This window comes from Solanum lycopersicum, chromosome 7, assembly GCF_036512215.1.
Source record: "Solanum lycopersicum chromosome 7, SLM_r2.1".
Lineage (NCBI taxonomy): Eukaryota > Viridiplantae > Streptophyta > Magnoliopsida > Solanales > Solanaceae > Solanum > Solanum lycopersicum.
This window is the reverse complement of record NC_090806.1, coordinates 62963781-63035869: the sequence shown is the minus strand read 5'-3', so window position 1 is coordinate 63035869 and position 72089 is coordinate 62963781. Positions and strand designations below refer to the sequence as shown.

The 72089-nt window shown below is 33.2% G+C and overlaps 7 protein-coding genes across 7 annotated transcripts; 3 read left to right on the top strand and 4 right to left on the bottom strand.

Moving 5' to 3' along the window:
* Window positions 1-2352: 2352 nt before the first annotated feature.
* LOC101254315 (putative DEXH helicase-like repair protein) lies at window positions 2353-7375 on the bottom strand. Its single transcript, XM_026032225.2, has 14 exons — window positions 6510-7375; window positions 5890-6012; window positions 5733-5806; window positions 5505-5577; window positions 5281-5427; window positions 5114-5199; window positions 4713-4782; window positions 4405-4524; window positions 3933-4163; window positions 3471-3572; window positions 3235-3390; window positions 2963-3051; window positions 2814-2894; window positions 2353-2664 (listed from the first exon to the last, which is right to left on the bottom strand). Exons 1-14 carry the CDS (start codon window positions 7140-7142, stop codon window positions 2586-2588), a joined length of 2064 nt encoding a protein of 687 aa, XP_025888010.1. The 5' UTR covers window positions 7143-7375; the 3' UTR covers window positions 2353-2585.
* An 8790-nt stretch (window positions 7376-16165) lies between these two features.
* LOC101257786 (S-type anion channel SLAH1) lies at window positions 16166-19665 on the top strand. The gene is made up of 2 exons (XM_004243433.5): window positions 16166-17835; window positions 19218-19665. The coding sequence occupies exons 1-2, from the start codon at window positions 17035-17037 to the stop codon at window positions 19500-19502; spliced, it is 1086 nt and encodes a 361-aa protein (XP_004243481.1). The 5' UTR covers window positions 16166-17034; the 3' UTR covers window positions 19503-19665.
* Window positions 19666-25286: 5621 nt separating this feature from the next.
* LOC101257190 (sesquiterpene synthase 15) lies at window positions 25287-32612 on the top strand. Its single transcript, XM_069287029.1, has 7 exons — window positions 25287-25403; window positions 30448-30721; window positions 30822-31197; window positions 31278-31496; window positions 31582-31720; window positions 31802-32053; window positions 32133-32612. The coding sequence occupies exons 1-7, from the start codon at window positions 25302-25304 to the stop codon at window positions 32424-32426; spliced, it is 1656 nt and encodes a 551-aa protein (XP_069143130.1). The 5' UTR covers window positions 25287-25301; the 3' UTR covers window positions 32427-32612.
* Window positions 32613-33810: 1198 nt separating this feature from the next.
* On the top strand, window positions 33811-34359 carry LOC138337552 (uncharacterized). The gene is made up of 2 exons (XM_069287470.1): window positions 33811-33816; window positions 33916-34359. The coding sequence occupies exons 1-2, from the start codon at window positions 33811-33813 to the stop codon at window positions 34357-34359; spliced, it is 450 nt and encodes a 149-aa protein (XP_069143571.1).
* Window positions 34360-50007: 15648 nt separating this feature from the next.
* On the bottom strand, window positions 50008-51622 carry LOC101254612 (mitogen-activated protein kinase kinase kinase 18-like). The gene has a single exon (XM_010325537.4). It carries the CDS (start codon window positions 51119-51121, stop codon window positions 50009-50011), a length of 1113 nt encoding a protein of 370 aa, XP_010323839.1. The 5' UTR covers window positions 51122-51622; the 3' UTR covers window position 50008.
* A 3788-nt stretch (window positions 51623-55410) lies between these two features.
* On the bottom strand, window positions 55411-56858 carry LOC101254919 (mitogen-activated protein kinase kinase kinase 17-like). Its single transcript, XM_004243803.4, has one exon. The coding sequence runs from the start codon at window positions 56729-56731 to the stop codon at window positions 55763-55765; it is 969 nt and encodes a 322-aa protein (XP_004243851.1). The 5' UTR covers window positions 56732-56858; the 3' UTR covers window positions 55411-55762.
* Window positions 56859-66898: 10040 nt separating this feature from the next.
* LOC138337551 (uncharacterized) lies at window positions 66899-68413 on the bottom strand. The gene has a single exon (XM_069287468.1). The coding sequence runs from the start codon at window positions 68411-68413 to the stop codon at window positions 66899-66901; it is 1515 nt and encodes a 504-aa protein (XP_069143569.1).
* Between the last annotated feature and the right edge of the window lie 3676 nt (window positions 68414-72089).

Genomic DNA, 72089 nt, shown 5'->3' with positions numbered 1-72089 from the left:
GGGAGGGAGTGTGCAAACTCACTACTGCATCATGACATAATTGATCAACAACTCCAGCCAATTCTTTTCTAGAGCACATCACATGGTAAGGATGATCAGCTGCCTGCCAATTAAAGAAATACATTGCTCAGACATGTGGAATTTGACAGGAATAAATTAAAGATAACAGCTCAATACTAAGGCACAACGTGATGAACCTATTCACATGTTATTCCAATTTACATGTCATTCATTATTTTCCATTTTGGGTCATTTAAAATCATTCAATTTCAACCAAACTTTCAAGAAACTCAAGAGCTTCAAAGAAAACAAACAAGAAGACGAACCTTGAATTGGAGTATTCATTTTTCGTGAAATCAGACCACTACTTCATTGTCAATCAATGTGGACCTCTAACTACCCCTTCACGCCCAAAAGGCCCAACTGGAGCATGGGTCGAGAGTCCAAAAGAGAACACCTCCTTCGACCTTCATTCCCAGGCCCAAGTGGAGAGTGGTCCGAGACCCCGAAAGGCCAAACTTAAGCGTAGACCAGCAGCCTAAAAAGGGACGGTTTAACGTTCAGTCTGAGCTTAACTTGTATGTATGCTTCAGTTTTAAGTGTGGGGTTGTTGCGACTCCGACTTTTAATTAATTTTATTCAACATACAGAATAAACAGAGCAAATTAAACTAGAAACGTCCTTTGTGCAGGCATAGGCATAATTGGAAGCCTTTCTTCTGAGGTTTGAGGAGTTGACTCTTGTGCACGAAGAGAGGTTAGACTTTGAACTGTAATACTTTGAGTTCCTTCTTTATGACATTTTGTTTAATAATTGACCTTTTCTCATTTGTTCTTGCAAGAATGGAATACTGGGGGGAAAAAGGTAAGTTTAGACTTGAATAGTAATCTAATATTTTTGTTGATAGATTTCTTGAAATGGCCTTTTCTCGAACTCATAACCTTAGGAGTGTTTACCTTCCAAACAACTAGCTCTGGTATTAGTTTGAAAGTGTGGTTGTTGCGGACAAAAAACAATAGTTTGAAGTGTGGTACTAAAATTAGTTCTTTTTTCTTAATACTAGTTCTCGAATACGTGCGTTGCACGTATATTTCACTTTAAGTAATTTTTTTAAGAAAATAATGAGTTGTATAGATTTGAAAGGGCAGATTACTTTTTGTCTGATTTAAACTTTTGAGTCATTTCTTTTTTGAATTCAACATACATAATTAGTAAAATATATGTATATTGAATGTAACATGACAAACTATTAAAATCAATGTTTTTCATGCATTGCACCACCATATTAAACTAATAACTTCAAAATTTTGATTAAACCTCTAAAGTATATAATCTCATATATAACTTTTTTTTTCTATAGTAATACATGCACTTACATATATTAAAGTGTAAGATAAATTAAAGAATAACAAAATAAAGACACAACAATTTTAACTAATTAATCAACATCACCTGATAGGTAAACTTCCACGAAATGGTTATTTGACATTGTTGCCTCAAATATGCAATCGGCTATAAGAATCTCAAGTTTTCAATCATATGATATAATTTGAATAGTAATACACTTATCTAAATTACTGTGCAAATCAATTGGTACTGCATCCTATGCTTTTTTTTAAAAAATGTTATGTGTATTTATATAAAACTTAATAGAGTACATGAAAAGTTTTCTAACGGATGAAAATTAAAAAAAATAACTAATTTAAAATTAATGGGATAAATGCATATATAATTATACAGTAAAAGATAAATTATACTAAGGGCTTGATAGATTCATGAACTTCACATTAATGTTTCATAATTTTCGGAAGTTGAAATGAAATTAAAATATTGAATAGAGGACAATTTTAGGAAGATGGAAAAGCTAGCAATTCCAAAACATTGAATATAGATTCCAAAACATTGAATATAGGCTGTTGTAATTTGAGTGATAAATTAAAATATTACTCCTATTTAATTAGATTGTGTAACAATTTAAATAATACTACTAATTAGATTAGTTATTTTTGTTTATTAAATATTTTTATTAAGTAAAAGCAAAAAAGTAATTCAACTTTGATAATCAAAATTCATTGAATCCCAAAATAAATATTAAACGAAAAAAATAATATTTTAAATAATTTCAAGAAAATAAATTAAGTTAGATATTTTAATTAAAAATTATTCTAAAGAAGTGGAAAAGTCATTAACATTTTGATTAAAATAATATAATTTAATAGTTAAATTAAATAGTTAAATATCTTTATAACATTTAAATTTATAATAACGGTAAAATCGTAATTCAACTTTTTAACTTTTTTGGTTCCCTCTTATAATAATATATGATTCTTTACTAATGCAGCTGAATTCAGAACTGTGATGGCATATACAGATGCACATTTCCATGATGTTGCCTTGAGGATATGAATTCTGATGCACTTTTGTCATGCAAAGGAAGTTAAAATGAAGGAAGCAATAGAACAATTTAACAATTGATGAAGCTACAGAAACACTCTTTCGACATATCAAACACCGCACAGCCTAAGAGCAAACATCAGAACACAGTACAGAAGTTGACAGGAACTAAACAGAAGGAATAGAACATATCAAAAGTGACGCTCAAGCAGGTTTGACAAGTCCTCGATTGTTAGTTTTCCTAAGGCCTCTGAAGAACCACCGACTGTCCTGCAATCAGAGGAAGAACAAACAGTTAGAGGGAAGAGAAAGAGCGGAGGATGGGAAGGTAGGAGCAAAGAAGTTATCTAATAACAATTTGCAAGGGAAATCATCAAAATGCTTTAACTATGTGATGACCGTAAGGAAAAGACACTTGCCCTTCAAAAAGAAATTTCTTCTTTTCTTGCAACTCTATGACGTTCTCTTCAATTGTATTCTCTATCACAAATCTCACAATCCTACAAAATAGAAGAAAATAATAAGCTCCATTCAATGGCCTCGAAAGTACAAGAAAGGCAAAACACACCAGACAGGTTTATATTGCCCTATTCGATGGATTCTATCTTGGGCTTGCTGCTCCACCGCAGGATTCCACCAAGGATCCATTAAGAAAACCTAGAAAGTTTCAAGAGATGAGCCATCTAACATTGAAATATGTTGTGTGCTTATTCAACAGATAAATACGAGTCATAATAGTATCTTGAGCTGGTTCTTTGAGTGTGCAGAGAAGTGGAGTTAGGTATATCAAATGAACCAAATAAGAGGAAATATATTAGGAGGGCAACACTAGATCCTTACATTTGATGCAACTGTAAGATTGAGAGCAACAGCTCCAGCTTTTAAACTCATAAGTAGTATCCTGCAATCTGAATCCTCAGTGAATTTGTTTACTGCAGCATCTCTTGCGGCAATAGACATCGATCCAACTAATTGAACACAATTGATGCCCGACAGCTGAATACACATAATACAAGCTTTTTATTTATTAGTCTGAGAAGAGGAATGGAAAGTAGGAAGGAGAAAGTATATCTTACATTAAGAGAATACTGTATCAGATCTAAAAACGAAGTGAACTGGCTAAAAACTATTCCTTTTGCAGAACCGTCCCTTTCAACCATGAACCTAATTTCTTCCCTCTACATTCAATAAAATTAAAAGTGAGCATCAAGAATGTATTTAGCAATATTATTCACAAGTAGAAGAATCAAAGAGTTAAGGGCAACGCCAATAAAATTAACAAGACTGAGATTCTTCAATACTTGTTCCACTGACTGGGACACATCACACAACTAGTTTTAAAAGCAGTTTGACGTTCTTCCACATAATGAAGAGCCAAGATCATGAGCTCACACCCCTTGGGTTAGAAATTATCTTAGTATATGATGATATGACATGACATCGCTTTCTCTCTTTGTAAAAGGGAAAGAAATCCGTAAGGCAAAGAAGAAAAGCAAACAGAGCAGAATATGGTGATAGTGTAGAATGCAATTGCATACCAAAGCATCTATTTTAGTGCTCGTTTGAAATTTATCAAGCTGAATTCTGTTCAATATACTTGAGGACCTAAACTCTTTGACAGTAGGTTTAGAATTAGAATCCCCCTTATCATTATTTGCAGTGAAGTCAAATTTGAGGGGTTTGGTACATGAAGGGCATGCTATTTTCTCCACACTGTCAGCTACGTCTATCAAACATGCCTTGCAAAACACGTGCCTGCAGGAAGTAACCTGCAACAATCAAAAAGAGATGCACAGTTCAAAGAAGACTGTCTAATTTAGAAGTACTTGAAGGTGCTTGAATGGCTAACATAAAAATAATTTAATAAATGCAAAAAAGAGAGAGCTATAAAATTGACAATGAGCAATTGAAAGGTGCATGAAGTTTCTGAATTTGTTTCTTTCCTTTTCTTCTCTCTTTTCTTATTTCTTGGTTTGGGAGGAGGGAGTGGGTAGAGGTGCGCAAACTCACTACTAGATCTTCCACTGCATCATGACATAGGTCACATAATTTTTCAACATCTTCAGCCTCTTTGTTTCCACTAGCCAATTCTTTTCTAGAGTACATTACAAGGTAACGATGATCAGCTGCCTGCCGATTAAAGAAAGACATTATATTAGTCAGGCATTTTCTGCAATCAAATTTGGCTGATGACCCATAGTTCAAATGAAGCAAAAGAAAGGCCAGTATTTGTATTTGCGCTCATATAATAGGAGGACAAGAAAACTAGAGGCAGACACTTCAAAATAAAGTTGTAAGAGGAGTAGGAATGTAGGTACCTGCCGTAGGCGCGTGATCATAGCAAAAATGTGACCATAGTTATTCATCAGAGTTCCATCCTCTACATATCTGCACCAAAATACAAAATGTGATACGGTTATAAATAAAAATGTCCTTGATCCCTTACTTTTTGGCAGGTATGGCACAAATGATTAAGAATTTTATGGGAAGAAAAAGATGTATAAGATTTAAGTTAAAAACCAAGATACTAACCCAATATGTTCAATAACTACTTAAGAACAAGCAATTATAGGAAACAGATTTAATGCATTTAATCCATGGATAAGCAAGAGAACGGGATACACAGCAAAAAAATAATAATTATAGAGCCAGCAAATTGGTGCAGCTGGAGCCAAGAAAGTGGACTTGCAAGGAATAAGAGCTCAAGTTTGAAAAATACCTCTTGAGCAGTTCTCGACTTCTATTGTGCAATGACTTGTAGTAGTTAAATTCATCCACATCCAAAGAATCTTTTCTTATTATAACCTGAACCCAAAAATAATAACCAATAATAGAAGATTCTTATCGAAATTGAAGCACACGACACTACTGCAAGACAGAACTTACAGTCTTTGTGGGAAGTGAAAGATCAACAACTCTTTCCTTTTTGGTACGTCTTAGCATTATGCTTTTCAGAATTTTGTGCTTCAAAAAAACCATAGCATCTCCACCGTCATTCTTGTGTCCCATAATCCTTAAAGGTTTTTCAATATACTAGAAAAAAGAAAAAAGAAGATGTTTCAACTTTACTATGTCAGCAAAAAGATGAACCTCATAAATTGTTAACTTACTTTATTCCACCAGAGGAAGTGGCGTGCACGTCGGCAAGTCTGGGGATGGCACTGTGGGCATTTATCAGAGGAGCTGTAGAATTTATCAAAGAGCACAAGATATTTCATAAATAACATTGCTTGAGAAGCAAAAGTATAACAATATAAAGTAAAATAGATTTTGAGCCATTGTGTCTTTCATACTAAGGGATAGGAACAAGGATTTAAAAAAAGAATATTTGTGTCTACCTTAAATCAAGTCCGCTGCAATTACAATTTTGGCAAAAGTAATAAGCATAAGGAGTAACTTGTAAGAATCGGACCTGTATAGAAGTAAATAATGTAATTAACCTCAGAACTATTAAAAGTAAAGAAAATGTAGTGAAACCAGCAAAAATTAACTTACAAGTACGTACAATTCTCCAATGTGGTTTTGCAGGGGTGTACCAGTTAAGGCCCACTTATAAAAAGATTCTAAAGCAAGAACCACTTTTGTGGTGGTGGTGCTTATAGATTTGACATGATGAGCCTATGCCACAGAAGCTCAATCAGTTAAGAAAATTGCAGATGAAATTTAGTAGTTCACATGACACTACATGCAGCATTGTTCACCATGAAGATAGAAAATAGATGAAATGCAAAGCAAAGAACTATAGTTCACCATGTAGATAGAAAATAGATGAAATGCAAAGCAAAGAACTATAGGACATTTTGCTGAGTTTTAATAGCTGAAACATCATGGACATATTTACACCTACACTATTCAGCAGTTAACTGTATAGGTTTCTTCGAAATCACCACAAGATTCTTCACATTCTAATAAACATCATAGCTGCTATGACACTATCCAGCAGTTAACGGCATAGGTTTTTTCATACCAATCTCCACATTTACGACTCTAACAACATGACTTGAAAAACTGGCATTTATAAGAAAAAGGTTGTATAAACAGCAAATGAACCAAGAACGCTTTCAAACCTCCGATACTACAAAATAGAGAAAACAACAACATAATGCATGACTTGCCTCATCCAAAATGATACGATCCCACTTCACTGAATGCAGAATTGACTTCCTTCTGGACACATCTTCACCAACACTGACCGAATTATCAATAGAACCATCGTCACACAATTTTGAGTTGTTGCTCTTCTGCTTTGACTTTTTTGGCCTATAGTCAGCCAGGATAGTGGAGTAGGTAGTAATGACAAAATCATACTCCTCCAGGTTGGATGTAAATTTTCCCCTGTTTGTGCCATGATAAAGAAGAGTTTTGTTGCTTTCTTTAGTTGTGCAACGTTCAATCTCTCGAAGCCATTGAGATGCTCCAATCACAGGACATACAACAAGAGTTCCTTTTACTGTTGGGAGTTCCTGGGAAGTACCAGGTGAAGACAACAATATACTGGAACCATTAGTTGCTTTCTTTAAATCGCGTTGAGCAAGCACAAGTGCTATGGCTTGAAGCGTCTTCCCCATTCCCATTTCATCAGCAAGAATACCCCCCTTGCATGCAGATTCTTCTTGCTTTATTGACCAAGCCAACCATTCCTTTTGGTACCTCAAAAGCGGCAAGATCAAATCCGATGGTGGCTCAGCAGTTTCAGCAAGCGAGATGTTATCAGAATTATCTGAATAAATCCTTAAGAATGACTTCATCCATTTCTTCTTCCACTGTCTCCCATTTCAAAACTGATCCTCTTACAGTTTGTCTCGAGTCACGGTGAATTTTCCTCAAACGGGCACGGAGTCTTCGGCCCGAATCCGTACCTTCACCCCTTTCGTCTTCAGTAAAACAAGAACGATTATCAATTTAACTAGAAAATTACACACGCTATTCATAGCATTTAACATTTCAATATAAGAAATTTGATAGCAATAGGAGAAAATCAAAGATAACAGTCACCATTAGGGCATTCTAATTTACACATTTCAAAATCATCCAATTTTACATCAGAAAATCAACATCTTCAGAAGAATAAAACAAAGACGAAGACGAAGTTGAAGAACCTGGAATTCGAAGATCCATTTTTCGAGAAAGCAGAGAGAAATTAAGAAGCTGAGTTGAAAAATTGAGCGGGAAGGACTATTTATAGAGAGCACAATTGAAATTAATCTAACTGATTAACAAATTAAAACCGCCATAAACTAATTTGATGACGTGTCAAAAGTTGCTGATATGTCAAATGAGCTGGATAATGAATGGTTTGATTAGTTTTTTTTTTTTTTTTAAGACTTTGATATCGTTGTTAAAAAAATTCTTCTTGAATTTTGACAAATTGATAACGGGGCTTTTGGAATAGGTATATCTTTTATTTTATTTTTAATCCTTATTGATAGAAGTTAATTTGCTTAACGATTTAACTAAAAAGTATGGCCACGTGGGTGCAATATATTGTGTTGGACACTATAATTTTTCTAAAATTCATTTTTAATTTATAAACACTTTTATATATTTTTGTACAAGGTTAATACATTACTTAATTACCGCAAGTGAATAATATTTGTATAAACACGGCTGTAAAAGAAATCTTTTTGGCTATGCAGGTATCAACTGAAAATATTGCTACGTGTTGTGTTGACAGTATATATAATTTTTTAAAATATTATAATAATACAAATGATTTATTTCATCAAATAATTATACAATTGAAAATGGTTAAGACAATTTTTTCAATTACATATTTATCATCTAAATTGTAGCGAGAGATTTTTTTATTAATTATTAAATCGTAATTTTTAAATTTAACCTACGTCGTGTATTTCCTATTCAATCAACAACTTATAAGACAAAATAGAGAAAAATGAAATCAACTTATAAGACAAAATAGAGAAAAATGAAATGAAGACGAGCCGAATCTTAGAAAAAAGAGATATCACCAATGGTGCATTGAATCCGGCAACAAAGAAAAAGTAAAGTTGCAAATGAACGAATTAAGTAGTTCAAAAGTTGATTAAGACATCGACAAAAGGATTTTTAGTTCTAATTGGACTAGTTATGAGATAATTTAGTAACCTCAATTACCACACAACTACACAAAATAATAATGATCTATTGATAAATCTTGGTAATAAACTGTCATTTTCATAGCAACAAAGAAAAAATCACAAAACCTTTTCCAAATTTAATATTTTACACAGAGATTAATGGTTAGATTTGAATCTTTGAAGGCAACCCATCCTATATATTGATGGGAGGACACCACAACATGAACAATAGCCAATTATTTTTCACAGCTTTTTATTTTTTTGACATTTTTCTTTTATTTTATCTAATAAAGCCAATTAATATTTAAGTTTGACTTATTTTATTTATTGCAATCAACAAAAATAAATAAACGTGACTATCAGATAGTATTCTATATCACATATTACTTTTTTATTTGTTTATAGTCTAGACTAGACTATAATAATTTTTTTCTTGAATTAGTTAGATTGAAAATTTCTCCATATATATTCAAAATATTAATCTATCACAAAAGTATTTGTGTTCATCAAGATAAATTTAAATTACATAGTTCACAATTCATCTATACATATAGTTGAAAATATGTAATATTTTTATTTATCTAATATAAATTTTACTATAAACCTGTGTTATGCCTTTTATTTAAACTTGTGCTCCATCTCTTTTTATAATTTCTATACTTATCACGTTAGTTTTATTTGCATTAATATTGTGTAAACGTTTATTTCTTTAGCAGAAAAAGTTATGTTAAATTAAACGTATGAACTAATTTAACCATTTTTTTCATTAAATTTGTAATCTTTATATTTGTAATAACTCATATAATTTGAAATGAACGAAGTAATATATATAGCATGTGATGAGATAAATTCACCATGTGTTTTTTTTTATAAGAACGGAAGAATTTTATTTATCAATAATAACTTTATCCATACAAAAAAGAAACTAATCTGTATGGTGTAGTTTCCACATCAACTCTTTCAACTGCGTGCGGATGAAACAAACAAAGGACATGCATAAAATAATATAGGGCTAGTAGATATACTACTGGACAAAATTTATCTATATCGGCTGTTTATATCAAGTCAATACATGCATTTTATGTGTTTAAATTTATAGTTTCATTTTATTTTATTATACCAAATAGTAATGCATTTTGTATTGGCTCCGTATAAACACTCAGTGCAGATAAGTTTTTTCCTCTTTATTAACCTCCCTTGATATGTGCTCCATTGATGATCCCTCCATTTGTTTTAGCTATGATCTTCAGTCCGTGTACGTATAGTTAATTTACAAACGCATTAATTTTATCCTAATAAATAATAATCTCCAAGAACTTATATCAATTATAGTTTACTGAAGTGAATTTTGTATCATTTACCAAAATCCTTTCTACATTTCATGTATTAAAAGCTCAAAATCGTGTCACTAGAAAAAATATTTTCTTTTTTCAAAATAAAAATAAAATAATAATATTGCACGCTTATTGAAAATTTTAACACAATTTGTATTTATTCTATCCTATAGTATTCGGCAATATATATGTTACGTAGAAGACTAAAATTCAATTGACAAAATGTCAGAGCAATGTACGCCATAACGCAGATTAAATTAATGTTGAAAATTACGTTAGTGATCTTAGAAAATAAATGAAAGTGCTTCAACAAGTTGGACTGAACAATATGTCAAAATATTGGAATTCTAATGAAGATGTGTGAAAAGTACCAACAAGTTGCAATTTTCACGTCAAATCATGCATGATGAATTTTAAGATATTAAAACATTTAGTCAAGATTCAATAAAATGAGACAAAGACACAAACATTTCACATTAAAACGTGACTGAGCTAGGCAATAGTATTATGTATACGACTATTTTCCAGTTGAACATAAATCCAATATATGACCATAGGAAAACAAAATATCATCATTTTACGGTGAAAAATTCTCTAGTTATTAAAAGAAATGTGAATATATATATTTCTAAGTTCGGAGCCAAAGGGATAAAAACAAATTGTCAAAAAATTTTAAAAGTGCACATCATATTTTTATTTAAACAAAGGACAAAATTGCTGTTACCAAAGTGATTTTTCCTCTGAACAGCGATTTTCTCTCAAATTGCTTTTTCTTTTTTCACTAATATCGCTGCAGTAGCAGTGTTTTCACAAAATTTTTTTAAAATTTTGTTTTCGCTAGGACAGCGTTTTACATAAATTTTCTTTTTCAAAAAGCCTGTTTTTTACTTTTAACTGCCTTGGTAGCGTCTTTTCCTGGATTTATTTTTCTTTTCCTTAATTTTTTTCAAAATCGCGTTTTATTAAAAAATAAAATCCCGCTTCCGAATAAATATAAATTTCAGGCTGCCAAGGCAGCAGTTCTTTTTTGAAAAAATAATAAATTAAGTACAGGAATGAAAAAAAGAAAGAAAGAAAATTAAGTAAAATGCTGCAGATTTCCTTTTTTTTAAAAAATTATTTATAAAAAACTGCTAAAGCAGCGTTTTCATGAGAAGAAAGTGTTAAATTTTTTTTTTTTTTATGAAAATGCTATTATAGCAACGATATTAGGGAAAAAAATATTTTTTTTGAGAAAATTGTTGCTCGGATAGTGATTTCGATTTTTAATTTAAACGGAGTAAATGGCATTCATAACTGTCAGAGAGAAAGCGCTTTGGTAGTAGCGGTTTTTTTAGTCTAAAAAATATTACAGAAAAGAGCCTAAAATACTTTTGAATATCCACCTTTGAGTTCAAAATTGACCATTTATTTAACGATTTTAAATTTAAACTATTTAAATATTTGCTCAACTATTGGTTATAATTTAATTTATTTGTATCATTTATAAACTAACCCACTACCCACCCATTACTAACTAAACCCCACTCAATTAATAATCCAACTATAATATCAAAATCGTCATAAACACTACTAAAACACGATGAAATTATAGATTCCTGAAAATGACATTCAAAATTATCCGAGTCTGATTCGAAGCCCAAATTAAATTTATGTTGAGCCGCTTATTTAGGAGGACACTTTCAATGGGATTCTCTTTCAAGATTAAATTAGAAACTTACAGTTGAAGGTAAAGAAGTAATACATCCCGAATTAATTCATGCACTTTTTAAATATAGTTTTATAAATATTTATGATTTGTTTTAAAACTTTTAATATATTATTTTGAAAAAAAGTTATCTATGAAGTAACATCACATAATTGAGACGTAAGAATAATTAAGATGCACATAGTCAGACTTTTAAGTTTATCGGTAATTTTTATTTAGACACTTGAATGTATGATAATTTACTTCTATAGATATTTTCATCTCAAATTTTTTAAAACATTCAATTAACAATATATTTTCTGTTGTTGCATTAATAATGTAATGGGTTTATTAATTTGGAGGGTTTAATTAGTAATGGGTGGGTAGTGGATTGATTTATAAATTATACTAATAAGTTAAATTATAACAAATAGTTGAGTGCCACGTATTTAAAAAAATATTTAAATTGTTTAAATATAAAACCGTTAAATAAGTGGTCAATTTTGAACCAAAAGGTGGATGACAAGGGTATTTTTGACCCAATAGGTGGGTGAGAAGGGTATTTTGGAGCCAACAGGTGGATGGAGGGTAATTTTGTACCATTTTCAATACTTTGAGGATATTTTAGGCCCTTTTTCGAAAAAAATATGATATGTCCTTTAGAAATTTTTAACATTTCTTTTTGCTCTTTTGGCTTCGAATCATATATTTCTTGTGTTTAACAGTATATATACCAAGTCCTACGAACAACTGGTCAAAGTAATTACAGAGACGGATTTAGAATTAGGAGATTGGGGTTCACAATTTAATATATATAATTTTTTTAATTTCCTAATAGAAAATAAAGTCTACAAAAAAGCTAGTGAATTCGTTCGATCTTATGAAACTCCACCTCCGAAGCAAAAGCCAATTGCATGCTTAGTTTGTCCAAAATGACATTGAATTTATTTACATACTTTCAAAATAGATATCATCATTCGTTTCTAGATAGCAAATTTAATTGATTTTCAAAGTTAATTTGATATTTTTAAAATTAAGATTTAAATATTTAAAAAGTGACAAAATTATACGAAATATACTATAAATTAAAAAAGTTTCTCATATTGATATTATGAAAAAATAAATCTTAAAATTCGCATGTATATTGTTTGACTTTTCTAAAAGGGAAAATACATAAAATCTCCCTCAAACTTGTCAGTAAAACTCACTTTAGCACTGTAATTTTACGAATGTTGAAGTACCCCCTTAAAGAACTTTCAGGTGAATTAAATACAACTTTATATATACAATGCCTATTTCATGGTTGGGAGGTGATATACACGCGACCACTCAGCACCACCTCAGTGACAAGTTGACAACATGTCAATGGTGAAAAAATTTAGTTTTATTTTCTTTTTTCTTTATCCATTTCATATTTTCTTTTTCATTTTTTTCTTCCATACAATTTCTTGTTCTCATTTTCAGTGTTGCTCGTCTCCTTCGTCGTCCCATTTCTCCATTACAATGCTAAAATTAAAAGTTCCCTAGATAGAAAGCTAACACAAACAACATGATTTTCTAATAATTTAACGAATATTGTGTGTCAAACAGAGAAATATATTTGAAACTAGAGTTGCTAGAGCTTCGATGGCAATTGTCGGAGTCATTGTTGTTATAATAAATTTAAGATTAACCGATCTGAAGGTTTTCGAACCTTTTATCGTGGAGCTTCAATGGCAATTATCGAAGTTATTATTGTTGTAATAGACTTAAGATTGACAGATCTAAAGGTTTTCACACCTTTTACCATGGTTGCGGAAAAAATGAATACACATAAAAGTATTTTGCCTTTCTAAAACAAAAATTATGGCAAATATTTTAGAACGAAGAGAATTATAGATTGAGCATAAAATAAAAATTATGGCAAATATTTTAAAACTAAGAGAAATATAAATTGAGCTTGCTACTGTTTCTAATCATGGCCATAATTTCAGAGGCACAATGTGAACATTGACTCAAATAAACAAGATTGTCCATATAGTTTGATATTATTTGAGAGGAGATAAATGGCAAGACATGAGGCACACGTACGTGGGCTTTTGAAGGGAGTATAACCAAACTATTGTAGTCATTCTCCACAGGTATGTCGCATGTGTATATGATATTTAGTACTTAAATTAGATAACATTAATTTGATATTTTAAATAAAAAAAAATTATATATTCAAAAATTATATGAAAAGTATGATAAATTTCAATTTTTTGCATATAGATCAATATGATAAAAAAAAATACTTCGAACAATTTTAGTCAAAATTCTTATCGTTTGATTCTAAAAAAGAAAATCATCACAATTAAAAGTAAACGGATGAAATAGTGGAATTTCTCCAAAATTTTTACAAAATCATACATATATCATTTTTTAGGAGACACAATATTTATAATACCTTCAGGGCCTTTTTCTAATAGTTTTTTTTTCTAATATTTTGCTATAGTAATGCTTTGACTTTACTATTTTATATTATATGATATGACATCAACTACTTTCGTTGCCAAATAGTATAATGGAAGTACCCACGAATTACAGGGACGTACCAAGCATCCAACTTGTTGCTATTAATTTAGAGTGTTTCCACCACTCATATAATAGTGCGTATTGATGTCATTTACAAAATTATAATATCCATTAATAATTTACAAAAACCTACTTAATAATACCATTAGTAAAAAACTTATTTGACTAATAATTAATGACTTCCAATAAATTTGTTGATAATTTCGTAGATACGGATAATAAAAAGAATATCAAAACATGATACCTTTTTATATTAGTTAAAAATTATTTAGTTAAACCTAGTTTAAAAGGCTAGAAAATCGTTTACTCCCTCCTGTCAAAATTGAATCGAAATTAATATTCAGATTAAAAAATTTATTGGTTAGCAGTTTTGATAACGATTTTGAATTGTATATTTTATCGAGCTATCGATTCTTAACAGTTTGAAGTGTTTTCCTTAATGGGTTAATCAATAACCCGATAATAAATTAAATATTATATTTATATCATTTTGTATATAAAGTCCTTGACTTAGAGTTTGATTTTCTACTTTTATTTTTGGTTATCTCAAACTTTTGGTTATTCTACAATGTAAAAGTCTCTGTGTTTGAGCAAGATGTAACTTTTGAACTCATGTGCATGGTTCATTTGATTTGTCACCTTGTTTCTAAGTGTTTTCAATGTTTTTTTTGGGAAAATCCACAAGTACCTCCTCAACCTCTGTCTGAAATTTCAGAAACACACTTATCTTATTCTAAGGTCATTACCCTTTGAACTTATTTTATTCTACCACTTTTCGGCCTACGTGACAATAGCTTGGATAAAAAAGTCAACCAGCGTTGGGCCCACAAGATAGTGTCAGGTAGGATTATCAATAAAATAAGTTCAGAGGAACAATAGGACCTTAGTATAATATAAGTGTGTATCTGAGATTTCAGTAATAGGTTGAGGGAATACTTGTGCATTATCCTTTTTTTTCCAAATCTTAACGGTTAAAACTGATAGTCGAATAGATAACAATCAATAACCAATAAACTAATAACCGATAAGCCAATAATAATTCTATAATGGTTTAGCATCTCTACAAATTAAACCAATAACCAATAAGGCAAACCGATAAACTTCAAAATTGAACCGACCGGTATGCAGCCCTAACTCCCTCCATCCTAATTTATATGACATTTTTTGAATTTCTAGATTCAAACAAGTCTATCTTTGATCGTAAATTTTTTATATATCTTTTATATATTTTACATTATCATATTGTGACTTATTATACTTTTTTTATTAGTTTTAAAATATATGAATTTCATTTAATTTTTTTTGAAGATTACATATACAAATTCTAGATAAACTTGAATTATTTGACTCTCAAAAGAAAAACTCAAAGTGAATTTATTTCGAAAGAATTTTATTGATTTATTTTTACTTTTTTTTCGGCTTTCGTATTTTTACTTAAAATTATAAATTAGATACTTTACGGATGATATTTGTGGATTACTATTCATTAAATTGGCAAGTACAATCAATTCAAAGTTTCTGGAAGTTTATTAAAATCTTTGTAAAATTGATCATTACGAATATTGATTTGATTGACTTGTTTAATCATTTCATAGCCTATAATTTTTAAGTCTTTCTTAGGTCTAGTTTTATCATTATGGTAGAATTATTTTTCATAACCACACATTTACTATATGGGAATGATGATTAATTGAATATTTGATTAACCATATTGACCTCCTCATTTATTTAATTCACACCACAGGTCAGATTTCAATTATTATAGATACTATTTTGCCATTCTTCTAACAAAATGATTACTAGGACAACGTTCCTTTCTATCCTAATTACCCTAATTGAATAAAGTATCATCAGCCTCCACTACACACCTAAATGGAAAAAAAAACAACAAGAGAGGGGATTTCTATCTAACTCTCATTGTTTATTTTTTAATTCTATTATAATAAAAATAACTTTTAGCGATAAATAAATATATTATTAACGAAAGTGTTACGTAAATTTATTATTATTATTGAATTGTCATTAAATTCAGTATCGTTATTGGCTTCAAAGATATTTACAAAGAATACTAATTGTTCTTAACATACTCTCTCTATCCCTAATTACTTATCCTCTTTTTTTTTTAGTTGCCCCTAATCATTTGTCCACTTTTTCTTTTTAAGTTGTCCCAAATTATTTTCTTTTTAAGTCGTCCTTAATTAATTGTCCATTTTGACAAAATAAGAAAGGACATTTTTTTTAATCTATTATATCCTCAATTTATTAATTTGAAAAAGATAGAACTTCTTACCAATCTTAAGTTTTTAATTGCATCTACCTGAGATAACTAATATGGGTAAAACTTACTAAATCAATAATTATTTTTTTAACAGGTATATTAATTCAAAAATAGATAAATAATTAGGGACTGGGAAAGTACATATTTTAGTATCAATTAAATTATTGTCGTTTATTAGTTACCGATAGAAATTATTTTTGATGTACCAATTAGAAGTTAGAACAACACCTAAACATGAGAAATTGAAAATTTTTATTACGATTGAGGTACAACTAGTACTAGTTGTATGAGACATTATTTTTATTATTTTTTATTTGAACTGGTGGGACGTATACTTTGTTTTTCTTCTTTGTCTCCTATTTCTCTTTCTTATTTTAATGGAAAATATAGAAAATATTTTCTTGAAAAACAAGTAGATTTTGAATTTATTTTCTCATGTTTGATTGGTGAGTAAAAAATATTTTTTCCTTTCGTACTGAACACACTCTTAATTAGAGAAATTTTCACTAGATAAAATGGGGTCCCCCATTAGCTGTAAAGAACTCAAAAACAACTCATGAACCACACATAAGTCCACAATGGTTGCATTACCTAGCCGACTTTTCTCCTACCTATGCTTCAACGAAACTACTTACGTAAAATATCGTACTAAAGTTTTCCCATTATTTATACCCCATTTCAATTATAAAACTTACTCATTATTAATTTCTAATGAAAATAATAATGGATACCAAAGAATCTCAAAAAAATCATTTTTCATCAATATTAAGTAGATTTCATGCTGGTTATTTTAGAATAAGCCTTTCTTTATGTAGCCAAGCGTTACTATGGAAAACATTAAGTGATCCATCGGACGATATTCATAAAATTCGAAATATTTTTCGTATGCTTCCTTCTGCAGCTTTCATTCTTCTATGGTCTTTAGCTTTATTCTCATTAATTTCACTCTCTTCACTATATCTTCTTCGCATTTTTTTTCATTTTGACATGGTTAAACGCGAATTCTTGCACCACGTTGGTGTAAATTACCTTTACGCCCCTTGGATATCGTGGCTTATGTTGCTACAAGCAACTCCATTCTTCAAACATGAAGGGGTTTGTTTTTTTATACTTTGGTGGATATTCATCGTACCAATATTAGCATTAGATATTAAGATATATGGACAATGGATTACAAAGGGCAAGCGTTTTCTATCAGGAGTCGCAAACCCTACTAGTCAATTATCGGTTATTGGTAATTTGGTTGGAGCAAGGGCAGCTGCTGAAATGGGATGGAATGAGAGTGCATTATTGTTGTTTGCAATTGGAATGTCACATTATTTAGTGTTATTTGTAACACTTTATCAGAGGTTACCAGGAAGTAGTTCAATTCCAGCTATGTTAAGGCCAGTATTCTTCTTGTTTTTAGCTGCTCCTAGCATGGCTAGCTTGGCATGGAATTCTATTTATGGAAAATTTGATTCTTCATCCAAGATGCTATTCTTCCTCTCCATTTTCCTCTTCCTCTCACTGGTGAGCATTTTTTTTAAAAGTACACTCATTAGAACATGTCATGATATTTATTTAGTTATACACACTCACAAGACAATATGAATAACTTTGTATACTGTCGGTATTACTTTTTTCTATTATAATAGCTAATTTATCTTATTTTTAAGGTTACGAATTTCACATCCTAAAAAACCTATTTCTAAGTATTCTTTATATGACCTGATAGTGTAAAATAACAGTGTAATCAATAGGGATAAATTGCGCGAAAAAATTGAGTTTTTTTTTTATTAATTTTATGATATTAAATGAGTCTTGATGTTAGAGTTATAGAATGATAATCTTTTTTTGTTGTTGTTGTTGATGTTTGAACAAACTAGAATGGAAATAATATTTGCTTATTCCTTCTTCTATATATAGTAGGAATATTTTTTTGTTTTGTATTTTTCTTTGAAAGTAGAAAAGAAAAAGTGAAGAAAAAAGAGCATGATGTGGACCGTCTAAATTGACCTTATAAGTATTCGAGTACTAGTTGGCTTTTGCATTTTGCAAGATTTTGTATTTGTCATTTTCTCCATTGTACGGGCATTGATGTTGTTGCCTACCAACCATTCACTTCATAACCGTCACCCTCAATTTAAATACACTACGTGTCCCTTTTTGTCAACCTAATGCACCACTAAGATTTGAGACTTGTCTACTTGTCTAACGGCGGATTAACCGTGGTGGAGTCAAAATTTTCAATCTGAGTTTAAAATCTAAAAAACTAGACATACAAAGTAGTTAAAGGAGGTTCGAAATCTGCTATATACATATAAAAAATTATTTTAATCATATATAAATAATGATAATTTTTTACCTTAAACCCCCTACTTGTAAGGTGGCTCCACTACTGCGAATTAGGATATGGTGTGCGGGAATTCAGTAAATTTTATATAGATATTATATTTATATTGAAAAATTTATTAAATACTAAAAAAATTATTTATATGAAAATCTAATCGCAACAAAATAAGTGTTTGGTTCAGTCGAGAAACGAAACTTGCTTTTAAGTGTTGTACGTCCTCATCCTTAGTGAGGGTTCGATTTTCCTTAGGTTAGAAACGGAGCCAGAATTTTGAATTTTAGAATGACGATTTCAAATATTAGTTACTAGTTTCTGAACTTAATAGATTTTTTTATACGGATATGCTACTAATTGAGCAAAAGCTTTTGAGTTTGATTGATCTTGTATAGGCATTTAGCTCAACTCCTACTTTGGGCCTTTTATAATAGAATTGAGATATATAGCTGGAACTGATAAACTTCAAATCTTGAATCTGTTTCTATACCAAATATTCTATTAATGAGTATATGATGACTAAAAGTATTGTTTCCTAATTTGTTGTTGAAAATGTACTATGCAGGTATCAAGACCAGCCTTATTTAAGAGATCAATGAGGAAATTTAATGTATCATGGTGGGCATATTCTTTTCCTTTAACAGTTATGGCTATGGCATCAACAAAATATGCTCAAGAAATGAAGAATACTGCTTCACACATATTAATGTTGCTTTTATCTGCACTATCAGTCATTGTATCACTTGTCTTAATGATTTTTACTGCCTTACATTCCACTTCACTTTTACCTTGTGATGCTGATGATTCAATGCACTGCATTAGTATTAATCAACGTACATCAATTGTATAATTGTAGTAACTATTTCATTTATTTTATTTATTTTTCCAATAATTAGAACAACATACGTATGTAAAATTAGTAAAGGAATTGTACAAGTTAGGCTGTCGTTGATGATTTTTGTATGTATTTGTGATGATCAAAGATGAAAATAATACCTTAACAATTTCTATTATACGCCTACTTAATTTATTTGGTTTTGGTTTATGTGATGTTTTTTCATTAAATATATTTAACATTTTTATTAACTTTTAATTTTATCATGCATGTGTTTACTTGTTTTTATATTCATAATTTCAAATTCAGTACATGACGATGCATATATATTTTCACACTTGTATTGAGTTATTATGTCTTTATGTATTTTTTTGAATTAAATTTTAAAGTAATATAAAATACATTGCATCATAAATAAAATAAATGAATAAAATATTCATAAATATTACGGGTACATATCTGGCTATTTCTTAATTTTTCTCTCTTACTAATATTCGTCTGTGAGTCGAGTGACACATTTCTCAAAATGAAATAATTTAAACTTGATCTCCATGAAAGGACTTGTGAATTTTCTTAAGTTATTTGACTATCAAGCAGCGTTGGACATGTCTTGATCTCCTTATGAATATGTCAAGATTTTACGGGTCTTAATTTGAGATGCCTCTTTAAATAAACATACAAACCTCTATATTAGCATGAACTAGGATTTAGATTTAAGTAGTCTCCAAAAATTCTAACTGAAATTATACATCTCTTTGTAGATAGTCCACATTACTAATTATTAAAAATATCTTATAGAATCCTACAAAATTTCGATCTTTAAAGTATTACCAACGATTTTTAGAGACTTACCTAGGCGGTAAACACTACAATAAAAATGATCATTAGCAGCAATTGATTCTTAATTGCCGCTAAATATGTATTTCTAGCGACAATTGTCACTCTTCATATATGTTCCTAAAGCATTTAGCGACATTGGTTCCAAGGACAGTTTTAACTAATGCCGGTAAAGATTTTAGCACTCTTTATTAATGTCAATATTTAATGCCGCTAAAAGTTATTTTTGTTGTAGTGTAAGTTGACATAGGGATGTCAATGCTAGCTCCTATTGAGCATGTATGCGGATGTTGCGGGAGGTGATCTTAATCGTATTAAATTAAATTATAACACATGAAATAAAATCGAAAGAAAACACATATAATACCAAGGCAGAATCTGGAGTTAAGATATAGCTTGAACACAGTTGGACTCAACTGAACATTCCTCAAAGTAGCTTGTCTTTTACTGTTCTATTTTTTGTTCTACTATTACTACTTTTTCTCATTTGGTTGTTATAAGTAGGAAAAAGATGAAAAAAGTAGCCATGCGCACAGTGAAAGCAACAACATTGTGGGGTATAAAAGATTAGGTCTTTGTGTACTTGCCCCTTAGCTTTGATATTTTTTCTTATTTTCAACCATTCCCATTGATAGGTTTACGTAGTGGGAATACGACCACTTGGACCTTTTTACCAATTTTTGACTCGACTCAAGTTATAAAAATATTTCTAAAGTTATTTGGTAGGATGCATTAGATATAGTTTACAAAAATTATAGTACCAAATGAGTTTAAAGATGAGATTTGAAGAAAAAAGTGGATAGAAGATAAGAGAAATTATTTCTGATAAATCATCGATTAAAAATATATCAAACTCATACATGGAAACAAAAGAATGATAGGCAAACGCAAAGAGTAAAAAACAAACAAGAGGTAATTGAAGCAAAACAAATAATAATGGGTATTAGTGTATTTAAATAGTTAACTAGTACGAAATTTTAGTAGCATATATATTTGATTGCAAATTAAATAAAAATAGTACTAGATTTTCGCAAGTATCATATGTGATTCTTATCATCTATATTCATTTTTCGTAAGAATGATTAATTGTATCGAAAAGTGACAAATAAATAGTTGAGTTGGATATGAGTTAATAAACAATGAGCCCAGGTAAAAGAACAGATTTATTCCTTAAAAATATACTCCAGATAAAAAACGAGAGAAAAAACAAATCTAAAAAAGGGAGAAGGAAATTAGGAGAAAAAAGGACAAAAAGCTAGACAAGGTTTAACGCCGCAATTCAAGGGATTTGTTTATGTGAGTCTATTAGTGGACGATCAAAATTTTTCTAAGTTATCACAGATATCAGATGATAATCAATATCTTATTTATAAAATTTGAGCAAACACGAGACCATTGAAGTAAGGATGTCTATTCGATTTTTCCGTTCAGTTTTATATTATTCGGTTTAAATTTTTAGTTTTAAGATTTAAAGAAGTGTAATCCAATCTGAATTAAAATAAATTTGGTTTTTCTCTTTTTGGTTTGGATATTTTCGATTTAGTTAATCGGTTATGTCAATAATAGAAAACGTAACAAAGTTATATCTACAATTTAAAAAAAAATTATATATACATAATATTAAATTTCTTAAATATGCTTTTTAAAATAAATCACAAGTAAACTGTAAAATACAATACTTGAAAGTATATCAATTATAGATGTCCAAACATAAGAAAATAAATTAAACTATAATGAAAATAATTAAAAAAAGAACAAAAGTGGTTAACTCCAACTTAATACTAAACACACACACATACACATATATTTTTTGATTTTTTGGTTTTTCGATTTTTATTTTTCAAATCCGAAATCAAACCAAAAACTCAAACAAACTAAATTATAATTCTAAAAACAAACCAAAAATTAAAAAACTAATCCAAATTAAAATTCAATTTGATTTTTTAATTTAATCCAAATAATGCATACACCTAGGTAAAAGTGATTTTTCAAAGGTTGTATAACTTCTTCTTTTTTTAATATAAAGGACAAAATCTAAATGGTGTCTCAAAAATAAAATATTTCTTTAGATCATAGATACTATTGAATAACAAATACTATATATAATTTTCCTTTTAGTATTTATGAGTTCAATAAAAAGTATTGTTGCTCTTATAAATGGATATGCAGAGAGGAAATACTAGAAAAGGGAGATGTAACTGGTGTTTATAAAGATGAAAAATATATATGTTATACTTTAACCAAATTAACTTGTAAGACATACTTATTTTGTGTTTGTTGATTCAAATAAAGCATGAAAACAAAGGAGAAAATAAAATAATGGAATAGAGGAATTGTAATCCTCTAGAATTCTATCCATATTTTAAAACTAAATCTCGAGTTAGATACCAACCCAAGGTTAGAATGAGATTATTATATATTATTACACATTATCTCAACTTCAAAATTCAATCAACCGATCAAAATTTTCTCTAAGATTAATTGGGAAAATTGTATATAATGATAAATTATTAATTTAAGTTGAATGTATAATCAGAGTTTGATGTAACTAATTGTGTCCCATAGCAAATTGTTATCAGTCGCATTTCTCCCTGAAATTCTCGCTCGCCACTTTCCCTCTCTTGCTCATTTGTCTCTCCCTCGCCTCTCTCACTTTATACAAACAGAAATGTATAAATTGTGTTTCTGCTATATAAAGCGAGAGAAAATAATATATACACATGCAAATACATATATCTTCGTCCTACACACTTATAAATATACAAAATAAATGTTCCTTCTCAATTCTCTTTTGTCTTTTTCTTTCGCGCTTTATACAAACACAGATTATACAAAATACAATGTATAATTTATGTTTGTATAAAGCGAGAGAGAGAGAGAGAGAGAGAGAGAGAGAGCTAAAGAGCGATAATTGATATACAAATGTTTTATTTCGATTCAATTGTATACAAATTCAAATTTTTACATATATACAAACACGTAAAATTGAGTTGATAGGCTGTCACACGATTTATACAAACGAGAGGCTGACGACAATTTATATAAATGATCTACTAGCGAAATTATACAAATTCGAAGAGGAGCCAACGAATTATACAATTGTTTTTTTTTAAAATACGTATAGCGAAATACCCTAGCTTCTTTTATCATATATATAGCGAAATAGTGATAGCATATCTACTACGGAACGTAATTATGTAAATTATAGCTATAACATATACATATATTATTTTTGTGTTTGTTATATGTGAAAGTTTCTCTTTCTTTTTTATTTCTATCGATTGAAAAATGACGAAACAATGAAAGAAATTTTTGGAAACCTTCTTCTCTTCCTTTTTTGGTATGACAATATTTTTTGCTATTATAATGGTGAAATGAGTTGTGATTATGGTGATTCCGGTAGATGGTCTAGTGACGGTGAAATGATTTTATTTCGTCTGTGTCTAATGTATGTCACGTGTATTAAAATTATATGCATGATATGCATATATATGAGTTATGAAATATATACATACTTGATACAATATAAAATTAATTATGTATGATGTATGTCAAGTGTATATGTTCCAGTGGTGGTTATGGTTGTCTAGTGGCGGTAGAGTGATTATTTTTATGTATGTCATCTAATGTATACTATGTATATCGATATTATATACACATGAGATACATATAGCCTACATAGATACAATGATATACAATATATTTCAAGTTATTTTTAACTTGCTCTTGAAGAGTTCGTCAATGTTCACAGAACTATAGTTTCTAGATGGATCAGAGTGAAGTAGAGAGGAAAAGGAAAAGGAAAAGGAAAAGGAAACAGCCCAAATCAATGTTTGAGACCAATTTGTTAAGCTAATGGGAGTTGTCAAATTTTAAGGCAAACCTAAATAGTTACTACTAATATTTTGAAAAAATTGTAACCATCTAGAGTATATTATGTAATATAGCTATAATTTTGATTATTTTAATTCATAATTATGGTTTCGCGAAATTTTACTATTTGATTATATCCCTGTACTATTGAGAATAATTTAAAGGGAAAAGACTCAAATATGCCACTAAACTTTTAAAAAAGGTTCATTTATGTCATCAGTTATAAGTTTGACTCAGTTATACCATTACTATTAAAAAAAAGGCACATTCATGCCATTATATTTTAACGGTGGTTCTGCAAAACCATTTTTGACATGTGACCAATTATAATTCGGTCACGTCATCAAATTTTTTAATAAAAAAAATCATATTTCTTAAAAAAATTGGATTAATTTTTTATATTAAATAAATTGATGACGTGACATGTTTAATACCATAAGATCAAATCAAAGACATTTTGATATCACTACAAAAAAGGGGCAAATCGCAGTAGTTAAAATTATAAAAAGTAAAACCCCCACAATTTGTTGTTATAGGGGTTTCAGCAATTCCCACAGTTATAGTTGTCACAATTAAGTAGCAGGAGTTTTTAAGTAACCCCTTTAATCAACAATTAGCGGGGATTTGAATCTCCGTCATTTCTTTTTCAATAAATAATTTTATTCCATTTTGTGGGGTTTTTAACCCTCCTCTAATAAATTTTAGTACCTCACTTTTTTGGGCTATAACCTCGATAATTGTTTTGATGAAATTTTTGTATTCAATTTCGTAGAGGTTATAATTTATATAAAATTAAGACTTAATATAAAAATATATATACTTTATATAACTTTAGCTCAGAACTATATTTAAAAAAAAAATCTTATTTTTTCTAAATTTCGTTGCAAATCAAATTAGTTCATTCTTCTAAAAATGAGGGCGTACCCCATAGTACATAAGAGCTCGAGTCCAAATCAATTAATTAAAGAAAATACTTGTTCAGTGGTTTTCCCACCATTTGAGCTTCAAGTTGAGAAAGGCCAGCTGTAATAAAACCTTAAGCATATTATTATGTCTTTAGTTTCTCTATTAATCCAAACTCATTAATAAGAAAATAAAAGAAAAATGGACAGATTTGGTGGTGAGGTCAAGATTATACGTTGGAGTGACAATCATCATCCAACTGTGTTGTTGAGAGACCATTTTCTTGCCTATGCTAATCTCTTGGTCAATTTGAATGCCAAATCATGTTATCATAGTTTAAATTTTATGTTTCGATAGAGAAAGTTATGTTTTCAGATTTTGAGAAGATATTTTACGACTCAACAATAACTACAGTATTTTTTTCCCCCAAAAACACAATAGAGACCACTAACATTTTTGCCCTTGACGATAAAAGTTGGGACTTGTTAGATATAATGGCCACCCTAAATAGTGTCAGCGTTTGTAACAAATTTTAAAGTTACAGAAAATAAATTTCAATCACAAATAAAATATGAAGAAACATAATTTTATTAGTAAATAGTGTGGGTACAATTTTGTTCCTTTCTTGATTCTTCTCTCCTAAGAAATTTGTGTATTTATCAAACTAGGATGATCTAAATTTGATATTTTTTTGAATGTTCAAGATGCCTTTTAGGGGATGTAATGCTCTATATATAGGCGTGAATATAGATTTAAGGTTAAGTAGGCTCAAAAATCGTAATGGAAATTGACACACCTTATAGAATCTCAACTCAAATTAAACATGCCACAAAATTTCAATATCTACCATCACTACCTAACATGTTTGCTCTTGATGATGATAGTGGTCAAATTTCATGTGCGCCTTAACTTATGAATTACCACGGCACCACCAATTCAAATCTTTGTAAATAGGCTTATGTCTATGTGAAGTAGTAACTTAAACAAAAATTCGTGTATGTACGTAATTCACTTCTCTTACTTTCTACTACTGTAATCAAATCTCGATTAAATATATTTTACGTCTTCAGTTTCTCTACTCCAAACTCTACAAAAACTAAGTAGGAAAAATGGATGAATTTGGTGGTGAGAGGGACCACCAATTCAAATCTTTGTAAATAGGTTTATGTCTATGTGAAGTAGTAACTTCAACAAAAACTTGTATATGTACGTAATTTACTTCTAAAGTAGTAACTTAAACAAAAACTTGTGTATGTACAAAATTCACTTCTCTTACTTTCTACTATTGTTATCAAACCTTGATTAAACATATTTTACGTCTTCAGTTTCTCTATTCCAAACTCTACAAAAACTATGTAGAAAAAATGGACGAATTTGGTGGTGAGATGGACCACCAATTCAAATCTTTGTAAATAGGCTTATGTCTATGTGAAGAAGTAACTTAAACAAAAACTTGTGTATGTACGTAATTTACTTCTGAAGTAGTAAATTAAACAAAAACTTGTATATGTACATAATTCACTTCTCTTACTTTCTACTACTGTTATCAAGCCTTGATTAAATTAAACATATTTTACGTCTTCAGTTTCTCTACTCCAAACTCTACAAAAACTATGTAGAAAAAATGGATGAATTTGGTGGTGAGATGGACCACCAATTCAAATCTTTGTAAATAGGCTTATGTCTATGTGAAGTAGTAACTTAAACAAAAAAGTTGTGTATGTACGTAATTTACTCCTGAAGTAGTAAATTAAACAAAAACTTGTATATGTACATAATTCACTTCTCTTACTTTCTACTACTGTTATCAAACCTTGATTAAACATATTTTACGTCTTCAGTTTCTCTACTCCAAACTCTACAAAAACTATGTAGAAAAAATGGATGAATTTGGTGTTGAGATGAACCACCAATTCAAATCTTTGTAAATAGGCTTATGTCTATGTGAAGAAGTAACTTAAACAAAAAGTTGTGTATGTACGTAATTTACTTCTGAAGTAGTAAATTAAACAAAAACTTGTATATGTACATAATTCACTTCTCTTACTTTCTACTACTGTTATCAAGCCTTGATTAAATTAAACATATTTTACGTCTTCAGTTTCTCTACTGCAAACTCTACAAAAACTAAGTAGAAAAAATGGATGAATTTGGTGGTGAGATGGACCACCAATTCAAATCTTTGTAAATAGGCTTATGTCTATGTGAAGTAGTAACTTAAACAAAAAAGTTGTGTATGTACGTAATTTACTCCTGAAGTAGTAAATTAAACAAAAACTTGTATATGTACATAATTCACTTCTCTTACTTTCTACTACTGTTATCAAACCTTGATTAAACATATTTTACGTCTTCAGTTTCTCTACTCCAAACTCTACAAAAACTATGTAGAAAAAATGGATGAATTTGGTGTTGAGATGGACCACCAATTCAAATCTTTGTAAATAGGCTTATGTCTATGTGAAGTAGTAACTTAAACAAAAAGTTGTGTATGTACGTAATTTACTTCTGAAGTAGTAAATTAAACAAAAACTTATATATGTATATAATTCACTTCTCTTACTTCCTACTACTGTTATCAAACCTTGATTAAACATATTTTACGTCTTCAGTTTCTCTACTGCAAACTCTACAAAAACTAAGTAGAAAAAATGGATGAATTTGGTGGTGAGAGGAACCACCAATTCAAATCTTTGTAAATAGGCTTATGTCTATGTGAAGTAGTAACTTAAACAAAAACTTGTATATGTATGGAATATTATGAATATTTTATGAATTTTTGGAATATTAGAATATCCATTATATAGGCATGAATTAAGGTTTAGGATTGAGTAGGCTCCAAAAATCCTATTTAGAATTGAACACACCACGTAGAATAAGTGGCGGAGCCACCCTATAGTTAAGGGGTTTATTCGAACCTTCTTCAGCGGAAAATTATATTATTTGTACATGGTTAAAATATTTTTGTAACGACCTGCTTAGTCGTTTGAGCAGCAGATTTTATTTCTGGAAAAACTGGTTGAGACGACAGAACCCACGACGGACCGTCATGGGCACGACGGACCATCGAGGGTGTCTCGTTCCAAAATACTTAGAATTCTGAAAATTGGGTACTGAAATCGACTCTCTGAACTTCGTGACGAAAGTGCAGGACGGACCGTCACAGGGTCTTAAATAAAAAGTGAATCTCTGAACTCTGTGACGGAGCAGCAGGATGGACCGTCGCAGGCACGACGGCCCGTCACAGGCTGCGTAATCCCAGGCGAGGTCGGATTTCTTTAAATGTTTTAAGGGACGTTTTGGACTATTCCTGCTATAATTATAAATTTAGTGGGTTAATGTTAATAATTTAACTACTTGAGGGTTAAAAGAGATAACCTTGAATTAATTAATGGGTTAATTCACCATCTTTTATACTTAATTATATGCTAATTAGGGTAAAAGAAAGAGGGTTTGAATAAGAAAAAGAAAAGAACAGAAAGAGAGAGAAAGAGGGGATCGAACGAGAAAGAGGAGAAACAGGAAGAAGAACAAACCTTTGGGAAATTGCTTGCTTGATCAAAATTCTTCAGTGGAGGTAGGTTATGGTTTTTATGTTACTCGTAGTAAACTCTTAATAGCGAATGATATGTATTGGGTAGTGTTGTAAACCCTTCTATATGCTTAATTGTATGCTTGCATGAATGTGATTATATAATTGTGATAAAATAAGCATGATGAAACTATTGAATCCTAAATCTTGAAAAAGAAACCCTAATCTACTTTGTTAATGATGATGCCTTGGTATAAAAGAAGGCTTGATGAACGAAAGTAGTGAGATTAGGGGATCGGGTGCCACGTTCCGGTACCAGGATAGTATATGAGGATCGGAGTGTCACGTTCCGACACCAAGATAGAATATGGATCGGGTGCCACGTTTCGGTACCAGGATAGTATATGAGGATCGGAGTGTCACGTTCCGACACCAGGATTAGTAAAGGGAATGAATCTTGAAATATGTTAATATACTCAATTTAATGAACTTAATTCCCAAATGGGTATGATGGGGAGGCGTGAGTCCTCATTGATGAGCTTGGTGTTGCGACCAAGGGTTATGGTAATTGTAAATGCCGCATGTTGAGTATTGTAGTTGATTTTATGATATTATCTGATATATACTGTTTTCTATTTTGAGTTGACCGATGATATCTACTCAGTACCCGTGTCTTGTACTGACCCCTACTTGTATGTTTTCTTTTTGTTCATTGTGGAGTGCAGCAAACGTACCGTCATCTTCAACTCAACCGCAACTCTAGCCAGTCTTCGTCACACCAGATTTCAGGGTGAGCTAAAGCTTCTAGCTTGGACTGGATCTTCTTCTTCATGTCTTGATGCCTTGAAGTTCTGGCATAGACTAGCTATTATTTATGTTTAGTTTCTTAGATACTCTTAGCTTTAGTAATTTGAGGATAGATGTTCTTGTGATGATGACTTCCAGATTTTGGGAAATAATAGTTGTTGAGTTTTTTAGAAGTTTATTGAATTGATTTTCATTAATGAGTTTAAGTCTTCCGCATTATTTTCTGTTATTATGTTAAAATATTAGGGTTAGATTGGTTGTTTCGCTCACATAAGAGGGTAAGTGTGGGTGCCAGTCGCGGCCCGATTTGGGTCGTGACAATTTTTTAGGTATATATAGTAGATGTCGAGTTCCTTCGGCTTCTTCGTGCGAACTCCATTGGCTACTTTGTGCGTCTATTTTTTAAGAAACTTTGAACCCCTTCTTAAAAATTACGACTCCACCACTATGTGAAATCCTAACTCGAATTAAACACACATATTGTAAACCCACAGACCACTAACATTTTTGCTTTTGATGATGAGAGTAGTCAAATTTCATGTGCACCCTAGCTAAATTAGATCTTTATAAATAGGCTGATATATGTCTGTGTGAAGTAGTAATTTAAAGAAAACTTGTTTATGTAATTCACTTCTCTTACTTTCTACTACTGTCATCAAACCTTAATTAACCATATTATTACGTCCTTAGTTTTTCTACTCTAAACTCTACAAAAACTACGTCTAAAAAAATGGATGGATTTGGTGGTGAGAGTGACATAACACGTCGGAGTGACAATCATCATCCTACTGTTTGGGGAGACCATTATCTGCCACAATAGGCAAAAATAAATATGACCTAATAATGTAAACATGTATTGCACTGAGAAACTAAAACTCTTCGACAAAATTATAAAAAATTGAATGCTTTTGTTTTCAGTTGAAACACTCTTGATCCGTAAGTTTGCAAATAATTTTTGGAGCACAAAGAAATATATATCTAAACAAAGTTATTTATTTACGCGTATAGGGAGCCAATGAATGGGAAGAGAAGGAACATAAGGATCTAAAAGAACAAGTGAGAAAAATGCTAGTGATTTCTCCTTCCAAATCTTTGCAAAAACTTGAACTTATAAACACAATCCAATTGCTTGGAGTGTCATACCATTTTGAACATGAGATTGAGGAATCATTGAGTGAAATCTATAATGGTCATGAAGAATGGATTGGTGAAAGTCATGACCTTCATGTTGTTGCTCTAAGCTTTCGATTACTTAGGCAACAAGGTTACTATGTCTCATCTGGTAAGTAATACGTCATCCAATCCAATTAATATTGTGTGACACTATCTGACATATAAGTTTAAAAACAAAAGAAGCTTTTAACACTTTTGGTCTAGAACAGATGTTTTTAGAAAGTTCACCGATGACCAAGGAAATTATAATAAAGCATTGGTTAATGACACGCCCGGGTTATTAAGCTTGTACGAGGCAGCACAATTCAGGGTACATGATGAAGAAATTTTGGATGAAGCAATTAATTTCGCCACCACTCATTTGAAGCTATTGTTGCCTAAATTGAGTAATTCTCTATCGATGCAAGTCAGCTATGCCCTAAAATATCCAATCAACAAAACCATAGCCAGAGTAGCAACTAGAAAATACATATCGTTTTACCAAGAAGAGGAATCATCATGTGATCAAGTGTTAATAAATTTTGCAAAATTGGACTTCAGTATATTGCAGAAGATGCATAAAAGGGAGTTGTGTGATATCACAAGGTAACTAGCTTCAATAATATTACTACATTGTTTTAATTAAAAAAAATATATAGATTTTGATATTTAACTTAACATATTAGGTGGTGGAAAGAATTGGACTTGGCAAATGAATTAGCTTTTGCAAGAGACAGAGTGGTTGAGTTGTACTTTTGGTGTTTGGGTGTGTACTTTGAGCCACAGTATAAGGTTGCCAGGAATATACTAACCAAAGTGTTATGTTTCGTTTCAATTACTGATGACATCTATGATACTTATGGAACACTGCATGAACTTACTCTCCTCACAAACGCAATAGAAAGGTATCTTCATTTCAGTTTATTTTCCAAATAAGAGTATCATTTTTCAATAACATCACGTATATTGTAATTTGTACGTATACAATAGGTGGAACCTCGACGCTACAGAAAATCTAACGTCGTATATGAAACTCTTTTACACTGGTCTCCTACATTTTTACAATGAAGTAGAGAAAGAGTTGGAAAAGGAGAACAAGTCATTTCGAGTCAACTTTGCTATTAGTGAGGTAATTATTATGTGATACATATGACATGTTTAATTTAGGATCACAAGATTAAAAAGTCTTAAGGTACGTTATTAATTTCAGATGAAAAAGTTGGTGAGAGCTTATTTTCAAGAGGCAAAATGGTATCATGGGAACACAGTCCCCAAAATGGAGGAGGAGTATATGAAGAATGGAATTCAAAGTAGCGCTAACCCAACTCTAGCTACTGCTTCTTGGTTAGGCATGGGTGATGAAGCAACCAAAGAGGCATTCGAATGGATTTCAACTGAACCTCCAATTCTTGTTGCTTCCTCTAACATTGCAAGATTGTTAAACGATATTGTATCACATGAGGTATATGATTATTCGCTCAATTCTTTTTCGTTAAAATTTAAGTCTCTTGTCTAATGGTTGTTGCTCATGTGATTCTCAGAGAGAAATAGAAAGAGGAGATGTAGCTTCAAGTATTGAATGTTACATGAACGAGTATGGTGCCACAAAAGAAGAAGCTTACATGGAGATAAGGAAAATAATAGAGAATAATTGGAAGGATTTGAATAGAGGATGCCTAAAACCTACAACAGTACCAAGAGTTTTGCTCATGCCAGTGCTCAACCTTACGAGGGTGGCAGAGTTTGTTTATAAAGACGAAGATGCTTATACTTTTTCGAAAAATAACTTAAAAGAAGTCATTTCTATGGTGCTTGATGATCCCATTGAAGAATAAAAGCAAATTAAAGGGCAAAATAAGGAAATTATTATCCACTAGAATGCTTATATTTCTGTCACACTTAATTGTGGATGTTTATTTGTAACTCCAATAAGCAGGTTTTGTAAACAACACTGCATGCATGCAACTTTAATTTTGTTCTTCTATAAATTATATATAATAAGTTATTTCAGTTTGTTTATATATCACTTTGAAGTTGAGCAATATATCAATGTCTCTCTAAATACTTTTATCTTGTGCATTTACTTTTTAGTCTTTCGTTTGTTATTGATAAAAAGAAATGTAGCAGGAAAAAAATAATTTAACTTCCACTTTTTTATTAGCTAGAGGAATTTCAAAATAAAAGAAACAAGAAAAATATTTCTTTTAAAATAAAATTTATTAGGTCTAAGCATGTTCCTCGTTAATAGTTTGGTTAAAAATGTCTCTATTGTTTAACAAATTCATGGGATTTTCTAGTTTATTTTTTCTTTTTCAACGTAACAGTTTATCACATAATGTATCAACATTAATGTATTCGAGTTGTGAGTTATGTATCCGAATTGTGTAAAAAGCATAATGTAATTTACTCCTTACACTATGATTTATGTAAGTTATACTTAAAAATTTGGGTCATGAATCCATTAAGGTTTAATGATAAATATATTGAATTGGATCCTTTTTAAATAAATATTTTTACAATCGGGTCCATTTTGTATAGTTTTCTCATTTTAAATTGTAAAAATTAGGCAAATCACATAGTGTAAGAAAGAAATTACTTCCTATCCCTATTCTTTTATTAATTATCAAAAGTCTCTTTTTTTAGTGTTTTTCGGATACATAATATTGTAAGCAAATACTTTATTTAAAAACGACATGATACTTAAATTATTAAGTTGTTTTTATCAGTTTAAGCGTTAAATAAGGGATTAAAAAAAGTCTCTTTTTTTTAGTGTTTTTCAGAAAATGATGCAGCTTGATTTTAATTTTTTCTACAACTAAAGGAGGCTTATGGTGAAAGGATTAATATGTGAGTAGTGTCAGATAGAAATGTAAGTATCATAAAGGCAGTGACTCAAGTGTATAGAAATGTGCCACATTATGCTTGTATGTGGTACTTGTGGGGTAATGTTGAGAAGAAATTTAGGAAGGCATCCAAGGAGCGAAGTCCTGCGTATTATACAATGGCAAAGACTTGCAACAAAGTTGAGTTTGACAGGCTGATGGATACTGTAAAAAAAGTTGATGTAGGTGTTAAAGAGTATTTGGAGCTAGCTGGATATGATAAGTGGTCAAGGTGTCATCCAGAAACTCATCGGGGATGGGCTATGACGTCTAACATTGCAGAGAGCATAAATGCTGCACATTTACTCCGTTGATTGGAAAAGCATTGAGCACACGAATGGGGGTACGTTTTATGTATATATATTATTAATTAATGAGTTATGCACACGGATAGAAATTGTATAGACTTATACATATACATAAATCTATTTGTGTGAAGCAGGTTGTGCCGTCAACTGAATACATATACAATGTGACTGATGATGGTAGGAGTTTTGTGGTCTGTTTAAAGAACAAAACATGCAGCTGTGGGAAGTTTCAATATGAAGAAATTCCTTGTGAACATGCTTGGGCGGTATTGAAGCAGAAAAGTCTAGTAGCCGATGGATATTGCTCAGATTTGTATAAACCAAAGACGATTTTGAAGATTTATGAGATACCGATCTATCCATTGCCTTCCTTTTCAGAATGGGTCATACCTGAAGCCATAATGTATGATGAAGTCCGACCTCCAAAATTCAAAAGACCTCCCGGAAGGCCTAAAAATAAACCCCGTTCAAAAACTAAACGTGAATTGCTTGGACTAAGAGGAAAGTATACATGTAGTACATGTGAATTTGCAGGTCAAAATAGGCGTTCATGTAGAAATAGACCTCAAGAAGTTTAACAAGTTTTTACGATTCTATTGAACTGTAAAATTTGATTTGATATATAATTGAATTTTATTCTAAAGTAGTTTTGTGTTAAAACAGTATGAGTTAGTATTTTCAATATGGAATAAAGTTGTTATGTCTTATTAATTGTGCTAATCATTTTTCTTTATTTTGTCTTTGTGCTATTATTAGGAATTATCGTTATACTTCCCATCATGTTTGATCTTACTATGCAAATGCAGAATCATTATATCAAAAACCTTTTTACCCCAAGGATAGTCAATGTATCTGCCTGATTCAACTAAATCAAAATCTTTTCTATCAATTATAGTACCAGTTGATTCTTCAGAAAAGATGAATGAATGAATGTAGAACAATATTACAAATTTAACAGCATCATCATCATTATCTATCCAAATTTTTTTTATCAAACTTGTCAATCAATTGACTCTTGGTGATGGGTTTTCCAACTTCAAAATATTGATGAATAATCCTATTTCGTTCATCAGTATTAAAGACAAATCATTCTTGTTATCTGAACATTTTAACCTAGTTATTAAAGCAAAGTCGCGAATTGTGAAACGCAGAGTAGTGTCATTGACATGTATCAGGATTGCATCTTTTGAGCTACCTTCAATTTCTCTAAAAAACATGCACCTAATTAGTTGTGCCTGAACGTGACACCTACAAATGCTACATAGTTGAGCAAAACATGTATTTACACAGAATTGACGAATGCTTACATAGTTGAGCAAAACATGTATTTCCACAGAATTGACGAATGCTACATAGTTGAGCAAAACATGTATTTCCACAGAATTGACGAATGCTACATAGTTGAGCAAAACATGTATTTCCACAGAATTGTCTGTACTGTGACTCAGTAAGCTTTGAAGATAGAACATTCATAACGTCAATATTTGTATAACAGTGCATGTGCGGAATTCTTGTTTGTTCTCTTTGACCTAAATACTTAACATCCTGGAAAAAATCATATTCATTTTACTAAAAAAAAAATAGTGGTATTAGACACAAATATATATAAATTATACACTTATACACACAGTTGTATAATGAGGTAGTAAATTAGTCAGAATAAATTATACACTTATACACACAGTTGTATAATAAGGCAGTAAATCAAACAGACTAAATTATACACTTTTAAAACAATTGTATAATGAGACAGTAAATTAGTCAGAATAAATTATACACTTAAACACACAGTTGTATAATAAAGCAGTAAATTAATCAGAATAAATTATACACTTTTAAAACAATTGTATAATGAGGCAGTAAATTAGACAGACTAAATTACACACTTATACACACAGTTGTATAATGAGGCATTATTTTAGACATTATAAATTATACACTTATACACACAGTTATATAATGAGCCAGTAAATTAGTCAGAATAAATTATACACTTTTAAAACAATTGTATAATGAGACATTAAATTAGACAGACTAAATTACATACTTATAGACACAGTTGTATAATGAGGCAGTAATTTAAGCATTATAAGACATGAATAGAAATCAAGTATTAAGACATTATACATTTATAAAAAAATTGTATGAGGCACAAATCAACATAAACACAAAAAAACATGTACGAATATATATTATACATTTATATATTTATAATTGTATAAAGACATGTATCAACATAAAAACTAAACATATGAACAATTATTATACACATACCTTATGCTCAATTGACCCAGAACCAACACCTTCATTTTTATCATTGTTAGAGATATGAACATCAGTTTTATGTTTTCTTTTCTTTTTAGACCCAGTAACAACATCAACAGTATTCTTCAGACTTCCATCAACAAAACTAATTGGGTCATTATTGAAATTGGAACTAATATCTTGCATGTTAGTAGATTTAGACAATGAACCTGAAATCTCCCCAAATTCCTGAGTTAGACCCAATGAAAACGACGGATTTTCAACATCAATTTGAGCATGCAATGGTCTACCTCTTGTAAATCTCTTCGATGGAGATTGGGCATCAAACCAAAATTCTGAAGCGATTAACACTTGAAGTGAAAAATTAGTTTTAAAAAATTAAAAAAAAAACAAAAACTGACAATGTAAGTAGGTTTTATGCGGTACCTTGATATTTTTAAATTATTTTGGAAAACTGCTCTAATGTGCGTGCTAGGAGAAGTTGCAAGTTTCAACTTGCAATTGTGGAGAAAAGTGTGGAGAAATTGAAGGAAGAAGACGAAATTGTATAAAATGGACGGACGAAGAGAGAAGAAGGAGAGTTTTGTTTTGGGGAAATTTTTCTATACAAAACATGGGACCTAGTATAGCAAATTAACTTTAAGTTTGCTCTTTAAAGGAAATAAATGAAAGGAGATTTAATTAGTATAATTACCTTCCTTAGTATGTCATTCTTCACAACTTTTTCAATAAAAAATTCATATTTGTATGCTATAGCAAAGTTTGCATAATTGCGCTTCATAGCAAATATAGAAACTGCATATACTGTGTAATGACCCGCTAGGTCGTTTTGAGAACTAGGACTAGTTTGACTCCTTTTGAAAATTTAAAGGGGTATTTTTGAACTATTAGATAACTATGAGTACCCAATTGATGAAACTTTCATTAAATAAATAATTAGAAAATAGGTTAGTGGGATTTCATGGTTAATAAACTCTTGTTTAGAAAATAAAAAGGGGGTGGAGGCAGAAACTTACCGTAAGTGACAAACGAGAGGAGAAACAATAACCTCTGCTAACGAAAACAAGGAACTTCTCATCACTTTTCAATTCTACCAAGGTATGTTGTTAGAGTAATTTGGTTTGTTGCTGTTATTATATTATTACATGGATAGTTAATATCAAAGTGGGAAGAACAATTGGTATCAATTATAATTAAAAGAAAAAAATGGCAGATCCTTCTAAAAAAATTTCCTACCGACTTTCTGATGGTGTACATTGATTTAAGGGCTGATTTTTATCTTATTTTATCATTTTATTTCTTGTTATTATTATTCTAATTGATGGGGAAAAAAAAGGGAATTGGAATTGAAAAGTTTGGATGGCAGCACGTATGGAAGTTGAGCCATTATATTGGCAGGAGACAAAAGTGATTGTCCATCATGAGCCAATCATTGGCATGCCAATCATGGACAATCATTGGAAATAATGTGTTAATGATTGGCCTTGGCATAAAATTCTTTAATATTGGCATGTTAAAAAAATAAATGACCTGCAGATGGTCATGTTGCAGTGATTCTGTTGGTATGCGGTCGTTGTTACGTGACCTGCTTAAGCTAATTATCAAATTTAGATTTAAATTTAAATATATTGAGATTGGTAATTAATTATTAGGTGTTATTTTATATGATCTAACATTGAATTTTAGTCCATTTGAAGAGGTTAAAGTTAAGTTCTTGGCTTGAAATTTAGCAAGTATGAAAAATTTGGCATACCAATATATATCAAGATTTGGAGTTTGGTTGAAAATATGAGTGAGTTTTAGCGTCTATGATAGACATATAAAAAAATTTGAATGTCTACAAAAATTGCTTACTTATGAATATTGCATCATTGGTAGATCGTGAACATTCCAAAACTTAACGAAAAGGGAAGGAACTATCTTGAGGATTCGTGACCGGAGCTCGACACTTGAGGTATGTTAAGACTTTTAGACTTGTTGAAGGACGTTTTCCTAATTAAAGATTAAAAATGAAATTAGACAAAGGGGTAAGGGGGAAGGATGGTGGTCTCGTATCAATGGTGTGACGGGCATTGGTACGAGTACCGGTGTTATAAAAAGGAAAATTACTATTATAGAATGTGGATTGAAATTTGAGAATGCCAAAGCATATGGGCATTAGCTGATATATTATTGACTTGAATTCCTTGTGTGATTGTGTTTTATTTATTTCACCTGTATAGTTGTGATAATTGAGGTGGTTATGTATTATGTTCATATTGATTGATTGAGATGCATCATCATCCCCTCTATTAAAATAATATTGTGCACATGCATAGACATGAGACTGAGTATAAGTTGGACACGTGGAGATCGTCCGTGTTGGGGATGGTGAGATGTTAAGATTGTAATTTGGGCACGTGGAGACCGTCCGTGCGAAAATTATTTGATATTATGATAGTGCGTTGAGATCGTCCGCACAGACACGTGGAGATCGTCCGTGTCGGTATATGGACCTCGCAAGTCCCTCATGGGTCATGAACTCTCGATGTATTTCCGAGGAGTATCATGTATATACGGTTGAGTGAGTACTGGGTATTCTGAGACATATCATTACATGGTATCATATTGCATTGCATTTCATCCCATCATTCGTTCTTAGTGATAATATATTTCGTTTGGTGTTTGGAAAATACTAAATGTTGATTCCCTTTATTGATTAAACTTAAATAGTAAGTGTGATATATATATATATATATATATATATATATATATATATATATATATATATATATATATATATATATATATATATACTTGTATAATTTAAGAATTTATTTTCTTATATAACTCCCGTCACTACTTCTTCGTTGTCGGTCAATGAGACATACTGAGTACACGTGGTTTCGTACTCATACTACACTTGTTGCACTCTTGTGGTGCAGATTCGATTATGAGTAGGAGCACATCTCGAGGAGCAGTTTGAGTCCGAGGTTGGAGTGTCTTGGAGTTGTGGTGAGCTGCTTGGCTGTTCCGTGGCCCACACCTCCCTCTATCTTTTACGTATTCTGTTATTCAGTATTCAGACAGGATATCCCTTATGTTAGATTTGTCATTTTAGTTTCAGACTTGCATCGTATTTTAGAAGCTCTTGTACTTATGACACCAATTCTTGGGTAGTATTTTTTTTCAGTTTTCCGCATTCGTACTTATAAAGAACTCAGTGTTGGAGATTTGGCAATTTGTTGTCTTTTCACTTATTAGTTAGTTAAGTTTGTTAAAATATGTTGGTTGGCTTACCTATTGGTTGGGAACATAGGTGCCATCACGACTCGTGATTTTGGGTCGTGACAAATTTGGTATCAGAGCCCTAGGTTAATCGGTCTCAAGAGTACAAGAGCAATGTCTATTAGAGTTTTGCGGATCGGTGTGAAGACGTCCATACCTATCTTCGAGAGGCTATAGGACATTTAGGAAATATTCTGTTCTTTTATTCATTATCGTGCACACTTGACCTTGTAGAAATCTAATCTTGATATCTCATTCTCTCTCAGATGGCGAGGAATCGTACATCGGCAAGTGGTGGTCAGGATCCTAATCCTGCGCCTGCTTCTGGGAACACTATCCGAGGTAGAGGTAGGGGACGAGCTCGAGGTCGGGGTAGGGGCCGTATTGCAGCACCTGTGGGTGGTCAAGTACCAATAGCTACCCAGGTCACGATAGGACCGTACCTCTTGATGTAGATGTTCTTCATGGGGATGTGCAAGATCGTGTCGAAGGGGATGGGCCAGCTCAGGCTCCAACCAGTATTATTGTTCCCCCGGTGCTTCAAGATACCCTAGCTCGTATGTTAGGAATCCTAGAGGGGATGGCCCAGTCAGGAGCTTTGCCTGTCACTTCTGATGGCTCACAGACCCGTGTTGGAGGTCAAACTCCAGATCCGATAGTTGCTCCAGAGTCTCAGACTCCCAGGACTCAGCCAGTTGCCGCTGTAGCTCTTCGTTTGGATAGTATGGAGTTTCCAGATATGACATCACATTTGGTGAACAGGCCTTCTATGACTATTGATGAGCAAAAGATGTTTGAGAGGTTCAGACTAATGAATCCTCCTACTTATACTGGTGACTTAGCTGAGGATGCATATGAGTTTATAGTTAGTTGTCATGAGAGGTTGCATAATCTTGGATTAGTGGAGTCTCATGGAGTTGACTACACAGTGTTTCAGATGACTGGCTCTACTAAGCAGTGGTGGAGGGATAATATTAGTAGTAGGCCAGCTGGATCTCATCCACTATCCTGGACTGAGTTTACTTTGAGTGTGGTGATATGGGACACTTTGTGAGAGACTGTCCTAGGACCAGACGTGGTGGCTTATATCAGGGTTCTCAGGCTTCGACTTCCAGGGCTGCACAACCTCCAGCTAGGGATGGTGCACAGAATGGTAGAGGTGGTTCTCATTCAGGTAGAGGTGGTTCTCCTTCTGGTCGAGGTGGTGGTCGTGGAGGTTCACAATCTGATGGAGGTCGTTCTCACTGTTATGCTTTTCCAGGTAGGCCAGAGGCTGAAGCCTCAGATGCTGTTATCACAGGTATTATTCCGATTTGTCATCGACCAGCTACTGTATTATTTGATACAGGCTCTACTTATTCTTATGTGTCCACATATTTTGCTCCTAGTCTGGATATATTGTGTGAGTCTCTTGATTTGCCGATACGTGTTTCTACTCCTGTCGGGGATTCTGTAGTTGTAGATCAAGTGTATCGTTTATGTACTGTTACTTTGATGGGGTATGACACTCATGCAGATTTAAAGGTCTTAGATATGGTAGATTTTGATGTGATTCTTGGTATGGATTGGTTATCTTCTTACCACGCAATTTTAAATTGTCATGCCAAGACCATCACTTTAGTTATGCCTGGAATTCCTATAGTAGAATGGAGAGGTACTCTTAGTCATCCTTCTAAGGGTGTGATATCATTCCTTAAGGCTCGTCAGTTGGTACAGAGAGGATGTTTGGCGTACTTGGCCCACATTCGAGATACTAGTATTGAGACTCCTATGCTTGAGTCTATTCCAGTAGTGAGTGAATTTTCAGAAGTATTTTCGACCGATTTGCCAGGTCTTCCACCAGATCATGATATTGATTTTTGTATTGTTGTGGAGCCAGGCACTCGGCCTATTTCCGTTCCTCCTTATCGTATGGCACCGGCTGAATTGAAAGAGTTGAAGGAGTAGTTACAGGATTTGTTGAGCAAAGGTTTTATTAGACCAAGTGTATCTCCTTGGGGTGCTCCAGTGTTATTTGTGAAGAAGAAAGATAGATCTATGCGTATGTGTATTGACTATCGGCAGTTGAACAAGGTAACCATCAGAAATAAATATCCGATACCTCGTATTGATGATTTATTTGATCAATTGTAGGGTGCTTCAGTTTTCTCCAAAATTGACTTGAGATCAGGCTATCATCAGCTGAAGGTTAGGGCGGAGGATATCCCTAAGACGGCTTTTCGAACACGTTATGGTCATTACGAGTTTTTGGTGATGTCTTTCGGACTGACTAATGCCCCAGCAGCTTTTATGGACTTGATGAATGGAGTGTTGAGACCGTATTTAGATTCCTTTGTTATTGTCTTCATAGATGATATATTGATATACTCACACACTAAGGAGGAACATGAGCATCATTTGAGGATTGTTCTTGGGATTCTAAAGGAGAAGAAGCTTTATGCAAAGTTTTCAAAGTGTGAGTTTTGGCTTAGTTCGGTAGCATTCTTGGGACATGTAGTGTCCAAGGAGGGTATCATGGTGGATCCTAAGAAGATTGAGGCGGTTAGAGATTGGGTAAGACCTACTTCAGTTACTGAGATTCGTAGTTTCTTGGACCTTGCAGGTTATTATCGACGGTTTGTTGAGGGTTTCTCATCCATTACATCTCCATTAACTAGATTGACACAGAAGGAGGTGACTTTTCAGTGGTCTGACGAATGTGAGGTTAGTTTCCAAAAGCTCAAGACTTTATTGACTACTGCTCCGATTTTGACCCTACCTGTAGAGGGAGAGGGTTTTGTCGTATATTGTGATGCTTCTCGGGTTGGTCTTGGTTGTGTGTTGATGCAGAAGGGAAGGGTGATAGCTTATGCTTCGAGGCAGTTAAAGGTTCATGAGAAGAACTACCCTATTCATGATTTAGAGTTGGCGGCCGTGGTGTTTGCATTAAAGATTTGGAGGCATTATCTTTATGGTGTGCATTGTGAGGTGTTCACGGATCATCGTAGTCTCCAGTATATATTCAATCAGAGGGATCTAAATTTAAGGCAGAGGAGATGGTTGGAGTTGCTCAAAGACTACGATATGACTATTCTTTATCACTCAGGCAAAGCAAATGTTGTAGCAGATGCCTTGAGTCGGAAGGCGGTAAGTATGGGTAGCCTAGCCATGTTACAGGTTGGCGAGCGTCCCCTAGCTAGGGATGTCCAATCCCTGGCCAATAGCTTTGTGAGACTTGATATTTCAGAATCTGGTAAGGTATTGGCTTATATGGAGGCTAGGTCATCCTTGTTGGAGCAGATTCGAGCTCAACAGTTTGATGATGGTGATTTATGTAAGATTAGGGACAAGGTTTTAAAAGGAGAAGCCAAGGCTGCAATTCTTGATAGTGAGGGAGTTTTGAGGATTAAGGGTCGTATATGTGTTCCTCGTACAGGTGATTTGACTAGATTGATCATGGAGGAGGCTCATAGTTCGAGGTACTCTATTCATCCGGGGGCTACTAAGATGTATCGTGACTTGAAGCAACATTATTGGTGGTGTCGTATGAAGAGGGACATAGTAGATTTTGTATCCCAATGTCTGAATTGTCAGCAAGTGAAGTATGAACACCAAAAGCCTAGAGGTGTGACACAGAGGATGCCTATACCTGAGTGGAAGTGGGAGCGTATTGCTATGGACTTTGTGGTAGGATTGCCATGTACTTTGGGTAAGTTTGATGCTATATGGGTCATTGTGGATCGACTGACTAAGTCTGCACACCTTGTACCAGTTCAGACGACCTATAATTCAGAGAAGTTAGCCAAAATCTATATTCGAGAGATAGTTCATTTGCATGGGGTTCCTATATCTATTATTTCAGATCGTGGCACCCAATTTACATCTCATTTCTGGCGGTCTATGCAGAAGGAGTTGGGTACTCGGGTGGATCTTAGTACAGCTTTCCACCCTCAGACTGATGGTCAATCTGAGCGAACTATTCAGGTTCTAGAGGATATGTTGCGGGCATGTGTGATTGACTTTGGTGGTCAGTGGGACCAGTTCTTGCCTCTAGCAGAGTTTGCTTACAATAATAGTTATCACTCGAGCATTGAGATGGCACTATTTGAGGCTCTATATGGCAGGAGATGTCGATCTCCAATTGGCTGGTTTGATGCATTTGAGGTTAGACCATGTGGTACAGATTTGTTGAGGGAGTCCCTGGACAAGGTCAAGTTGATCCAAGATAGACTTCTCATGGCTCAGAGCAGGCAAAAGAGTTACGCAGATAGGAAGGTTCGTGATTTGGAGTTTATGGTTGGAGAGAGGGTTCTACTTAAGATTTCACCCATGAAGCGTGTGATGAGATTTGGAAAGAAGGGCAAGTTGAGTCCAAGGTACATTGGTCCCTTCGAGGTTGTGGAGCGTATTGGTGAGGTGGCATATCAGTTGGCTTTGCCACCTGGGTTGTCAGGTGTCCATCCTGTATTTCATATTTCACTGCTTAAGAAGTATCATCAGGGTGGTGATCACGTGATTCAATGGGATTCAGTGTTAGTTGATCAGAATTTGACTTTTGAGGAAGAGCCGATCACCATTTTGGATAGGCAAATTCGGAAGCTAAGGTCCAAAGAGATTACTTCAGTAAAGGTTCAGTGGAAGCATCGTCCAGTGGAGGAGGCTACATGGGAGACAGAGGCAGACATGAGGAGTAAATATCCTCATCTTTTTGAGCGTTCAGGTTAGCTCTTTTCTTTTTCCGTTCGAGGACGAACATTTGTTTAAGTGGTAGGTGATGTAACGACCCGCTAGGTCGTTTTGAGAACTAGGACTAGTTTGACTCCTTTTGAAAATTTAAAGGGGTATTTTTAAACTATTAGATAACTATGAGTACCCAAGTGATGAAACTTTTATTAAATAAATAATTAGAAAATAGGTTAGTGGGGTTTCACGGTTAATAAACTCTTGTTTAGAAAATAAAAAGGGGGTGGAGGCAGAAACTTACCGTAAGTGACGAACGAGAGGAGAAACAATAACCTCTGCTAACGAAAACAAGGAACTTCTCATCACTTTTCAATTCTACCAAGGTATGTTGTTAGAGTAATTTGGTTTGTTGCTGTTATTATATTATTACATGGATAGTTAATATCAAAGTGGGAAGAACAATTGATATCAATTATAATTAAAACAAAAAATTGCAGATCCTTCTAAAAAAATTTCCTACCGACTTTCTGATGGTGTACATTGATTTAAGGGCTGATTTTTATCTTATTTTATCATTTTATTTCTTGTTATTATTATTCTAATTGATGGGAAAAAAAGGGAATTGGAATTGAAAAGTTTGGATGGCAGCACGTATGGAAGTTGAGCCATTATATTGGCAGGAGACAAAAGTGATTGTCCATCATGAGCCAATCATTGGCATGCCAATCATGGACAATCATTGGAAATAATGTGTTAATGATTGGCCTTGGCATAAAATTCTTTAACATTGGCATGTTAAAAAAATAAATGACCTGCAGATGGTCATGTTGCAGTGATTCTGTTGATATGCGGTCGTTGTTACGTGACCTGCTTAAGCTAATTATCAAATTTAGATTTAAATTTAATATATTGAGATTGGTAATTAATTATTAGGTGTTATTTTATATGATCTAACATTGAATTTTAGTCCACTTGAAGAGGTTAAAGTTAAGTTCTTGGCTTGAAATTTAGCAAGTATGAAAAATTTGGCATACCAATATATATCAAGATTTGGAGTTTGGTTGAAAATATGAGTGAGTTTTAGCGTCTATGATAGACATATAAAAAAATTTGAATGTCTACAAAAATTGCTTACTTATGAATATTGCATCATTGGTAGATCGTGAACATTCCAAAACTTAACGAAAAGGGAAGGAACTATCTTGAGGATTCGTGACCCGAGCTCGACACTTGAGGTATGTTAAGACTTTTAGACTTGTTGAAGGACGTTTTCCTAATTAAAGATTAAAAATGAAATTAGACAAAGGGGTAAGGGGGAAGGATGGTGGTCTCGTATCAATGGTGTGACGGGCATTGGTACGAGTACCGGTGTTATAAAAAGGAAAATTACTATTATAGAATGTGGATTGAAATTTGAGAATGCCAAAGCATATGGGCATTAGCTGATATATTATTGACTTGAATTCCTTGTGTGATTGTGTTTTATTTATTTCACCCGTATAGTTGTGATAATTGAGGTGGTTATGTATTATGTTCATATTGATTGATTGAGATGCATCATCATCCCCTCTATTAAAATAATATTGTGCACATGTATAGACATGAGACTGAGTATAAGTTGGGCACGTGGAGATCGTCCGTGCTGGGGATGGTGAGATGTTAAGATTGTAATTTGGGCACGTGGAGACCGTCCGTGTGAAAATTATTTGATATTATGATAGTGCGTTGAGATCGTCCGCACAGACACGTGGAGATCGTCCGTGTCGGTATATGGACCTCGCGAGTCCCCCATGGGTCATGAACTCTCGATGTATTTCCGAGGAGTATCATGTATATACGATTGAGTGAGTACTGGATATTCTGAGACATATCATTACATGGTATCATATTGCATTGCATTTCATCCCATCATTCGTTCTTAGTGATAATATATTTCGTTTGGTGTTTGGAAAATACTAAATGTTGATTCCCTTTATTGATGAAACTTAAATAGTAAGTGTGATATATATATATATATATATATATATATATATATATATATATATACACTTGTATAATTTAAGAATTTATTTTCTTATATAACTCCCGTCACTACTTCTTCGTTGTCGGTCAATGAGACATACTGAGTACACGTGGTTTCGTACTCATACTACACTTGTTGCACTCTTGTGGTGCAGATTCGATTCCGAGTAGGAGCACATCTCGAGGAGCAGTTTGAGTCCGAGGTTGGAGTGTCTTGGAGTTGTGGTGAGCTGCTTGGCTGTTCCGTGGCCCACACCTCCCTCTATCTTTTACGTATTCTGTTATTTAGTATTCAGACAGGATATCCCTTATGTTAGATTTGTCATTTTAGTTTCAGACTTGCATCGTATTTTAGAAGCTCTTGTACTTATGACACCAATTCGTGGGTAGTATTTTTTTTTCAGTTTTCCGCATTCGTACTTATAAAGAACTCAGTATTGGAGATTTGACAATTTGTTGTCTTTTCACTTATTAGTTAGTTAAGTTTGTTAAAATATGTTGGTTGGCTTACCTATTGGTTGGGAACATAGGTGCCATCACGACTCGTGATTTTGGGTCGTGACAAATTTGTCACGACCAAAAAATCACGAGTCGTGATGGCACCTATGTTTCCAACCGATAGGTAAGCCAACCCAACAAGTATCACCAATTCAAATAAACGTGAGAAAGATAAGTATCAAACTAATATCTAACATACTAAGTATTCAAATAAATGCGGAATATAAATAAAACTACCCCAAGATTTAGTGTCATAAGTACAAGAGTTTCTACAATATGATACAATTCCAAACTAATATAAAAATCTAAACATAAGAATTATCCTATCAGCATAACAAATAACCTAATAAATAGAGGTAGACTGAAGGTGTGGGCCGCAGAATATCCCAAACAGCACACCACAACTCCAAGATAATTCAAACTCATATCCAATCTCGAAGAACGTTCCCAAATTGAAAGTCAATCACTCAACCTGCACCACAAAAAGTGCAGCAAGTGTAGTATTAGTACGAAACCACGTGTACCCAGTATGTCTCATTGACCGACAACGAAGAAGTAGTGACGGGAGTTATATAAGAAAATAAATTCTTAGATTGTACAAGTATATATATATATATATATTACACTTACTATTTAAGTTTCATCAATAAAGGAAATCAACATTTAATATTTTCCAAACATCAAACGAAACATATAGTCATCAAGAATGAATGATGGGATGAAATGCATTGCAATATGATGCCATGTAATGATATGTCTCAGAATACCCAGTACTCACTCAACCGTATATACATGATACTCCTCGGAAATACATCGAGAGTTCATGACCCATGGGGGACTCGCAAGGTCCATATACCGACACGGACGATCTCTACGTGTCTGTGCGAACAATCTCAACGCACTATCATAATATCAAACAATTTTCGCACGGACGGTCTCCACGTGCCCAAATTACAATCTTAACATCTCACCATCTCCAGCACGGACGATCTCCACATGCCCAACTTATACTCAGTCTCATCTCTATGCATGTGCACAATATTGTTTCAATAGAGGAGATGATGATGCATCTCAATCAATCAATGTGAATATAATACATAACCACCTCAATTATCTCAACTATACGGGTGAAATAAATAAAACACAATCACACAAGGAATTCAAGTCAATAATATATCAGCTAATGCCCATATGCTTTGGCATTCTCAAATTTCAGTCCACATTCTATAATAGTACTTTTCCTTTTTATAACACCGGTACTCGTTCCAATGCCCGTCACACCATTGATACGAGACCACCATCTTTCCCCCTTACCCCTTGTCTATTTTCATTTTTTTAATCTTTAATTAGGAAAACGTCCTTCAACAAGTCTAAAAAGTCTTAACATACCTTAGATGCCGAGCTTGTGCCACGAATCTTTTAAGATTTTTCCTTTCCTTTTCGCAAGGTTTCGGAACGTTCCCAATCTACCAATTTTGCAATATTCGTAAGTAAGCAATTTTTGTAGACATTCAAATTATTATATGTCTATCATAGACGCTAACACTCACTCATTTTTTTCAACAAACTCCAAATCTCGATATATATTGGCATGCCAAATTTTTCATACTTGCTAAATTTCAAGCCAAGAACTTAACTCTAAGCAAATTTTATAAAACGAAGTGAATAAAACAAGAAAGAGAAAGACACTTGGGCAGAGAACTGTATAAAAATGAAGTGTATAAAATGAATTGTATTATTATAAGTGTATAGAACGATTATATACAATTTGAATTTGTATAAAATGAGAAAGAGAAAAAGACAAAAGAGACTTGACAAGGAATATACAATTGAATCGAATTGTATAAAACGAGAAAGAGATAAAGGCAAAAGAAACTTGGCAGAGGAGTATTTTTATTGTATAATTATAGTGTATAGGACGAAAATATATGTACTTGCATGTGTATATACAATTTTCTCACGCTTTATACAAACAGAAACGCAATTTATACATTTCGCTTCTGTTTGTATAAGTGAGAAAGGCGAGGGTGCGAGTGAGATTTGGGAGAGTGGCGAGCGAGATCTGGAAGAGGGGAGAGAGGGGAACAAAAATATATGTATTTATACAATTTTCTCTGCTTTATACAATTAGAAGCAATTTTTATACACATGTTTGTATAAAAAGTGAGGAAGCGAGCGAGAGATTGGAGGAGAGTGGCGCCTGTCAATTTTTTGCAAATGTTTGTTATGGAGTACAATTAAATCAAACCCTAGCTACACCATTTGATTTAGGTTATTAGTTTGTTATTATTACATTTTTCCCTTAAATTAATAGTTTTACAATCGGGTCCATTTTGTATATTTTGTGTTGTACCAAATAGACCCAACAACACTGACTTGGCCCAATATGAGCTAGTTTATATGAGGCAGTATTTAATGGGATAGTTACCAATTATATGCTATTTATTTGATCATCTAATTTACCAAATATGGCTAAGTATACTCTACATAAATATTTGGTTTGTATATGTTGTATATACATATGTGTAGGTATGTATATGTATAGATATATAATTGTGTATAATATATGTATATTTGTATCGAACATACGTCACCTATTCATTGTGTACGTATTTGATAAATTAGATGACCCAAAGATATTGAATTGTTGCTCTTTGTCTTTGTTTTGTGTTAGGTCTATAATGTTTGCCTCTCAGGGCATATAACTTTTTTGTAGGGCATTAATTTATATTTTCGCATTATAATATTCCATGAGTTATGCCCCAGTAAACATAAGTTCAACAATTAAAAGACAAAGCGTGCACTTGAATGCTTAAAATAACCCCAACATGAGACATCAAGAAGAAGGAATTACAAACCGTGCAGTTAAACTTTCGAATTTTCAATTTCAAACATCTAATTCAATAAGTAGATTAGATAGTTTTGGTCAACTGTAAAGATGATAGAAAAATAGGACATTATCTGAGCAGGTTAAGTAAATGCAATGATCAATCAATATTCAGTTTTCCTACCAAATATATCTTTTTACTGACTACTGCGAAAAAATATACTATATAATATAATAAAGATGGATAGATACTAGTAGAGTCAGAGTAATGCAAGTGGATGTTTATTTTTGTTAAATTTTTCATTTATAACTTTCCTCCAAGTTAGTTAGGTTTAGAGTTGAGATAGCCCAACAAAAAGCATTTGAATTTTTTTTTATTTAAAATTTGTATGAAGTAAAAAGTCTCCTCTTCATGTCCAACGTGACACTCATTCCTCTCCTAACCCCCTTGAAATTTTTATATAGTATTGTTTTTATATAAGTTCATTAAATCTTAACGACATCTTTCATGTACTTTATGACTCGTCATTTTCAGTGAGATTTAATAAATTGTTAACAAATCTTTCTCATTTTTTCCCTAACAGCTGTGCTCTACCCGCCTTTGCAATTGGTTATGTCCCATCATACATTGTTTTTAATCTTTGCATAATAAAATTTACGCAAGAGAGATTGTTTCTGAAAGATATTTATGAATAATGAATTTTATTTACTGAATATGTGAAATGCGTTGGAAAATTGAGACTGTTAATTACAGAGTTGTTTGGTACTACTCTGTTACAGCTTTCCAGGTCTATTTCAGATAAAGCTGTCATTTTACTGGTATTTCTAACTGTGGTCCAAATCTCATCAACCCAGCACCAGTTTTGTTTACCTGATTCCTGGCTCAATTTACTTACCCTTTCAACAGGACAATCCATTGAGCTTACTGTTTGTAATATTGTAGTTTCTGAGTTCCATATGTCTTGATCAAGAATGCTTGTTGGGGAACTCGTCACAAAATCTTGAATTGTTGTAGAATTTGACTCGAGAAATGGATGTTTGAGGAGTTGTTTAGCTGTCCATCTTTCTTTTGAATCTCTTCTCAAGCATTTGTTTAAAAAATCCTTTGCTTGTAAAGAGAGGAATGTAGGTATTTCAGGGGATTGCTCTGAAAATGCAATTTTGTGAAGCAATGAAGCTGCGTTTGTCACATTATTCCATGGCGATCCACCAGTAGCCATTTCAATCATTGTACATCCCAACCCCCAAATATCTGCTGCACACCCCTGTTCTTCCCCACGCGCCACCTCCGGTGCCATAAACATCGGCGTTCCTCCAATTGAGTTTGCACCACCGTCCCTGTTCGCCGGATCAATCCACTTGGCACATCCAAAATCAGCAATTTTGGCACCGGATTTACCTAACAAAATATTCTGCCCCTTTATGTCACAGTGTGCTATGCCTCTTGAATGTAAGTACTCTAATCCTTGTACCATTTGCTTCGTATAATACCCGATCAACGGTTCGTTCATCCGGCCACTCTGTTTTCGAATTTCATCGGAAAGTGTACCGTCCGGCATATACTCCATCCTAATATTAAACATGAGTTTATCCTTCTCTTTGGTAACATCACACCCCTTGTAGCTAAGTACATAAGGGGAGCTCAATTCGGAAAGAATTTTCTGCTCCTTTTGTAACAACTGCGACTCTGATAGCTCCACTGACTTAACAGCAAAGACCTCATCGGAGAAACGTGACTTGGCAACGGAGACCGCAGCAGACGAGCCGTGGCCTATGGTATGGCCTCTGATCCAATCCATTTATGAAGAAGAAGAAGATTAGTAGAAAGAGAGTTGTGTTTTTGGTTTGTTTTGATTTTTGGGTATATATAATAATGTGAATGTGCAAAGACTCCAAATTAGTTGGGTAGAGCTTAGGTGGCCTCACTTTTTGTCTTTAAAAGGTTGACGATTGCTTTAACGGAAATTCAGAACGTGGCTAAATGCTTGTGGCCATACGGCCGCTTGAGTAGTTTGGAGGACTACAATTACTTCACCAATTGGGTTGCTGCCATTTGGCATACATACAATCCTAATAAATATCTATACGAGATTTAACTAATCGACCGCTACTTATATTTCATTTGAATTTCTCAATTAAAAATTATTTAATATATATGCTGACAATATAATAATTAAAAAGAAATAGATGTTACTAGGCAGGATTTGATAGATATAATGACATTAAAGATTAAATCAGGGAGTTAGGGATAGTGTTTGGTAAGTATCATTTCATAAGAGTAGTTTGAACCACCATCAACTAAATTCTTTCCATTTTTTGATATATAAATTCAACAGAAATAAAACAACCAAATATATAATATTTTTCCTGAATACTATAGTCTTTCAATAACAAAGAAATTTCAAAGGTTAAAAAGTGGTTAATTAATTTATTGAATGGAAATATTTGGTTGGTGAGAGCAACATAAAATTTCTTTCTCATCATGCTAAAGTAAGAATCATACTTGGAATCCTTGAGGTTTAAACAATCCTCACAACAATGACTAAAGTGACCTATTACAAGTAGTGCTTCTTAACTTATAAATCAAGTCTCTTATAATCCTCCAATGTGACAAACTAGTTTTTAAATTTCCAAAAGATTCCATTAGATGCCGACTTTTTAACCTTTTTACTAGAAACAATTTTGTACTTGAACATCTCTTTTTCTTAAAAATAAATGTGATATGTTTACTTATATGAGAAGCATAGCATCTATACATTATTGTAATCACCTTTGTCCAAAAAGAATCTACGGATTAAATGTCATGTCCAACTGGTTATACATTAAGGAAGTTGGCTACTTTAGATAATCAAATTAAGAACGTAATTCCGGTCTGTTTCATTTTACTTGATTCACTTATTAAAAAAATAATAACAAAAATCAGGTTCACCTAATACTAAATAATTACATAAAATAGTAATAGTCAGATATAAAGTTTTAAAATATCATTAATAAAATTAATTTGATAAATACACTTTTTAAGGTATTTAATTATACTCCCATCTCCATGCTATGATGAAGCGTGGCGTGTCAATTAGCTAATGACTTAAGAGGTGTTATTTCAGCTAAACGGTATTTTCAATTTAAGTTGCTTTAATTTGAACTAAGTTAAGCTCCTTAATTAATTATTTTCTTAATGAGGAAAGATGGATAAGGCTAATTAATCATTTGTCGAGTGACAAGTGTTTAATGGATATTTATACAAAATCAACAGTTCATTTTGTATGGAAATGAATTATCTGAAAGAGAACTAAAAAGGGGGCAATTTATTACTTCTTAAATAAGTAAACTTACACAATAATTACTATTTCTTTTCTTTTGCTGAATTTGAGTTTCTCACGTTAAAAAAAAAAAATACTCCTCCCTCCTTATTTACGTGTGATATTGACACGACAAAAAAGACTTTTAAATAATTCTAAAATAATTGTAAATATATATATCATAAAAATAAAAAGTATGTATTATTATAAATCATCTCATTAAAAATAAAAAATGATACTTAAAATTCAAATTACTTCTATATCATGTCTCTTTTGCTTTGTCCCATTGCACTTCTTCCTAAAGTTTACTATTTGCTAAATTATGAATTATTTTTATTTATTATTATTATTATTATTATTATTATTATCGATTGTTCAATATTTGTATTGAATTTTTTATTAAATTAGAATTCACCCTAAAAAGTATTCTATTAAAGGTAAAACACTTCTAACAAAATCAAATCTCATATTCTAGAAAATCCGAATCGAATTTAAAAAGCTCTGATTTATAATAAAAAAGTGTTCATTTTACCACCATCATTATTGATTAAATTATGCATGTTTTGCATAGAATTATTTTATTTTATCCTGTGAGGATATTAATAGATGAATTTAAGTGCAATGCAACATGGGAAGCTGATATACAGGAGTTGGTTGCCTGCAGGCAATTGTAATTGATGACGTGCAAGTGGGTGTTGTGTTGTTCTATTATTCGTTTTCATGATCTTTATTTGAACCTATAAAAATATATATTTTAAAATAAAAAGATTCAGCCACACAGCCAAGTGTGGATTGTTAATTGGAGATTTTGTGTGTGGTAGATATAATTTATAAATGATCCCACTTTATAGAAGAATGCATTTATTAAGTGTACAAACTAAATTTGTGTTACATAGACAGCTAGACATTTAGTTGGGCATGTACTCACGTTTGTACTTGCCCTTAATTCCCAATCATATGATACTGCTGAGTTTGATAGGTAAAGTCATAAATATTTTTTCGTTAGTTTTGAGCAACTGCTTGCAATGAATTTTAAATATATGGAAAATAAATAAATTATATAAATAAAATATGAAGAAATATGATTTTATTGATCAAGATAAATTGTAGGTAAATGTTAACTCCTTAATTTTACTCTCCTAAAATTTGAGATTTATCTATAATTCGAGATCCGTCAATGGCGTATTTTTCGAACTATATATGAATATTCCATGACTTTTGTGGAATATTTGAGATCTTGATCTCTTTATGGAATTTCTGAAAATACTTTTTAAGAGAATTTATTATCCTTTATATACGCATAAACTATGGTTTAGGATTGATTAGCCTCCAAGAATCCTAATCTGAATTGAACACAATATGTAGAGTCACAACTCGAATTAAACCCATCTTGTAGAGTTCCACAAAATTTCAATGTCTACAGCAACGAGCTTTAAGATTATGATAATTTTTAGAGAGAGTTTCTAACTATCTCGCTCTCCTCTTTTCATAGTGTTCTTTTTTACGTGAATTTACGATAATCAAATTTCATAAAAACTTAATAAGGAATGTATTTAGCCATTCATTTTTTTAAAACTTATATAACTTAGAAAGGTTTAGAAACCTTTTCCTGTTGTAAAAATATGTAACGTGGTCTTGTCTTTAGCTTAGTTATTGTGTGGTTGATAATTATGTGGGCAATGACTCTAACATCACTGTTATTTGGCAAATAAAATAGACACAGCTACCAAATTATATTTTAAGATGGCAGTGTAAATTTCCTTACTCGGTGTTTGAAGTATGCCTAGAAACTCTGATTAAATTCAAATCGCGCATTGTAGGACTAATTCTAAAGTGATGCTTCCAATAAAAAAAATTCAAACCTAAAGTTTAAGTTTGAGATCTCTAATTAAGAGTGAAACGGTCTTACCACTACACCAATCCAAGTTGGTCATACGTGTGGAAGTTGGGTATGGTAGATTGGATTGGATTAAAACTTTTGATTTTGCGTACAGACAATTTGTTGATTAAATTAGGACTTATTTTGTGGTATTTTATACACTTGTTTCTTTCTTACTTTTTGTTATTAGGTATTTCCCCTTTTGATGGACTTTTAGTTTGGTCAGCCTTTGACATATGTACACTTATCTACTACTTTTTATTGGAGTAGTATTTGACATTTAACTAAGCCATTTCTCCAATTGAAGTTTGCTTTGGAGTTGAATTGAGAGTCTATTGAGGCACTATTATTTTTTAAAAAAAAAAAGTGAAATTAACTATGAATTTCGTTGTTGATCCGTCATTATTTTGTCCTCTAACAAAAATTTATTGCTAAATAGGATTAACGATATATTTTACTGTTTAGCTACAAAATTTATCTGTTGCTAAATCTAGTTTTTTTTGTAGTGGGAAAAACTTTATTATCTTATAAAGGTAGAAATAAGGTCAACATATATTTTATTTTTTGCAATTTCCACTAATACATACCGATTATAATATTATTGCCGCAGTTTTTAAATGAATTTTTGAAATTATGTTAGAAAAATAGCTTTACTGCTTAGATTGTAAACTCTTTAAGGATCTTCAGTGTGATTACAACATCTTGCCAGACATTTCAAATAATTCAGTGGTAATACAATATATATTTGCCCCAAGAAATCTTATAGACAATCTTTATGGGACCATTTTAGTTTTTTATTATTATTTTATTTTTCTACGAAGATGTGGGGTTGGTTGCGCCAGACCGCCAAATATATGTCTATTGTCTACTATTCAATAAAAAAATTGTTTTTTTTAGAGGATCCTTACTATTTATGCGTTGTGATAAAAGAATAATTGTTTCCTTTTCAAGTATGGTAATTTTTACAAATGGTAACACAAATATAAAAGCTTTTTGCTATTTATATTATTATTATTATTATCAGTGCATATTAGTTAACTGTCACGAGAAGGGTGAAGTGTCACTTTTAATGGTCCTACCTCCACTGAATTTGGGTCGACCCTTACTAGTGAATTCGCAACCATTCTCTGCCCCAACACGATGAGAGGAGTTTCAAGAGGCTTGATTCTTCTTCAATGTGTCACTTTCTCTGCCCCATCGCGTTCTGTTGTAATGTAAGGCAGGAGTTTGTTAGCTGCAATTCCGTTTGTTTGATGATCTACTTATTCACTGCTGCTGCTTCTAACTGTGATCCATCTCTCATCATCATTCCATCTACAATTTGATTCTCCTAAATTCGAACCCAATTCTCTTACCCTTTGCAGAGGTGAGCTAACTGTTTGTGATATCGTAGATTCTGAATTCCATATGTCTTGATCAAGAATGCTTGTTGGTGAACTCGTCACAAAATCTTGAATTGTCGTAGTGTTCGACTCGAGAAATGGATGTTTGAGGAGTTGTTTAGCTGTCCATCTTTCTTTTGGATCTCTTCTCAAGCATTTGCTTAAGAAATCCCTTGCTTGTAAGGACAGGAATTTAGGGATTTTAGGGGATTGCTCTGAAAATGCAATTTTGTAGAGTAATGAAGCTGCGTTTGTCACATTATTCCATGGCGATCCACCAGTAGCCATTTCAATCATTGTACATCCCAATCCCCAAATATCAGCTGGACACCCCTGTTCTTCCCCACGCGCCACCTCCGGTGCCATGAACATCGGCGTTCCTCCAATTGGCTCCGCCGGATCAATCCACCTGGCACATCCAAAATCAGCAATTGTGGCACCGGATTTACCTAACAAAATATTCTGCCCCTTAATATCACAATGTGCTAGGCCACCTGAATGTAGGAACTCTAGTCCTTTTACCATTTGCTTGGTATAATACCCGATCAACGGTTCGTTCATCCGACCACCCTGTTTCCGAATTTCATCGGATAGTGTACCATCCGGCATATACTCCATCATAAGATTAAAGATAAGTTTGTCATTCTCTTTGGTAACATCATACCCCTTGTACCTAACTATATAAGGGGAGATCAACTGGGACAGAATTTTCTGCTCTTTTTGCAATAACTGTGACTTGGATAGCTCCACTGACTTAACAGCGAAGACCTCATCGGAGAAACGTGACTTAGCAACGAAGACGGCGGCAGTGGATCCATGACCTATGGTACGGCCTCTAGTCCAATCCATTTTCAGAAGAAGAAAATTGGTTGTAAATATAAGAATTTTAGAAAGGTGTAATGTTTGTGGTTTGTTTTGGAGTAGTGTATATATATATATATAATAAGGTGAATGTCCAGAAATTCCAAATTAGTTGGGTAGAGCTTAGGTGGCCTCACTTTTCACTTTAAAAGGTTTCGTTTACTTTAACGGATTTTCAAAACGTGGCTAAATGCTTCTGGCCATACACAAGGGTAAGATTGAACGGGTAATTAACACACCCAAAAAAATCATGTATTTTTACACGATAGTTCACAGTGGTGGAGTCAACATTTTCAATTAGCGGGTTCAAAATTCGTAAAAATAGACACACGGAATAAGTGAAGAGGGTCCGACATCTAAAATACATTCATAAAATATTATTTTAATCATATATAAATAATATAATTTTTCGTCAAAAAGGATTTAATTGAACCCCTTTGTACCAAGATGGCTCCACCTATTAGTTTAGTCTTTCAAGCTTAATTTCAAAGGAAAAGGTGGTTAACACCTTTAATTGTTGAAATGGAGACAAGAACATATATTAGAAGAAAAAAGGGGATTTAAGTGTTGGTAATGACATGATAATTACTTTTAATGTGAATAATTAAGCATGATATCCTTCTAGAACAACAATAAAAATGTGTTTTCTTGTCATTCTAAAGGAAGAATCATATTTTGTATCCTTGCAGTTCAAACCATTTCCAAACAGTGACTAAAAGTGGCCTAGTACTACTACTTAGTGGTTCTTAACTTCTAAATCAAGTCTCTGATGTGGCCAAGTAATTTATTTCATTTATTTTTTTGCTTTACAAAAATATTGGTGTACCGATCAAACTTCGAATTTCCACAATAAAATGCCGACTTTTTAACTTAATCTACATGCCCTTTTCTTTTTACATCATTTTTAAATATATATTTTTGTAGTTATGTTTACTTCTATAAAAAGCATAGCATCTGTGTATTATATAATTGTTCTACAATTAAAACAATGTTTGGCGATAATGAGTATACACATTAATAAAAAGGATTAAAGTCTTTATCGATGTTAGTTAATTATTTTTGTCCATTGGATTTTTGAGTGTTGATTGTCGCTAAAGATACAAATTTAATGATTATTAAACTATTACCGCTAATTAAATGTACTCTCTTCGTCCTATTTTAATGACATTTTTTGAATTTTGAAGTTCAAACAAGTCTACCTTTAATGATAAATTTTTCATAGACCTTTTAAACATTTTGAATTATCAATTGTTGTGACTTATAATACTTTTTACGTAGTTTTACAAATATATAAAATTTAAAAAATAAAGATTTCATGTGCAAATTTCCGGTCAAATTTAAACTATTTGACATTTAAAAATAAAAAGTGTCACATAAATTGAAACGAAGAAAGTACTAACAATCAATTTTTGTGTGTAGTGTAAATATGACAACAAAGAACAATATTTTGATGAGGATAAAGAAAGTGTAAAAAGTTCATTATGTTCTTCGGTACAAGTTTGATTAAAGGGGACGTCAAAAGAACAATAAAAGATAAAGATATGAAACAAGTTTGCAACAATTTCACCGAAAAGAATAATAAGTGACGCAACAAGTGTGGTTAATTAGTTGTAAAGTAAAAGTAAAAAATAAAAAGATTTACCTCATCACTTAGGCCTCATGACTTGTGACACGATCGGTATAAGTACAATAACTTAGTTGGATATCATGAAAATAGATATTAAGTAGGTGTTTAGTCATGCAACATTATATTACGATATTGTATTGTGAGATGAAATTAGCATTTGAACATGTTATTTTACGTTGATTCTATTTCATGATTCCGTACTATGAGATGTGATGTCATATTCTCCAAAAACCATGATATGGAATCACATGGTGATACCATATCATGAGTTGAGCTGTTTTAATTTAAAAATATAATCCATGAGTTTATATTTTGTTAAAACAACTCCATATTTATAATTACTAACCATTTATTTCACATGTAAATAAAATTTATGATTACATCATTACTTTTTGAAATTTATTATTTTCACCATAAAATTTATTTTCTCACTAATATGTAGGCACTTTAACTCACACTTCACGATTGTTGAGTAAAATAATCTTGAATAGTCTGTGAAATGTGTTTCATTTTTACTAAAATATATTGATGAAACAATTACTTAAGTAGACAACAAATAACTTTGTCATAATTTATTATACGATTTTATGATTTTTTTGTTGATTTGATAAATATTGAATAAACAATTTGGGTTATTTTAATAGTTTTAGAACTTATTGGAGTTTTATGTTTATAAGAAAATAAACAAGACCAAAACTCCATATCGCATGTCCAAACAAAGCTTAAATTTTATATCATGATATCATATTGCATGGCCAAAAGTGCCTTAAACCTCGTTGCACGCAAGGGCAGAGCTAGTTGTTCGCATGAAAGTTTAACTGAATTCAGAAAAACTTATGTTATATATGAATATTTAATTTAAAATTTAATTTTTTTCACTTAAAATCGTTATTATATAATTCAAAACTCATAAAGTTACAAATTCCAAAATTCACTTTTAAGTTAAAAATTCCAAAATTCACTTTTAAGTATAAATATTTAGTTTATTAATTATAGATTCTTCATGTCCAATTGTCCATGACATGCTCCCATGTATGAAGGTGTGGCGTGTGCGTTGGCTAATACTTAAGAGGTGTTGTTTGAGCTAAACTATATTATCATTTTATATAAGCACTTTAATTTGGTTGGTTAATTAAGATCCTTAATGAATTGTTTTTAAATGAGCAAGGAAGTTGGATGAAGGCTAATTAATCATTCGTTGAGTGACAGGTGTTTAATGGATATTTACTAATTTAACATGTAGTTTTATGGCATATGGATTTTTTTATTTTTTTTTAAAAAGGAAAGGGTCAAATGCCCTCTCAAGCTTTGGTCATATTTCTAACTACACACTTAATCTTTGCAGGGATCATATACCCTCCTGAACTTTTTTTATATATATTAGTTGATAGAATGTATGGCTTCACTTAATAGTAATGGACCAGGTCCCTTACTTTACTTCAGAAAATTACCAGAAAGTTAAATGCAGTAAAATCAACACAATGATTTTACGTGGAAACCTCCTTGCTTAAGGGAGTAAAACCACGACCTGTCTCACAGGATTTTCAATCGTTTTCACTAATCTTCAAAAGCAAAAGCGAAACACGATTACACCAAACGTAAGAAAGAGTTATCAATCTTACCGTTAAGCAATAGACCTCTATTGCTCAACAAGCCAAAGTAGAAAAACAATCTACCCACTAAGCTATCCCACCTGGACAACCTAGACTTTTAACACAACACACCAATTCCTTTATAGATTTAGGAGTGGTTTACAATTTAAGAACAAGAGAATAAATTCCTAAACAACTAGACGAAAAGCTCCAGATGTTGCTGTTGTCCTAGGAATGATTCTGCATTTGCTTTGTGTAGCCTTTGTAAGAGTTCTTGAAAATTTTTTATCAAGTTGCAAAAACTAAACTCAAATGTTTAGGTGCCTTTTATATAGGCAAGTCACTTTCCTAAACTTCTTTGCATTGGTTGGAAAGGTCACACTTTTTTGACGCCATCGGGAAGTGTGCACCTACTTTCTGTATGTCTCCAGCTGGCAGTTGACTGGCTCATCATCATGAGGGCCTGGTACCTCTACTAGGTCCCTGGGTTTGTTTCATCTGCAATACTTCAAACAAGACACCTGCAATACTCAGGTAGAAAACCCGGTACCTTTATGAGGTCCCTAAGTTTGTCAAATCATCAAAACTAAAAATAACATTTTCCCTTTTTTGATGATGACAAACAATGATATGATCTGAGATCTTCACCAGAATTGTTCCCCCTGTCATTGTATTCCCCCTTATTTATGTACTAACATATTACTTTCCCCTAATTTAGCTACTAACAGTTTACTTCCCCTTTTGGCTAGAGCGAATTAGCAATCAAACAGTAGAGGAAGAGCAATCGCAAAAGAACATAGGAAGAACAGCAAAGGAATAAATCAACCAACATGCCATTATAACATTAAATACATTAAAGACAAACTAAAACTCCATCAACACGATGATCAGCCACACAAACAAAATGACACAAGGGAGGATTGATTGACAATTTAGGGGGGGGGGGTTTGAGATAGGGACTGGATAACAAGAGTGAGTCGTGCATTGGCAGCATCATTATCCTTGATGGCCTTTTCTTGCAGGGCAGTTATCTTCGCCTTCAACTCATTGTTCTCTTTCTCCAGAGCTTGTACAACTGAAGAACCAGGTCCCTCACTCTGTGCAGTAAGCAGCTCTGCTTTGAGTACAGCAATTTCAGCCTCTTTACTACTCAACCGCACAGTGAGTTCTTCAGTCTCATGTTTAAGCTGATCCAGGTCCTCAAGAAGTTGATCCATCTTGCTTTTTGGTAAGCCTCTGCCTTCAATACATTCACATTCAAACAAAGTATGCTCAGAGATAGTTTGTTTAACTGTCCCCACCTTTCCAATACCAAGAGGAATCTGAAAGTGCTTGAATACTTCAGTGAGAAAGTATTCATACCCCATTCCATGTACTCCTTTCCTCTCAATAACTGTTTTGTGAATGTGTTCAATCATGAGACTAGGAAGGCTTAGAGCCTCAAAGCTGCACAGCATCTCCATTACGTACAAGTCAGCAGCAGTAGCAAGAGTTCTCTTTTCTGTGCAAGGAAGAACCACCTTATTGACAAACTCGAAGACCAGCTGATACTCACTCTTCATAATTTTCTTATAGATCCCAGCAACCTTAGTTGTGGGAGTCTTAGAAATCAGGGATGCAAATTCTGAAGAGCAATTTTTGTTCAGCACAGACCGGGTCCCCTCTGTAGGCACTCTGAGGATTTTTCCCAACACCACCTCGTTCAAAGAAATAGCAATATTGTTCACACGTGTGAGGAGACTCCCATCTTCCATGAATTGAACATTGTAATAGAATTCACGAACCTCTTCTTCATGGAGGATGGGGATTTCCTGTTGAACAGGTGCAGCCAAGATTGGATCTCCACCATGTCATGCAGAGAATCCATGCCCGGAAGAGTAATAATCCCCATATCAAACACTCTTCTAGCGAGGACTGCTTGTTTCCTCAGACTGTCAACTATTTCCTGCAAGTTGACATTCTCAACTTTCCTGGCTTGAGGACCAGGTCCCTATGTCCGCTTTCTCTTTTTCTCAGATCTCTTCCCTTTTGACTGTGACTTTTCAACCTTCTTTGTAACCCTTTCCCTTTTCTTTTCTGACTTCTTCTTGTTATTTTTCTTTTCAACCTCTTCTCCAGACAACTCAACCAGTTTTTCTTTAGGTATCCTAAAATTTGATACCTTGAAGGTTCGTGCACTTCTGACTGCAGCAGCAGATCGTGCACTTGCCTTCAAGGCATCGACCATCAATTTTTGTGCAGCAGACCGTGTATTAGGTCGTGCACTTGCCTTTCCTTTGCGACTCTCCATCTTCCATTTTAATGGTTCTTCCTTACTTGCAGATTCAGATGAAGAGGAAGAAGAGTACCGCCCTAAATCGGGGGTTTTATTGAAAATGGGTTGAGAAGGCCTTACCTCTTCTCCATCCAGGGCGTCAGTATGTTCTGCTCTGGCCTCTTCTCTCATCATTGCCAGGCTCTCAATCACGAGTTCCTCACTCGCTGCCAGGATATTAGACTCTGAAGCCCTGTGTTCTGGTAGATCTCCCTCAAACATGTTGTCAGGCAACATGTCTTCACATGGACCAGGTATTGTAGAAGTGTTTAGGTCGATGGAGAAGAAAGGGTTATCCAGAGTATTTTGAGGAGGACTGGGTGGGGGAAGAAGTCTGGCTTGAGCAGTTGTTGGAGAGTAGAATGCTAGGGGCTCAATTTCACTAAGGGCATCCAACATTTTCTTAGAAGAAGATGAAGAGGAAGACATGTTTGTGATACTGGAAGGTTTCATTGAAAAGAAAGGGAAGAAGAAGACAGATTTTGGCTTTGAATTTGATAAGCCTTTTGATAAAAAGAGAGAGATAAAGTTAAGAAATAGATGAGAGTTCCAAAAAGAAAAAGGCCTTTTTAAAAGAAGTGAAAGGGTGTCAGGTCCTTGATGAGATGCGTCGTTTGAGGGAGAAACAATTGGACTTATCGGTCAGAGTAACCGATGACTAACACGTGGCTTTTTCAATGGTCAAATTTTTTAGTTTAAATTTAATGTAAAAATGCTAACCTGGACAGGTACCAGGTACCATGATAGAGTTTAACTTCATTCCTTAATTGTTCTAGCCTCTTCTTTTGCTGAGCAGGTCCCTATTGAGAGTATACCTACGAAAGATACAAAAAGTGATCTTATTCAAATATTTAAGATTCACACAAGGGATACCTGCACTGCAAATATAACCATCAAGGGAGTTCTACTGTTGGAAGCTAAAAGCATCACTTGGAGATCAACATCCCCAACTTTAATCGATTTCTCTCAAATTGATCCTTGCTCAGAGCCTTGGTGAAGATGTCTGCAATCTGTTCCTCTGTTGGACAGTATGTGAGCACAATATTACCTTTCTCAACATGATCTTTCAAAAAATGATGTCTGACATCAATGTGCTTTGTTCTCTTATGCTGAACTGGATTCTTTCCCATACTCACAGCACTAGTGTTGTCACACATGAGAGGAATTGCTTTGATGTGGATTCTAAAGTCTTCTAAGTGTTGCCTGATCCACAGCAATTGAGAACAACAGGCTGCAGCAGCTACGTATTCAGCTTCAGCAGTTGAAAGAGCCACAGAGTTCTACTTCTTGGTGCCCCAAGAGATAAGTGATGATTCAAGGAAATGAGCCATTCCAGAGGTGCTCTTCCTGTCAACTTGATAACCTGTAAAATCAGCATCTGCAAAATCAACCAGATCAAAAGTATCACCTGCAGGATAAAAGAGAACCAGGTCCCCTGTTTTCTTCAAGTATCTAAGAATACGTTTTGCAGCCTTCAGGTGTGAATCACGAGGACATGCTTAAAACCTAGCACACATTCCAACGCTATACACAATATTAGGCCTACTAGCAGTCAGATACAACAAGGAGCCAATGATTCCTCTGTACATTGTCTGATTCACAAGGGGATCAGATTCTTCTACTATCATCTTGGAATTTGTTCCCATATTAGTGTCAATGGGTTTGGAATCAAACATATTGAATTTCTTTAGCAGCTCTTTGATGTACTTCTCCTGTCATATTGAAATTCCATTTGAAGATTGCTTGATTTGCAGCCCCAGGAAGAATGTCAACTCACCCATCATACTCATTTCAAACTCCCTTCCCATCAGTGATGAGAATTCTTCACAAAAATGTTCTGAAGTGGCTCCAAAAATTATGTCATCCACATAGACATGAATGATAAACAATTCTTGTTCTCTTTTTAGTAAGAATAGAGTATTGTCTATCTTGCCTCTTTTGAAACCATTCTTCAGCAGAAACTTTGACAACCTTTCATACCATGCTCTTGGAGCTTGTTTCAGACCACATAGTGCCTTATTCAATCTGAACACATGATTTGGTAGCTCTTCATCTTCAAAACCAGGAGGTTGCTTGACATACACCTCCTCTTTGAGATCTCCATTCAGAAATGCACTTTTCACATCCATTTGATACAGCTTGAACCCCATAAAAGCAGCAAAAGCTATTAAGATTCTAATATCTTCCATTCTGGCAACAGGTGCAAAAGTCTCATCATAGTCAATTCCTTCTTCTTGATTGTATCCTTGCACCACCAGCCTGGATTTATTTCTAGTAATAACCCCATTTTCATCAAGTTTGTTTCTGAATACCCACCTGGTTCCTATTATTGTTCTGCCTTCTGGTCAAGGAACCAGGTACCATACCTTACTTCTTTCAAACTGATGAAGTTCTTCTTGCATAGAATTGATCCAGTCTGCATCACCTAATGCTTCTTTAACATTCTTAGGCTCAATGGATGATATGAATGCTGAGAATGCAACTAGATTTCTTGTTTTTGATCTAGTTTGAATTCCAGAATTCAAGGGAGAAATGAGATTATCAAGAGGATGTGATGAACTATGCTTCCATCCTGACCTTGTAGCAGACTGATTTGGCAGATCATCATGATCTTCTTCATCAGGAGTGACGTCATCATCTGGGGAGTCTGATGTACTCTGACTGGAGTTTTGAGTAGTACCAAGTACCCTATCATCCTGTTCAACCTCAGCATCCTCTTCAGGTAGACTGTGATGCTGATCATCACAATCATTTTTGAGTTGTTGATCTGCATCAGTTTCAGCACCTTCAATCTTCTTGGATTTTAGCATTTTAAGCACATCATCATCATCATTTGATCCATCATTCTTCAAGCTTCCATTTTCATCAAAAACAATATGAATGCTTTCTTCAATGCATTGTGTTCGTTTGTTGAATATTCTGTAGGCTTTGCTGGATGAAGAATATCCAACAAATACTCCTTCATCACTTCTAGGATCAAATTTTCCCAGATCATCCTTCCCATTATTCAGCACAAAACATCTGCATCCAAAAGCTCTAAGATAGTTCAGCATTGGCTTCCTGTTATTGAGCAGTTCGTATGGAGTCTTGTTCAACACAGCTCTTATTAGACACCTGTTGGTAACATGACATGCTATGTTAACAGCTTCAGCCCATAAACTTTGAGGAAGATTTGATTCAATAATCATAGTTCTGGCAATGTTCACCAAGGTTCTGTTCTTTCTCTCCACCACTCCATTTTGTTGAGGAGTTCTTGGAGTAGAGAAGTTGTGGCTTATACCATTTTCCATACAGAATCTATCCAATGTTGAGTTTTCAAACTCTGTCCCATGATCAGATCTAATGCTGCAAACAACTTGATTCAATTTGGTTTGAATCATTTTGAAGAACACCACCAGCTCATCAGCTGTATCTGCCTTTGATTTCAAAAATCTCGTCCAGGTGTATCTTGAATAGTCGTCAACAATCACCAAGATGTACTTCTTGCCATTTCTGCTTTGAACCTTCAAGGGTCCACAAAGGTCCATGTGAAGCAGCTCTAAGGTTCTTGATGATGTTACCTAATTCTTGGGCTTGAATGATGATCTGATTTGCTTTCTTTTAACACAAGCTTCACATATTTTATTTTCAGCAAACTTCATTTTGGGCAACCCTCGGACCAGGTCCTTTGAAATCAACTTATTCAATAAAGATGAACTCACATGTCCCAGCCTACGATGCCAGAGATCAGCATTTTCATTTTGAGCACTGAGACATGTTAAGTCATCTCCATGAGAGATTTCCAAGTTTGCCACATACATATTTTTACTTCTGTGTGCAGTAAGAATTACCTTGTTTGTAGTTAAACTCACCACAGAGCATTTCTCATAAGTAAACTTGACCTCATTCCCTTTGGCACAGATTTGTGAAACACTTAGTAAGCTGTACTTCAACCCATCCACATGGTAAACATTGTCAATTGAATCTTCAAGAGATGTTCCTACTTTGCCAACTCCCAGAATGTACCCCTTCTTGCCATCACCAAATGAGACACCTCCTCCTTGGAGGTTCTTGAGTGAGAGGAAGTTCTTTACATCACCAGTCATATGTTTAGAGCAGCCACTATCCATATACCAACATTGACTGCTGCCCCTCTCACTCACCTGCACAAAAAATCACTTGTTAAGCTTGGGAACCCATTTCAGCTTGAGTTCCCAGTAGGCAGACAAAGGAGTGATCAGATTGTACTTTGTGCAATATGGTAGACTTTGAATCTTTCTAACAAAGGACCTAGGAGCAGGAACAGATTTCTTCTTTCAAAATCTGTGAGTTGAGACAGGCTCTGTAGGACCAGGTCTCTCATTTGGTACATTTTGTTTTTCAGCATACTTAGAATGTCTTTCACATGAGTTTCTCCAGCTAACACACTCATTCTTCAAATGTCCATTCTTACCACAATGCAGACACAAAAAATTGTCGGACACAAACACATACTTACTGTGAGGATTATAAGGAGGACTTATGTTCAGACTTCCTAGTCCTTTCTTATTGAAATTACTCTGATTTCTCACATTTGACAGCAACTTTGAGGATTTGGTCCACTTAAGAGAATTTTCAAGTTCTTTCTTAAGTTTCACAACATCCTATTCTAATTTGTTATTCTTTTCAAGTGACAAACTAAGATTTTTCTCAGAGTTTTTCAATTTTTCTTGAATTTCAGCTTGCAGACTATTTGGCTTTCCATTCAGATTTTCAGCTTCTTCAGTAATCTGACACAACTGGTTCTTAAGTTCAGAGTTTTTTAACTCTAGAGACACCATTCTTGACATTGTGTCTTCAAATTGACCTTTGTTTTCAGTTAAAATTTCAAGTTCCGCAATTATGGTATCTCTTTCAGATGTTAACTCTATCACAGAATCTAACATGACTTTTGCCAAGGTTCTCAATTTTTTAAGAGAATATTTATCCAAGTCATTTTTCATGTCAAAAAGAGTTACCTGATTGTCTTCTTCTTCATTTTCTGTGTGTGCCATGAGAGCAAACATTTCATTGAAGATAGTTTTATCCTCGTGCACAGCAACCATCGACACATCTTTTGGCTCATCAGGATCTTCTGAGTCACTAGAAGAATCCCCCCATGCAGCAAGAGCCCTTTTGACAACCATATCAGCAGTAGCTTTACGATCTCTGTTACAAGGTACCAGGTCCCTTCTGTTTTCTTTGTCAACCCTGTGTTTTTGATGTTCCTTGTTTTCATTCTTGAGTAAAGGACACTCTCTGATGAAGTGTCCAGATTTTCCACACTTGTAGCAAGTATCTCCTTGAGCAGCATTTCGAGTCCCATTTGTTCCTCTTTTATACATTTTGTTTTTTCTCACAATCTTTTGAAATCTACTGATAAGATATGCCATATCATCATCATCACTTGAATCTTCATCTGATTTATACTTCAACATCAATGATTTGTCCTTCTTGATTTCTTTTTTTGACAAATCATAGTTTCGATTCATCTCATGTGTTTTAAGATTACCAATCAAGGCATCCATGGTCAGCACCTTCAAGTCTTTAGCTTCTGTAATGGCATCAACTTTGCTCTCCCAAGACTTTGGAAGAATTCGAAGCACTTTCCTGGCTTGTTTGGTCATGCTTATAGGTTCACCCAAACTTCGCAGCTCATTTGTAATGGAAGACAACTTGGTGAACATGTCATGTATAGTTTCTCCTTCCTTCATTTTGAAGTTCTCATATCGTAAGGTGAGCATGTTAATCTTGGATTCTTTGACTTGTTCAGTTCCTTCATGTGCAGTCAACAAGCAATCCCAAATTTCTTTAGCAGACTCACAGGCTGACACTCTGTTGTACTCATCAGGTCCTATCCCACAGACCAGAAGAGTTTTAGCTTTGAAACCCTTTTCAATCTTTTTCCTGTCAGCATCATCATATTTCTGCCTGGGCTTCGGAACAGTAATGGTCTTTTCTCCATCCTTTACTTCCATCATTGGAACAAAGGGTCCATCTAGTGTAATATCCCATAACTCGCTATCTTCAGCCATGAGATAGTCATGCATTCTAACTTTCCACAAACTGTAGAAATGTCCATTGAAACGAGGAGGTCTGTGTGATGACTGACCTTCTTCGAGGTTAAGTGGAGCTGCCATTCTTAGAACAAAATCACTTCCTTGGTGTTAACCAAATAGGTAGTGCCTGCTCTAATACCACTTGATTGAATGTATGGCTCCACTTAATAGTAATGGACCAGGTCCCTTACTTTACTTCAGAAAATTACCAGAAAGTTAAATGCAGTAAAATCAACACAATGATTTTACGTGGAAACCTCCTTGCTTAAGGGAGTAAAACCACAACCTGTCTCACAGGATTTTCAATCGTTTTCACTAATCTTCAAAAGCAAAAGCGAAACACGATTACACCAAACGTAAGAAAGAGTTATCAATCTTACCGTTAAGCAATAGACCTCTATTGCTCAACAAGCCAAAGTAGAAAAACAATCTACCCACTAAGCTATCCCACCTGGACAACCTAGACTTTTAACACAACACACCAATTCCTTTATAGATTTAGGAGTGGTTTACAATTTAAGAACAAGAGAATAAATTCCTAAATAACTAGACGAAAAGCTCCAGATGTTGTTATTGTCCTAGGAATGATTCTGTCTTTGCTTTGTGTAGCCTTTGCAAGAGTTCTTGAAAAGTTTTTATCAAGTTGCAAAAACTAAACTCAAATGTTTAGGAAAGTGCCTTTTATATGGGCAAGTCACTTTCCTAAACTTCTTTGCCATTGGTTGGAAAGGTCACACTTTTCTGACGCCATCGGGAAGTGTGCACCTACTTTCTGTATGTCTCCAGCTGGCAGTTGACTGGCTCATCATCATGAGGGCCTGGTACCTCTACTAGGTCCCTGGGTTTGTTTCATCTGCAATACTTCAAACAAGACACCTGCAATACTCAGGTAGAAAACCCGGTACCTTTATGAGGTCCCTAAGTTTGTCAAATCATCAAAACTACAAATAACATTAGTTTACCCTCAGACGCTGACGTGATCACATTCATGAATTCATCTTTGTGAGACGCATAAGAACGTGATAAAATGTCCATGTGGAGTCTAAATAAGCCTTCTAACGGTAACTTTACCCTTTACCATTTTTATTCTTTTCACTTTGTTCTTCATCCACCATTGTTTTTTGTTCATCTTGAACAAAAGAGCCTTCTTTGTTCTTCATCCACCATTTTCTCTTATTAACAAACGTTTTTGTAACTTCTTCAACTAAGAAGAATTTAGGGTTTGCAATTTTCTCAAATTTCAGCTTGATTCCCCCCCCCCCCAATTCATCAGATTGATTTTTTTTGTTATTAGGGTTAGTAATGTCAAACGTGAAATTGAATAAGCTATGCATGGAAAATCAGATCCGATGCTCAATACCATAGTACGATGTAAACATGAAAGTTTGTTGCATATGCAGACTTCTTGGTCGAAGTCGAATTTCAGTAGACGATTTTGGGCATGCCCCTACTATGGTTGTATGTTACTTTTCTTCAGTTATTTGATTTTGTTTAACTGATGTGAATGTTAATAACGTTAATATATTGTTTTTCTTTTCAGTCGAACAATTGTAATTTTTATCGATGGAGAGATAGAGAAAAAATCAATCCAAGATTCCAATTTATCCTCCCAAAATTGGTGAACAAAATCAAAGAATTGGAAGATGAAGTTTGGAAGAGACAGATTCAAATCAATGAGCAACAAGTTCTGATTGTTAATTTGACAGGAGAGGAGGTTAAAACGAAGAAATCTGCAATGGTGTACGTTTGATTAGAAGGTCATTTTATGCATTTGATTTGTGTTGTATCCTTGTTCATGAACAACCTATTTCAAAGTAGGGTTCATTCAAGTACTGAACTAGGTGAATTGTCATAACGTATGTGAGTAGTTAGTAGTGAAAGGAGTTGAAACTCTCTTTTGATTGTCATATGTATTATGAAAAATTTCTTATATCAATATCATGAATCTTTTCAATTGTAAAATATGCCTTTAATAGACATAACATCATTTTTAAGAATGTCTATATTAGTGTCTATACTACAACAAATAAGAATAAACATAACACAATTTGTAAGAGAAAAAACCTTTAATAGACATAATCATAAAATAGGCCTCACATAAGGTCAAATTACAATAAAAATCAAAACAAAAACAGAATTTGATGTTCAATACTAATAAATCATTATTCAAAATGGAAAATATTTTCATGCCTACTTAAAACAATATTGCAATATCATTACTTCCTAGATTGGATTGCTTCAACTACTTCCTCTTGATTTTCTCTATTCCTCTCTTATTTGTTGAAGTTTTCTTGTTGAGATTGCTGCTTTTCCATTCCATTTCAACTTGGGTGCAATACTTGATTTGTAACCAATATCACTGTAACATCAGCATATTTTGTCACCTTTGTTGAACCAATAAAGAAGATCTTACAACTTGACATCCCAGCCTGTATTCAAAGTATGTATTAGTACTGATTGAGTTTGTAGTTAAACATCAAAAAATAGTGTAATTAAATAAATATAAAAAAAACTTACATTAAGAGCTTTGAATCCATCTTCAACTTGAAACACATCCATTCCAATGATTGCTTGCCTTTTGTATGAGGTTGTGTTTCCCCTACCCCTTCCTCTTCCTTTGTTACTATTATCAAGTGATGGGCATGCAGGAGGTGCACTAGGTATTGCGGGTGATTTTCCTCTTGCACTATTCCAAGGTCTTGCAGATGCATTAGGTGCACTATGTGTGACAGGTGGTCTTTTTCTTGCACCTTTTATAGGTGCTGCAGATGCACTAGGTTCTGCACATGCACTAGGTTCAGCAGGTGGTCTTTCTCTTGACCTCTTTGCAGGTCCTGGAGATGCACTAGATGCTGCAGTAAATGGTCTTCCTCTTGACCTCTTTGCAGGTCCTGGAGATGATGCACTAGGTGTTGCAACAGATAGTCTTTCTTTTGACCTCTTTGCACGTCCTGGAGAAGCACTAGGTGCTGCAGGTAGTCTTTTTCTTGATTTCTTTGAAGAATGCTCACCTTCTGTTTGTGCTTTCTATACACATATAGTTAAAATAAATCTAATTATAACATACGAGATTCATATCATATACCAAATTAAAGTTAAAGATTTTACTTTTGGTCTACCTAAACCTGAAGATTTTCCCTTTCCCTTGTCTGTATTTGATGGTTCTTCTTTTGCTGATGACTCAACCCTTTGTGGACATCCTTTCTTGTTATGGACTCTAACATTACAGTTACCACATGTCATGGCAAGTCCAGTTCTTGGTAGTTTTTCAGATTTTTTACTCTCACCAGCTTTCTTCTTTCTAAGTTTACCTGGCCTCCATGCATGCTTTTTATTTCAGGTGGTCCAACTGTGGGGTTAGTAGATTCAGGCCACATTTCCATGATTGTGAGATATTGAATGAGTCTTCAAGTAAGTTGCCTTATTATAGCAGTTGTCAATGTAGTCATGGGTTTCACCTTTCCTAAAGTAAATGGCAGCCACACCATGTGCAAATGGTTTGCCTTTTAACTGTCATACCCTACAACTACAAATCCACCTACCAAGATCCACACTATGTTGAAATGGTCCTTCTTTCACTTCTAACCCATCAACTCCATTAAATTCAATATTATAATTCATTGACCTATCAATATTTTCTTGTAGTACCTTCAAACACATTGGAGAAAAATCACACATCTAAGTATTTGTGAACTCTCTTAACTTGGCTGTTTTGGTCATCATCTTTACTCTTATCTCTTCAAGCATAGTGATAATT

What these genes read in the sequence shown, in the direction of transcription:
- LOC138337551 (XM_069287468.1), bottom strand. Translation starts at nt 68,413, where the DNA reads ATGGCAGCTCCACTTAACCTCGAAGAAGGTCAGTCATCACACAGACCT.
- LOC101257190 (XM_069287029.1), top strand. Translation starts at nt 25,302, where the DNA reads ATGGACAGATTTGGTGGTGAGGTCAAGATTATACGTTGGAGTGACAAT. An exon ending in TTGCCTATGCTAATCTCTTG is followed by an intron (nt 25,404 to 30,447) that starts GTCAATTTGAAT and finishes TTACGCGTATAG; the next exon opens with GGAGCCAATGAATGGGAAGA. An exon ending in GAGTTGTGTGATATCACAAG is followed by an intron (nt 31,198 to 31,277) that starts GTAACTAGCTTC and finishes TTAACATATTAG; the next exon opens with GTGGTGGAAAGAATTGGACT.
- LOC101254919 (XM_004243803.4), bottom strand. Translation starts at nt 56,731, where the DNA reads ATGGATTGGACTAGAGGCCGTACCATAGGTCATGGATCCACTGCCGCC.
- LOC101257786 (XM_004243433.5), top strand. Translation starts at nt 17,035, where the DNA reads ATGAAAATAATAATGGATACCAAAGAATCTCAAAAAAATCATTTTTCA. An exon ending in TTTTCCTCTTCCTCTCACTG is followed by an intron (nt 17,836 to 19,217) that starts GTGAGCATTTTT and finishes TGTACTATGCAG; the next exon opens with GTATCAAGACCAGCCTTATT.
- LOC101254612 (XM_010325537.4), bottom strand. Translation starts at nt 51,121, where the DNA reads ATGGATTGGATCAGAGGCCATACCATAGGCCACGGCTCGTCTGCTGCG.
- LOC101254315 (XM_026032225.2), bottom strand. Translation starts at nt 7,142, where the DNA reads ATGAAGTCATTCTTAAGGATTTATTCAGATAATTCTGATAACATCTCG. An exon ending in TGCAGCGGACTTGATTTAAG is followed by an intron (nt 5,578 to 5,732) that starts GTAGACACAAAT and finishes TAAATTCTACAG; the next exon opens with CTCCTCTGATAAATGCCCAC. An exon ending in ATGCAGTGGAAGATCTAGTA is followed by an intron (nt 4,164 to 4,404) that starts GTGAGTTTGCGC and finishes TGATTGTTGCAG; the next exon opens with GTTACTTCCTGCAGGCACGT.